The sequence below is a fragment of the Choloepus didactylus genome (genome assembly GCF_015220235.1).
Source record: "Choloepus didactylus isolate mChoDid1 chromosome 24 unlocalized genomic scaffold, mChoDid1.pri SUPER_24_unloc1, whole genome shotgun sequence".
Classification (NCBI taxonomy): domain Eukaryota; kingdom Metazoa; phylum Chordata; class Mammalia; order Pilosa; family Megalonychidae; genus Choloepus; species Choloepus didactylus.
Window position 1 is genome coordinate 698033 of NW_023637604.1, and position 72089 is coordinate 770121.

Below are 72089 nucleotides of genomic sequence, written 5' to 3' on the forward strand. Positions count from 1 at the left end.
CTGTCACAATGTCTTGAAGATGTCTCCCTATATTATCTTCTAGGAGTTTTATGGTACTGTCTTTTATATTGAGGTCTTTGATCCACTTTGAGTTAATTTTTGTGTATGGTATGAGGTAGGGGTCATCTTTCATTCTTTTGGATATGGATATCCAACTCTGCCAGCCCCATTTGTTGAGAAGACTGTTGTGTCCCATTTCAGTGGCTTTAGGGGCCTTATCAAAGATCAGTCAACCATAGATCTGGGGTTCTGTCTCTGAATTCTCAGTTTGATTCCATTTATTGATATATCTATCTTTGTACCAGTACCATGCTGTTTTGTCTGCTGTGGCTTTATAATAAGCTTCAAAGTCAGGGAGTGTAAGTCTTACCACTTCATTGTTCTTTTTTAGAGTGTTTTTAGCAATTCGAGGCATCTTCACTTTCCAAATAAATTTGATAACTAGCTTTTCCAAGTCTGTGAAGTTGGTGGTTGGAATTTTGATAGAGATTGCATTGAATCTGTAGATGAGTTTGGGTAGAATTGCCATCTTAATGACATTTGGCCTTCCTATCCATGAACATGGAATATTTTTCCATCTTTTAAGGTCCCTTTCTGTTCATTTAGTAGAGTTATGTAGTTTTCTTTGTATAGGTCTTTTACATTTTTGGTTAAGTTTATTCCTAGGTACTTGATTTTTTTAGTTGCTATTGAAAATGGTATCTTTTTCTTGAGTCTCTCTTGATTTGTCATTTCCAGTGTATAGAAACATTACTGATGTATGTGCATTCTTCTTGTATCCCGCTACTTTGCTAAATTTGTTTATTAGTTCCAGTTGCAGTAGTGTTGATTTCTCAGGGTTTTTCAGATATATGATCATGTCATTTGCAAATAATGACAGTTTTACTTCTTCCTTTCCAATATGAATGCTATTATATCTTTGTCTTGCCAGATTGCCCTGTCTAGCACTTCTAGCACCATAGTGAATAACAGTGGTGACAGTGGGCATCCTTGTCTCATTCCTGATCTTAGAGGGATTGTTTTCAGTCTCTCACCATTGAGCAGTATTCTGGCTGTGAGTTTTTCATATATGCTCTTTATCATATTGAGGAAGTTTCCTTCAATTCCTACCTTTTGAGTTGTTTTTATCAAAAAGTGATGTTGGATTTTGTCGAATGGTTTTGCAGCATCTTTTGAGATGATCCCTTGATTTGTCTCTTTTGATTTGTTAGTCTGTTGTAATACATTGATTTTCTTATGTTGAACCATCATCCTTGCATGACTGGAACGAACCCCACTTGGTCATGCTGTATGATTTTTTTAATGTGTCTTTGCATTCAATTTGCAAGTATTTTGTTGAGAATCTTTGCATCTATACTCATTGTGGAGATTGGCCTGTACTTTTACTTTTTTGTAAAATCTTTGCCTGCTTTTGGTATTAGATTAATGTTAGCTTCATAAAATGTTAGGTAGTATTCCATTTTCTTCAATGTTTTGAAAGAGTTTAAGTAAGATTGTGTCAGTTCTTTTTGGAAAGTTTGGTATAATTCCCCTATGAAGCCATCTGGATAAGGTGGGGTGAAGATGGCAAAGGGAGATATGCATGTAGTTTGGAAATGCACATTTTAGAAGCTGTTTTAAAAAGCTATTGATTTCTTAATGTGAACTAGAAAGTTAAGCTCAGGAAAATAATTTTGACTGGTGGGTAGAACCAAAAACCAAATAAAGATTCATCCTAGTGGGTCTGGAATAAACATGATTGTAGATGAGAAACACTAGTTTATTGATATAGGAGTTCTTGCACATGGAGAACAGTCAGTAAGAAAAAGATGTCCAAAAGAACATCTTTTGGATCAATGGATGGATCCTAATCCAGAACTTGTCATGGTCCTTTGGAAACCAAGAGGCCAATCCAGAAGAAACCAGACATGGTCCATCAGTCAACCCCATGTTTTTGGGAAAATTGGTGTACTTTTTAATACAGATCCAAGAGAAGAAGAAAACTTTTCCCCTTCCCAAACTCTACTTTCATCATCATCATCATCATTATTATTTTGATAACTATTTCAGAATTTAAGTAAACAGTTGCTGTAACTCAGTAAGAATGGCCCCAGATCCATCCACCAAGTAGTGCTGTCAGTGTTGGTGAGGCCATCCAGTTTCAAGGGGGACATCATTGGAGTCTGCTCTGTAATTATTTCAGAGCTTCAATTTGCCATAACCGGGTCTCCAGTTCCCCACTTGTTTGCATATTTATTAGATCAGAGCATCCACCTATGCAATCTTATCCAATAAAGACCCAAGTTACCATGCTTGCCTCTGTGAAATGTTGAAAATAATCTTGAATTGCATTTGTGTCACTGGTGGCTGTATCAACAAATTCCAGAAGTCCTTTTTTCCGGTTTGCTAATGCTGCCATTATGCAAAATACCAGAAATGGATTGGCTTTTATAATGGGGGTTTATTTGTTTACAAATTTACACTCTGAAGGCCACGAGAATGTCCAGATTAAAGCATCAACACAAGTATACCTTCAGTGAAGGAAGGTCAATGGCATCCGGAAAGCCTCTGTTAGCTAGGAAGGCATATCTCTGGCATCTGCTTACTCCCAGGTTGCATTTCAATGGAGTTCTCCAAAATGTCAGTGTCAGCTTTCAACAGCTGTATTCAAAATGTGTCTCTCAGCTGCAGCTCGTAAATGTCACTCTCATCTGCTCAGCACTGAGTTCTTTCTGTTTGAGCTTTTATAGGGCTCCACTGATTTAATTAGACCCACCCTGAATGTGGAGGTAACACCTCCACAGAAATTATCCAATCAAAGGTCTTACCCACAGTTGATTGAGTCATGTCGCTATGGAAACAATCAATAGGTTCCAACCGAATCAACACTAATATGTCTGCCCCCACAAGATTGCATCAAAGAACATGGTGTTTTGGGGGACACAATACATCCAGACTGGCACATCCTTGTTTGAAGGGCATTTGACAGAGGATCCCTTGGGTTTTTCTGCAGTAGGGGCAGGTGGGCTTGATGAACACAACCACTTTCCCAGGGTGGATTTTGCTATTCACATATTCCTGAGCCATGCTGTCAGGCAGCCATCTTCCTGGGAGGAATCCTCAATTGCAGGTATTGCTCTGGATATAAAACCTTTCAGGTATTTTTTATTGTAGTTACTGTGGTCTTCTACTCCAATATTTCTGTTTGCTTCCTTTTAAAATTTCTCTTATTAACATGAAGTTGTCATGTTGTTCTCTCATTTTCCTGATATCCTTCAGTTATTTCTCTGTGTTTTCTTTCATTTCTTTGAGCATAATGAAGATTGTTTTAAGTCTTTGTCTTACCTATTCAAATTCTTGTCTTTGTTGATGATTTATGTAGTTTTTTATTATCATTTTAGATGGGCCATCATTTCCTGTTTCTTTGTTTGGTTTGTAATCTTTTGTTGTATGTGATACATTTTAATATTTTAATATGTTAACTGGGTATTATTCCCTAAGCTGTCTGTTCCTTAAGTTTGTTTCCAGTTAGTGATAAGACAGAGAGTTCCTTGAGTGCCAAGAGCTAACAAAAACAAAAACAAAACCAATGCAAAAAACACCTTTAATAGTCTTTTCAAATTGGTTTGGTGTTGGCTGGTGTTGTCTTTCAGTTTTGCCCTCTTATCAGGAAGTTCAGATTGAGATGAAACTTCTACATCCTATCTTTCTGAGCATGCATCTTGTCCTGTACTTGTTCTTGTTCATGGCCTTAGGAATTTCCCCATTTACAAGAATTTGAATGCCCCCTCTACTCCCTATGAAATATTTTCCCTCCTTCCCAGGTACTCTATGGTATATCTTAAAGTTGGAAATCCTTTGTCCCAGGTTGCTTTGATTTAATTGTTTCTTACATGGCTTTGCTGTACCCAAACTGCTTCTACCTGCAGTGCAAGTTCTTAAAGGGTGTTTTCATTTCCTAGGCTGATCCATCAAATACCATGAAATGGGAATTTATTTGCTCATAATTTGAGGTTGGGAAAGAGTCCAAATCAAGGCATCATCAAGGGGATGATTTCTTCCTGAAGTGCAGTATTTTGGGGTTGGATGCTGGAAACCCTTGGTCCTTAGTTTGTCACATGGCACGGTACATGCTGGTGCCTGCTGGTCTGTCCCTTCTCTTCCAACTTCTTCCTTCCATGGCTTTCTCCCACACATCTGAATTTGTTACATTTTTAAAAGACCCCATAATTAGGATTAAGACCCAAACTGAGGGGTGCCACACCTTAACTAAAGTAGCCTCATCAAAAGGTGCTACTTATATTGGGTTCACACCTATAGGCATGGATTAAATTTAAGAACATGTTTTTCATGTTCCAACCACTACAGAGGGTGTGCCAGAGACAAGTGTCTTGTTTCAGTCCTTCAGAATACCCTTTAATAGATTGGCACCTACATACATATACTCCATTATGTGCATACGGATTACTCTCACCCTCTGGAACAGGTCCAGAGACCCACAGTGAGACTGCAGGTTGGCTCCAAAGACAGGAGGGGTAGGAGAGGTAATAGCAAGGGTGCCATGAACTTCTCCTTTTTGTTTAAGTTGCATTTTCTTTTTTAAGTGCTGAGATATACTCACATACCAGATAATCATCCAAAGTGTACAATCAATGGTTCATAGTATCATATAGTTGTACATTCATCATCAAAATCAATTTTTGAACATTTACAGTACTCCAAAAAATAAAAATAAATATAAAAATAAAAAAGAACACCCCAAATATCCCATACCCCTTTCACCCCTATTATTTGTTTATTTTCTGTCTTTGTTTTCTTGTCTGTCCGTATAGTGGAGAAAGGGAGTGTGGGCTATACTGTGGATAAAGGGAGTGTGAGTTCACAATTACACAGTCACACCTTAAGAGCCATATAGTTATAAAATCATCTTGAAGAATCAATGCTACTGGATTACAGTTGAACAGTTTCAGGTATTTCCTTTTAGCTAGTCTAACAGACTAATCACTATAAAGGGATGTCTATATAATGCATAAGAAAAAACCTCCAGAATGATCTCTCAAATCATTTGAAATATTCCAGCCACTGAAACTCTATTTTGTTTCATTTCTCTTCTCCTTTTGGTCTGAGAAGGCTACCTCAATCCCCCAGTGCCATGGCCAGGCTCACCCCAAGGAGTCATGTTCCACATGGTGGGGGGCAGTGAGTTTATCTGCAGAGTTGGCTTAGAGAGAGAGGCAACATCTGAGAAACAAAAGAGGTTCTCTGGGAGTGACTCTTAGTAATAATTATAAGTAGGCTGAGTTTCTCCTTTGCAGGAATAAATTTCATAAGGGAAGTCTCCAAGATCAAGGGCTTGGCCTATTAAATGCTTGCGAGAATATCAGGAATTTCCCAGGTTGGGAAGTTTAATATTTCCACATTTTCCCCAGTCCCTCAAGGGGGCTTTGGAAATACATTTTTATTCCCTATCCAGATTACTCTGGGAAATATTGGGGCCTCACACTAACCTGTAAAAATCAACAAGATCTCACTTCCTATTCATGGTTCTACATAAATATGGTGTTTGAATAAACTGACCATACAAGTTAAATTAGATAGTATACTACAGAAGATATAAATTTTACAACAGATACAAATCTCTTCGTTTTGTCTAACATAAAATTTAAAGTTCTAAAATGCTGTCATATCATCCTTTACCCTTTAGTCTGATTTGTCTTAGTCCTAACCAGTTCAGCTTCATTCATACCTCTAATTGAAGTCTGATATTTTTTCAACTTTTTTAAAAACAGTTTCTCTATAGGGTAATACTGACTTTGATAGCTGCAGAACTCTAGTTCTGAATCTCAGGTGTCACAGAGATACCTAATGTTCCAGGGAATGACCAGGTTGTACACAAAGAGCCAAGCATTTCAGAATTTATAAATATCTGTAACAACTCAGGAATACATGTGACTGCTGTAAGAGATTGCAATCCAGGAACCTTTACAATAAGTATTCCCCTGATAACCTATGCTTTCAAATTCAATTCTAGAGTTTGCACATTATATTTATTCCATATTAGTGAGGAGTTATAATATTAGTCTTTCTGTTTCTGGCTTATTTCATTCAACATACTGTCCTCAAGATTCATTCATCTAGTTTGATGCCTCACAACTGCATTCCTTCTTGCTGCCACTCAATATTCCATTTGATACATACACCACAGTTCGCCCTTCCATTCGTCAGTTGATGTACCCTTAGGCTACCTCAATTCTTTGCAAATCATGAATAATGCCACCATAAATACCAGTGTGCAAATGTCCATTCATGTCCCTGTTTTCAGTTCTTCCAATATATACCATATAATGGTGTTGCAGGGTCATATGGCAACCCTATACTTGGTCTCCTGTAGAACCACCACACTGTCCTACAGAGGGGCTGCACCATTCTACTTCCCTACAAACAGTGAATAGGTACTCCCCCTCTCCACGTTTTCTCCAGCACTTGTATCTTTCTGTTTATTTTTTAACAGTTTTATTCATGCACCATACAGTCCATCCTAAGTAAGCAATCAGTGGTTCTTGTTATAATCATATACTTATGGATTCATGACCACAGTCTATATGAGGGCATTTCCATTTCTTCCAAAGAGAAAGAAGAGGAAAGTCAACAAAGAATAAAAAATAAAATAAAATAGAAAGGAGAAACAACCATAATAACACTGAGAATCTCATATCCCTCTCTTATAATTCCCTCTTATTAACATTTAGTTTTTTATATTACCTTTGTTACATTTCATAGAAGTATATTACAATGTTACTCTTAATCCAATTTGCATTGAATGTATTTTTCCATTTGCCATCTCAGTTTTAAAACCGTGCAATGTTGACATTCATTTGTTCTCCTTCATGTGAAAACATTTTTATATTTGTACATTTTATCGCCATAACTGTCCACTCTAGGTTTTGCTAAGATATGCAGTTCCTGTCCTTATCTTCTATCTTTCTTTCTGGTGTCATACACACCCCTGGCCTTCCTCTTTGAACTGTACTCACACTCAGTTTTGTTCAGTGTGCTTACAATATTGTGCTACCATCTAACATTTTGTCTTTTGGATTTTATAAGTCCTATCTTATTTTATTTTTTTAATTTAATTTAATTTTTTTATTGAGATTGTTCACATACCATAGAATTATCCAAACATTCTAAGTGTACAGTCAATTGGCCACGGTACCATCATACAGTTGTGCATCTATCATGGCAATTAATTTTTTTTTCAATTTTTAGAACATTTTCATTACTCCAGAAAAGAAATAAAGACAAAAAAAGGAAACTCAAATCCCACCACCCTCCTTCATTATTGATTCATAGTTTTAGTATAGTACATTTGTTACTGTTGAAAGAATGTTAAAATACTACTAACTGTAGTATATAGTTTGCAATAGGTATATTTTTTACTATATGCCCCTCTATTACAACTTCTAGTTATAGTATCATACATTTGTTCTAGTTCATGAAAGAGATTTCTAATATTTGTACAGTAAATCACGGACATTGTCCACCACAAGATTCACTGTTTTATACATTCCCATCTTTTAACCTCAACCTTTCCTTCTGGTGGCAATAAGTGACTCTGAGCTTACCCTTTCAACCTTCTTCATACATCTTTCAGCACTGTTAGTTATTCTCACAACATGCTACCATCATCCCTGTCCATGTCTAAACATTTAACCACACTCACACACCATTCAGCTACCATTACCTCTGTCCATTTTGAAATGTTTAAGTTCATCCTAGTTGAATATTTTGCTCATATTAAGCAACTACTCCCCATTCTTCAGCCTCATTCTATATCCTGGTAACTTATATTTCATGTCTATGAGTTTATATATTATAATTAGTTCATATCAGTGAGACCCTGAAATATTTGTCCTTATATGTCTGTCTTATTTCACTCAATATAGTGCCCTCAAGGTTTCTTCATGAACCCATTTTTTAAGATGATTTTTTTCACACAACATACATTCTGTCCTAAGTAAACAATCAGTTATTCCCTGTATAGTCATGTATTTATGTAATCACTACCATCGCCTCTATCTATTTAAGGACATCTCCATTTCTTCCACAAAGAAGGAGGAAGAGTCAAAGAAGGTAGAGAGACAGAAGAAAAAGAAAAAGAAAGAAAAAAAACACAAATCATGACATCTAGGAAGCAGCAGAAGAAAGATAGCATTAAACTAAAGTAGAATAAAGAGTCAGAGAACATCATCAATGCCAGGAGTCCCATACCCTTCCCCTATGCCCCACCACCCATATGCATTTAGCGTTGGTATATTGCCTTGTTATATTAAAGGAGGCATAATATAATGTTTCTATAAATTATAGGCTCTAGTTTGCATTGGTTGTATTTTCCCCCCATTCTCACCCTATTTTGAACATTTTACAATGTTGACATTCATTTGTTCTACCTCATGTAAAAACATAATTGTACCTTTTATCACAATTGTTGTGCACCCTAGGTTTCACTGAGTTATACAGTCCCAATCTTTATCTTTCCTCTTTCCTTTTTTAAATTCATTTTTATTGAGATATATTCACATACCATGCAGTCAGAGAAAACAAAGCATACATTCAGTTGTTTACAGTACCATTATGTAGTTGTACATTCATCACCAAAATTAATTTTTGAAATTTTCATTACCACACACACAAAAATAATAAGAATAAAAATTAAAGTGAAAAAGAACAATTAAAGTAAAACAAAACACTGGGTGCCTTTTGTTTTCTTCCCCCATTTTTCTAGTCATCCATCCATAAACTAGACAAAGGGAATTGTGGTTCATATGGCTTTCTCAATCATATTGTCAACCCTCATAGGCTGCATTTTTATACAATTGTCTTCAAGATTCATGGGTTCTGGGTTGTAGTTTGATAGTTTCAGGTATTTACTGCTAGATATTCCAATTCATTAGAACCTAAAAAGGGTTGTCTATATTGTCTATAAGAGTGCCCACAAGTGATCTCTTGGCTCCTTTTGGAATTTCTAACCACCAAAACTTCTTTCATTTACTTTCACATCCCCCTTTTAGTCAAGAAGTTCTCCATCCCACGATGCTGGGTCTAGATTCCTCCCCAGGAGTCATATTCCACGTTGCCAGGGGGATTCACTCCCCTGGGTATCAGATCCCATGCAGGGGGGAAGGCAGTGATTTCACCTGCCAGGTTGGCTTAGCTAGAGAGAAAAGCCATATCTGAACAACAAACAGGCATTTGGGAGGAGCCTCTTAGGCACAGTTATAGGGAGGCCTAGCCTCTCCTTTGCAGCAACAGTCTTCCCAAGGGCAAGTCCTGTGTTAGAGGGCTCAACCCATCAAACCACCAGTCCCCAATGTCTGTGAGCACATCAGCAACCATTGAGGTGGGGCAACCCAATACCCCTGCATTCTCCACCAGCTCCTCAAGGGGGCTCTGCATATTTTTTCATTTTTTTTTTATTAACTCTTTTTAAAAATCAACTATATCAAAAAAAATTTTAAAAACATACAATGAAAAAAACATTTCAAAGAAACGATAACAAAAGAGTAAGAAAAAGACAACTAACCTAAGATAACTACTTTACTTCCAACATGTTCCTACTCTATGCCAAGAAAATAACCTAGTATAGCAAAATTTCTGTGACCTTGCTCCTACCATACTCATCAGAAATTAACAGACCATAGTCATTCCTGGGCATTCCCAGAAAGTTAAATTTACCCATGATTGCTTATTTGTTCTTATTGGGTTATCATTCCCCCTTCCTTAATTGCTCTCTATCGCTAGTTCCCCTACATTCTACATTATAAGTCATTTGTTTTACATTTTTCAATGTTCACATTAGGGATAGCATATAATATTTCTTGTTTTGTACCTGGCTTATTTTGCTCAGCATTATGTCTTCAAGGTTCATCCACGTTGTCATATGTTTCACATCGTTCTTTCTTATAGCCATGTTGTGTTCCATCGTGTGTATGTACATTTTATTTATCACTCATCTGTTGAAGGACATTTGGGTTGTTTCCATCTCTTGGCAATTGTGAATAATGCTGCTATGAACATTGGTGTGCAGATATCTGTCATGTCACTGCTTTCAGATCTTCCAGGTACATATGGAGAAGCGCAATCACTGGATCGAAAGGTAACTCTATATCTAGTTTTCTAAGGAACTGCCAGACTGACTTCCAGAGTGGCTGAACCATTATACAGTCCCACCAGCAATGAATAAGGGTTCCAATTTCTCCATATCCTGTCCAGCATTTGTAGTTTCCTGTTTGTTTAATGGCAGCCATTCTAATTGGTGTGAGATGGTATCTCATTGTGGTCTTAATTTGCATCCCTCTAATAGCTAGTGAAGCTGAAGATTTTTTCATGCATTTCTTGGCCATTTGTGTTTCCTCTTCAGAGAACTGTCTTTTCATCTCTTTAGCCCATTTTATAATTGGGCTGACTGAACTATCATCATTGAGTTGTAGGATTTCTTTATATATGCGAGATATCAGTCTTTTGTCAGATACATGGTTTCCAAATTTTTTTTCCCATTCAGTTGGCTGCCTCTTCACCTTTTTGACAGATTCCTTTGAGGTACAGAAACTTCTAAACTTGAGGAGTTCCCATTTATCTATTTTTTCCTTTGTTGTTTGTTCTTTGGGTGTAAGGTCTAGGAAGTGACCTCCCAATATAAGGTCTTGAATATGACTCCCTACATTATCTTCTTGGAGTTTTGTGGTACTGTCTTTTATATTGAGGTCTTTGTTCCACTCTGAGTTAATTTTTGTGTAGGGTGTGAGGTAGGGTTCCTCTTTGATTCTTTTGGATATGGATATTGAAGTCTCTGAGCCCCATTTTTTGAAAAGACTGTTATGTCCCAGTTCAGTGGCTTTTGGGGCCTTATCAAAGATCAGTCGGCCGTAGATCTGGGGTTCTATCTCCAAATTCTTAATTTGATTCCATTGATCAATATGTCTATCTTTGGTTCCTCTTTCCTTTGGTGTCCCATATGCTCCTAACCTTCTGCTTTCAACCATACTCACAGTCATCTTTGTTCAGCATATTTACATTGCTCTGCTACTATCTCCCAAAATTGTGCTTCAATCCTCTCACTCCTGTCTTTTCCTTTCTGTCTACAGTGATCCCTTTAGTTTTGCCTGTAGAACAGACATCTTGTTCGCAAACTCTGTCATTGTCTGTTTGTCAGAGAATATTTTAAGCTCTCCCTTATATTATAAGGACAGTTTTGGCAGATCTAGGATTATCAGTTGGTGATTTTTCTCTTTCAGTATCTTAACTATATCACACCACTTCCTTCTTACCTCCATGGTTTCTATTGAGAAATCTGCACATAGTCTTATCAAGCTTCCTTTGTGTGTGATGGATTGCTTTTCTCTTGCTGCTTTCAGGATTCTTTCTTCGCCTTTGACATTTGATAATTTGATTATGAAGTGTCTTGGCTAAAGCCTGTTCAGATCTATTCTGTTTGGAGTATGCTGTTCTTCTTGGATCCATAATTTTATGTCTTCCATAAGAGATGGGGAATTTTCATTCATTATTTCCTCTATTATTGCTTCTACCCCTTTTCCCTTCTCCTTCTGGGACACCCATGACAGGTACATTCCTGCATTCTGTGTTGTCATTTAATTCTGGAAGATGTTGCTCATATTTTTCCATTCTTTTCTCTATCTGTTCTTTTGTGTGTAGGCTTTCGGGTGCCTTGTTCTGCAGTCCCTGAGTGTTTTCTTCTGCCTTTTGAGATGTGCTGTTGTATGTCTCCATTGTGTCTTTCATCTCTTGTTTTGTGCCGTTCATTTCCATACATTCTGCCAGTTGTTTTTTTTGAATTTTCCATTTCTACCTTATGTATGCCCAGTGTTTTCATTATACACTTCACATCTTTTGCCATATCTTCCCTAAACTTTTTGAATTGATTTAGTATTGTTTAAATTCCTGTATCTCAGTTTAAGTGTAAGTTTGTTCCTTTGACTGGGCCATAACTTCATTTTTCTTAGTGTAGGTTGTAGTTTTCTGTTGTCTAGGCATCTGATTTCCTTGGTTACCCCAACCAGATTTTCCCAGACCAGAAAAGGCTCAGGTCTTGGAAGGAAGCAATAGTATCCAGTTTCCCTGAGGGTGTCCTAGAAGATTGATACACCCTGTGAGGCCTCAAGTCACTGTGCTTTTCTGCCTAGCAGTTGGTGCCTGTCAGCCTGTAGGTACAGACTAGTGTAAGGAGCTGTAGCCCATGGCTGTTTTTCCCCAGGCTCTGGGGTCTGGTTCTGAATGGGAGGTGGGTAGTAGAGTTGGGCCCCATGTCTTTCCTCTTAGAGAAAATACACCCCCTGGTAAGATGTCATTTTCATTTGAATAGTCTCTCTGTCTCTGCTATCTCCACCCTTGTCTGGGTCAGAGTGCTGGGAACTGAAAATGGCTGAGGATTTCTCTAGTGAGCCAAAAAAGGGACAGAAATCCCCACTTCAGGGCCAGTCTGTAGCCACCCTCAGTTTCACCCATTCGCCAGAGATAGCACCTGGTCCTCTGGGCTCCCCCTCCCTCCCAGAGTGATCCTCTGGCTCTCCAAGGTCAGTCATCACTGAAAGCCTCTGTCTGCCTCATAGTTTTTATTTAACAGTCCATGTTTGTTAATTAAAACTTCAGTTGGAGCTGGGCTGAGCTATATTTGCTTGCTTGGAGAGTGCTGCTTTAACACAGTGAGAATTTGCAGTTTGGGCTGCTGTGGGGGGGGAAGGGAGCTCTCAGCTTGGATCCACAGTTTTTACTTACAGATTTTATGCTGTGATCTCAGACATTCCTCCCAATTCAGGTTGGTGTATGATGAGTGGACAGTCATGTTTTTCCCCCCACAGTTTTTCCAGATTATTTACTAGTTGTTCCTGATTGTTTATTAGTTTTACCAGGGGCCTAACTAGCTTCCACTCCTCTCTATGCCACCATCTTCTTCCAGGCTATCTTATTTTATTTTTAATTTTTCCTCTGTCTCTCTTTTTATGCTTATGATAGCTTTCATTTCTGTAGTGTTCTGTAAACCTCTCTCTCCTGTGTTTTTCTATCTGCCTGTAGTACTACCTTTAGTATTTCTTGTAGAGCAGGAGTCTTGTTCACAAACTCTCTGTGTCTGTCTGAAAATATTTTAAATGCTCCTTCATTCTTGATGGACAGTTTTGCTGAATATAGAATTCTTGGTTGGCATTTTTTCTTTTTCAGTATCTTAAATATATCATACACTGCCTTCTCCCCTCCATGATTTTGGCTTAGAAGTCCTCATGTAGTCATATCGAGTTTGCCTTGAATGTGGTGGATCACTTTTCTCTTGCTGCTTTCAGAATTCTTTCTTTGTCTTTGACATTGTACAATATGATCAGTGAGTATATTGGAGTAGGCCTCTTCAGATGTAATCTGTTTGGGGACACTGTACTTCTTGGATCTGCAATGTTACGTCTTTCATAAGAGATGGGAAATTTTCAGTGATTAGTTCCTCCATTATTCTTTGTGCCCCTTTTTCCTCTCTTCTCCTTTTGGGACACTCATAACACGCATATTCTTGCACTTTATGTAGTCATTCAATTCCCTGAGACCCTGCTTATATTTTTCAATTTGTTTCCCTGTCTGTTTTTGTGTGTGTAGGATTTCAGATGTCCTGTCATTTAGTTCACTAATCCTTCCTTATGCCTCTTCAAGTCTGCTGTTGTTAGTCTCTATTGTGTTTTTCATCTGTTCTCTTGTGCCTTTCATTCCCATTAGTTCTGCCACTTTTTAAATTCAATTTTATTGAGATATATTCACATACCATAGAATCATCCATGGTGTACAATCAGTTGTTCACAGTACCATTAAATAGTTGTATATTCATCACCACAATCAATTTTTGAACATTTTCATTACCACACACAAAAAAGAGTAAGAATAAAAGTTAAAGTAAAAAAAGAACACCCAATACGTCCCATACCCCTCATGCCTCCCTATTATTCATTTACTTTTTGTCCTCGTTATTCTATTCATCTGTCCATGTATAAAGGAAGTGGGAGCCACAAAGTTTTCACTATCATATGGTCATTCAGTGTAAGTTTTATAGTTATATAATCATCTTCAAGAATAAAGGCTACTGTGTTGCAGTCCAACAGTTTCAGGTTCCTTCTGGCTATTCTGATACACTAAAAACTAAAAAGGGATAGGTGTATAATGTGTAAGAATAATCTCCAGAATGACCTCTCATCTCTTACTGAGATCTCTCAGCCACTGAAACTTTATTTTGTTTCATTTCTCTTCCTGCTTATGGTCCAAAAAGGCTTTCTCAATCTCATGATGCCAGAGCCAAGCTCATCCCCGCAAGTCATGTCCCACATTGCCAGGGATATTTACACCCCTGGGAGTCATGTCCCACATAGGGGGGAGGGCAGTGAGTTTACCTGAAGAGTTGAAAGCCCAGGTTCTTAATGACAAATGACAGAAAGCTAATAATTTGGACATTCAAATTGATCCCCAAAGAAATGGAGCTAATTAGACAAAATAGGGATAGAAATAAAATTCTTAATATGCATTCAAAAAGAAGCTGTTTGAATTTGAAAAGGGGAAACTATGGCTGGATTTGCATTTTTTAAACTTTTAAAAATTTTGAGTTTCCCATCAGCTGACAGATATGTAACGTAGCTGTCCATAAAAGCTGATTGCTGAGGTTCTAATAATACAAGTATTATCCTCAGAAATATATTTACAGAGTGTCAGGAATTGGCAAATAGAGCACTCAGAAAACACGCATGACAATGTGAAGGGTCTGAAAAACACATTTGTTTCTAGCAATTTCAGTAATGAGGAACTGTTGAAGGACTCATGATTGTTTTCTTTTCTAGAAAGCAGTAATGATAGTAATAATATGAAACTATGATATAGCACCTCCCTTGATCCATGTGTATATGTATTAACTCTCTTAATATTTATAGTATTGTATGGATGAGAAAAATTTGTTATGCAGCACAGAACACTTAATAAGTTGACCCTCCTTGTACTTTTAGCTTTCACCATGGCCTCATGTGAGACCCAGATGCAGTATGGTTTTTACTTTAACATGTGGTTAAAACTGTTGGAGAAATTGGAACTCTTATTCATTGTTGGTGGAACTGTATAATGGTTCAGCCACTCTGGAAGTCAGTCTGGAAGTTCCTTAGAAAACTAGATATAGAGTTACCCTTCCATCCAGAGATTGCACTTCTTGGTATATACTCGGAAGATCTGAAAGCAATGACATGAACAGATATCTGCTCACCAATGTTCATGGCAGCATTATTCACGATTGCCAAGAGATGGGAACAATCCAAATGTTCTGCCATTTGTTTTTTCAAACCTTTGAGTTTTTCCTTGTTTGCCCATATGTTTTTATAGCCATCATCAGTTTTGCCATGTGTTTCCTCAACTCGCTGATTGGTAAAAACTGGTAGAGCTACCTTCTTCAAAACACTGGAAAACAAAATAAAGGGATTCAGTAACTGGGCAAATGTTTACTCAAGAAAATGCAACTTAGGGGGAGGCAGGGCAAGACAGTGGTGTAGGGAAGTGTGGAATTTAGTTAGTCCTCTGGAGTAGCTAGCAGACAGCCAGGAACAACTAGTATATAGGCTATAACAACTGTTGGGGGACACCTGTAACTGTACACACACTGTACACAAGCCTGGAATGGGTGAAAGGGCTGAGACCACAGCATAGAACTGTAGGTAAAGCCCCCTAAACTGCAGCGCTGGTGCTCCTCCCCCATGGGCATGGCCCATTGAGTTGGAACACTTCCCTACATTAAAAAGAAGTGGTCTCTGCTGGGAGCAAGGGGCAGTAGCTCAACCAGGCCCTAATTTGAGAAATTTCAACTGCTGAATAGAAGCTACAAGCACAGATAAACCCGGAGCAAGCAGGAAAGGAACACTGAGGTCTCTCTCGGCAGAGAGGAGGCAGGCTGATGGAAAATAAAGAGAACAAAGTTCCTGCACTCATGGAGTTTGCACTCTTGAGGGTGATATAGGCAGTGAATAAACAGTTAAAGACTGTGAGGTGGATGAACTAAGATAAGGGGATAAGAAGTAATAGGTGGTGCTATTTCAGATTGAGTGGTGAGGAAAGATACCTCTGATGAGGTGACATTGACCAGAGATTAGAATGAAGCAAGGGAGCAGGGAATGTGAATGTCTGGAGGAAGGGCTTTTAAGGCAGAGAAAAGAGTAAGTGTGAAGTCCCTGAGGTGGGAACGTGTTTAAGGAACAACAAGGAGGCCAGTGTATCTAGAATGTGGATAGTGAGGGAGATAGTGGTAGAAAATAAGGTCAAATATGTGTTCAGAGGCCAAACGTAGGCTTTTTAAGGTTGAAATAGGAACTATGTATGTTATTCTGTTATGGGAAGGTATTGGGAGTTTGAGAGAAGATGAGTGACTTGATCTGATTTATACATAGCAGGCACATTCTGGCTGCTGTGTGGAGAATAAACTTTAAGGGGGCAAAAGAAGAAGCAGGGAGACCAGTTAGGATGTTACTGTAATCCAGGTGAGAGAAGATGGTTGGACTGCAGTGGTAGTAGTGGAGTAAGTGAGGATTAGTCAGATTCTGGATATGTGTGTGTGTGTGTGTGTGTGTGTGTGTGTGTGTGTGATTTTGAAATAATTACAGATTTATTGGAAGTTGCAAGAAATGTACAGGGATGTCCCATGCATCTTTCACCTAGCCTCTTCCAATGTTAACATCTTGCATAACTATAGTACAATATCAAAACCAGGAAATTGACACTGATATTCAGAGTTTTCCAGTCATATAACAACTTGTATGTATGTGTAGCAGTTTTATTACTTGTGTACTTTCATGTAATTACCACCACATCAAGATACTGTCATGACAAGGCTCACACATGCTACCCCTTTATGGCTTCGCCCACCTCCTCTCCCACATCCCTAACCCGGGCTGCCAACCACCAATCTGTTCTCCATCTCTATAATAATGTCATTTCATGAATAATGTGTAATGCCTTTCTTTGACACTATTAATTTTCTTTGCTCTGAAGTCTATGTGATATTAATATAGCTACTGGTGCTTTTTCAAAATTTATGCTTGCATGGTGTATTTTTTTCCATTCATTAATTTCAACCTTTTCAGGTCATTTTGTTAGTTTCTTGTGGATACCATATAGTTGCGTCATGTTTTTTGTAATCCATTCTGACAATCTTTGTCTTTTAATTGGCACATTTAGACCATTTATATATTAAAATAATTATTTATATGTTAGGGTTAAGTCTGCCATTTTATTACTTGTTTTCTATTTGTTCCCTCTGTTTTCCCTTCCTCTTTGAATAATTTTTCAGCCCCATATTCTTTGTCATCTCCTTCTGGGACTCTGATGATACATATTTGAGATATGTTGTTATTCCACAGGTCACTGAGGCTCCATTCTCTATTTTTTCAGTCTCTTTTCTCCTTGTTCAGATTTGGTAAATTCTATTGCTGTGTCTTCAAGTTCACTGATTCTGTTCTCTCTCATCTTCACTCCAGTATTGAGTCCCTCTAGTGAACATTTTAATTTCAGTCATTGTATTTTTCAGTTCTATAAAGCTTTCTTTATATAACTTCTATTTCTTTACTAAGGTTTTCTATTTTTTTTTTTTTTGGCTTTTAAGATAATTTATAATTGCTGAAGCATTTTATGGCAGAGGTTTTAAAAGCCTTGTCAGATAATTCCGATATCTGATCCATCTGGGTATCGGTGTCACTTGATTGTCTTTTGTCATTCAAATTGTGGTTTTCCTGGTTCTTGGTATGAAGAGTAATTTTCAATTGCATACTAGACATTTTGATTACTATTTTAGGAGTCTCTTGCTGCTACTTAAATCTTCTATCTAGTATGCAGTTGCCCTATTTGGCATATAGGTTCTGGCCTAATTTTATGGCCTTTAGGTCCAATGATGGTTTAGTTTTGAGAACCATTGCAATGTTATTCTTTATTTTTAATTAAATTTTATTGAGATATATTCACATACCATGCAGTCATACAAAGCATACAATCAGTTGTTCACAGTACCACCATATAGTTGTGAATCTATCACCAAAATTAACTTTTTAACATTTTCATTACCACACACACAAAAGTAAGAAGAATAAAAGTTAAAGTGAAGAAGAATAATTAAAGTAAAAATGAACAACTGGGTATTTCCCCTTCCCCTGATTTTCTGCTCATCCATCCATACACTGGACAAATGGGAGTGTGGTCCACATGGCTTTCCCAATCACATTGTCACCCCTCATAAGCTATATTTTTATACACTTGTCTTCAAGATTCAAGGGTTCTGGGTTATAGTTTGATAGTTTCAGGTATTTACTACTAGCTATTCCAATTCACCAGAAGCTAAAAAGGGTTATCTATATTGTGCATAAGAGTGCCCAACAGAGTGACCTCTTGGCTCCTTTTGGAATCTCTCAGACACTGAATCTTATTTCACTTCATTTCACATCCCTCTTTTGGTCAAGAAGATGTTCTCCATCCCACAATGCCAGGTCCAGATTCCTCCCTGGGAGTCATATTCCACATTGCCAGGGATATTTACACCCCATTGGTGTCAGATCACATATAGCAGGGAGGGCAGTGATTTCATCTGCCAAGTTGGCTTAGCTATAGAGAGACGGCCACATCTGAGCAACAAAAAGGTATTCAGGAGGAGACACTTAGGCACAATTATAAGCAAGCTTAGCCTCTCCTTTGCAGTAATAGTCTTCCCAAGGGCAAGCCCCATGATGGAGGGATCAGCCCATCAAGCCACCAGTCCCCAATGTCTGTGAGCACATCAGCAACCATCAAGGTGGGGAACCCCGACACACTGCATTCTCCTCTAGCAAAGTTCACATTAGTGGTACCGTATAATATTTCTCTTTCTGTGCCTGGCTTCTTTCACTCAGCATTATGTCTTCAAGGTTCATCCAAGATGTCATATGTTTTACGACATTGTTTCTTCTTATTGCTGTGTAGTATTCCATTGTGTGTATATATGACATTTTATTTATCCACTCATCTGTTGAAGAACATTTGGGTTTCCATCTGTTGGCAATTGTGAATAATGCTGCTATGAACATTGGTGTGCGGATATCTGTTCACATCACTGCTTTCAGGTCTTCTGGGTATATACTGAGAAGTGCAATTGCTGGATTGAAGGGTAACTCTATATCTAGTTTTCTAAGGAGATGCCAGTCTGTCTTCCAGAGTGGCTGAACTGTTATACAATCCCACCAATAGTGAATAAGAGTTCCAATTTCTCCACATCCTCTCCAGCATTTGTAGTTTCCTGTTTGTTTAATGGCAGCCATTCTAATTGGTGTGAGATGTTATCCCACTGTGGTCTTAATTTGCATCTCTCTAATAGCCAGTGAAGCTGAACATTTTTTTCATGTGTTTTTTGGCCATTTGTATTTCTCCTTCATGGAACTGTCTCTTCATATCTTTTGCGCATTTTATAATTGAGCTGTCTGTACTATTGTCATCGAGTTGTAGGATTTCTTTATATATACAAGATATCTGTCTTTTGTCAGATACATGGTTTCCCAAATTTTTTCCCAATTAGTTGGCTGCCTCTTCACCTGTTCAACAAATTCCTTTGAGTTACAGTAACTTCTAGGCTTGAGGAATTCCCATTTATCTATTTTTTCATTTCTTGCTTGTGCTTTGGGTGTAAGGTCTAGGAAGTGACCTCCCAATATAAGGTCTTGAATATGACTCCCTACATTATCTTCTAGGAGTTTTGTGGTACTGTCTTTTATATTGAGGTCTTTGTTCCACTCTGAGTTAATTCTTGTGTAGTGTGAGAGGTAGGGGTCCTCTTTCATTCTTTTGGGTATGGGTATCCAACTCTGCCAGCCTCATTTGTTGAAAAGACTGTTACATCCTGGTTCAGTGGCTTTGGGGTCCTTATCAAACATCAGTCAACCATAGATCTGGAGGTCTATCTCCGAATTCGTAATTCAATTCCATTGATTGATATATCTATCTTTGCGCCAGTACCATGCTGTTTTGAGTACTGTGGCTTTATAATAAGCTTCAAAGTCAGGGAGTATAAGTCCTCCCACTTTGTTTTTCTTTTTTAGAGTGTTTTTAGCAAATCGTGGCATCTTTCCTTTGCAAATAAATTTGATAACTAGCTTTTCCAAGTCTGCCAAATAGGGTGTTGGAATTTTGATAGGGATTGCATTGAATCTGTAAATGAGTTTCGGTAGAATTAACATCTTAATGACATTTAGCCTTCCTGTCCATGAACATGGAATATTTTTTTCCATATTTTAAGGTCCCTTTCTGTTTCTTATAGTAGAGTTATGTAGTTTCCTTTGTATAGGTCTTTTAAATCTTTGGTTAAGTTTATTCCTAGGTACTTGATTTTTTTAGTTGCTATTGAAAATGTTATCTTTTCCTTGAGTGTCTCTTCACTTTGTTCATTTCTAGTGTATAGAAACATTACTGACTTACGTGCATTAATCTTGTATCCCTCTACTTTGCTAAATTTGTTTATTAGCTCTAGTAGCTGCATCATCGATTTCTCAGGGTTTTGTAGATATAAGATCATACCATCTGCAAATAATGACAGTTTTACTTCTTCCTTTCCAATTTGGATGCCTTTTATTTCTTTGTCTTGCTGGATTGCCCTGGCTAGCACTTCTAGCAGAATGTTGAATAACAGTGGTGACAGTGGGCATCCTTGTCTTGTTCCTGATCTTAGAGGGAAGGCTTTCAGTCTCTCACCATTGAGTACTATGCTGGCTGTGGGTTTTTCACATATGCTCTTTATCATATTCAGGAAGTTTCCTTCAATTCCTACCTTTTGAAGTGTTTTTATCAAAAAGTAATGTTGGATTTTGTTGAATGCTTTTTCAGCATCTATTGAGATGATCATTTGATTTTTTTCTTGATTTGTTAATGTGTTGTATTACATTGATTTTCTCATGTTGAGCCATCCTTGCATGCCTGGAATGAACCCCACTTGGTCATGGTGTATGATTTTTTTAATGTGTCTTTGTATTCAATTTGCAAATATTTTGTGGAGAATTTTTGCTTCTATATTCATTAGGAAGAGTGGCCTGAAGTTTTCATTTTTTTGTGGCATCTTTGCCTGGTTTTGGTATTAGATTGAGGTTAGCTTCATAAAATTGTATTAGGTAGTGTTCCAATTTCTTCAATGTTTTGAAAGAGTAAGATTGGTGTCAGTTCTTTTTGGAAAGTTTGGTAGAATTCCCCTGTGAAGCCATCTGGCCCTGGGCATTTATTTGTGGGAAGTTTTTTGATGACTGATTGAATCTCTTTGCTTGTGATTGGTTGGTTGAAGTCTTCTATTTCTTCTCTGGTCAGTCTAGGTTGTTCATATGTTTCCAGGAAATTGTCCATTTCCTCTACATTATCCAGTTTGTTGGCATATGTTTGTTTATAGTATCCTCTTATAATTTTTTAAAATTTCTTTGGGATCCACAGTAATGTCACATTTCCCATTCATAATTTTGTTTATATGGGTCTTCTTTGTTTTTGAATTTGTCAGTCTAGCTAGGAGCTTGTCAATCTTGTTGATGTTTTCAAGGAACCAACTCTTGGTGGTATTTATTCTTGCTACTCTTTTCGTTTTTTTTGTTGTTCTCTATGCCATTTATTTCTGCTTTAGTCCTTGTTATTTCTTTTCTTCTACTTGGTTTAGAATTAGTTTGCTGTTTATTATCTAGCTTCTTCAGTTGCTCCATTTATTCCATGATTTTAGCTCTTTCTTCCTTTTTGATGTATGCTACACTTCCCTGTCAGTACTGCTTTTGCTGGATCCCATAGGTTTTGATATGTTGTGTTCTCATTTTCATTCATTTCTATATATTTAGTAATTTCTCTTGCTATTTCTTCTTTAACCCACTGACTGTTTAGTAGTGTGTTTAACGTCCATGTATTTGTGAATTTTCTAAGACTGTGATAGTTATTGACTTCTAATTGTATTCCATCGTGGTCAGAGAATGCACTTTGAATAATTTCATTTTTTTTAAATTTATTGAGGCTTGTATTATGTCTCAGCATATGGTCTCTTCTGGAGAAAGTTCCATGAGCACTAGAGAGGAATGTGTATCTTGGTGATTTGGGATAATAATGTTCTATATCTGCTGTTAAATCAAATTCATTTATCAGATTGTTTAGGTTTTCAATTTCCTTATTGGTCTTCTGTATGGTTGATCTATCTATAGGACAGAGTGATGTATTGAAGTCTCTCACAATTATTGTGGAAACATCAGTTGCTTCCTTTAGGTTTGCCACTGTTTGTCTCATGTATTTTGGGGCACCTTGATTGGGTACATAAACATTTATGATTGTTTTGTCTTCTTGTTGAATTGCCCCTTTTATTAGTATGTAGGTTCCTTCTTTGTCTCTCATAACATCCTTGCATTTAAAGTCTATTTTATCTGAGATTAATATTGCTACTCCTGCTTTCTTTTGGCTGTAACTTGCATGAAATATTTCTTCCATCATTTCACTTCCAATTTCTTTGTGTCCCTGTGTCTAAGATGAGTCTCTTGTATGCAACATATTGATGGTTCATATTTTTTGATCCATTCTGCCAATGTATATCTTTTAATTGGGGAGTTTAAACCATTTACATTCAATGTCATTAGTGTGAAGGCATTTCTTGAATCAACCATGCTATACTTTGGTTTATGTCTGTCAGATATATTTTTCCCTCTCTCTTACTGTCCTTTAATGAACCAATTTTGTATCTCTTTACTACTGAACCTTTCTCCATCTCTCTCTCTCTCATTTGTTTCTCTGTTGGTAGGGCTCCCTTTAGTATCTGAAATAGGGCAGGTCTTTTATTAGCAAAATCTCTCAGCATTTGTTTGTGAAAAGTTGAAGCTCTCCCTCAAGTTTGAAGGAGAGCTTTGCTGGATAAAGAATTCTTGGTTGGAAATTTTTCTCTCTCAGAATTTTAAATATGTCATGCCACTGCCTTCTTGCCTCCATGGTGGCTACTGACTAGTCACTACTTAGTCTTATGTTGTCTCCTTTTTGTGTGTTGAATTGCTTTTCTCTTGCTGCTTTCAGAATTTGCTCCTTCTCTTCAGTATTTGACAGTCTGATCAGAATGTTTCTGGGAGTGGGTTTATTTGGATTTATTCTATTTGGAGTTTTCTGGGCATTTATGCTTTGTGTGTTTATGTTGTGTAGATGGTTTAGGAAGTTTTCCCCAACAATTTCTTTGAATACTCTTTCTAAACCTTTACCTCTCTCTTCCCCTTCTGGGATACCAATGAGTCTTATATTTGGACATTTTATCTATCATATCCTTGAGGTCCATTTCAATTTTTTCAATTTTTCCCCCATTCTTTCTTTTGTTCTTTTGTTTTCCATTTTGTCATCCTCGGGGTCACTGATTCATTGTTCAGCTTTCTCTAGTCTTGTACTGTGAGTATCCACAATCTTTTTAATTTGGTCAAGAGTTTCTTTTTTTCCCATAAGATCATCTATTCTTTTATTTACTCTTTCAGTTTCTTCTTTATGGTCTTCTAGGGCCTTCTTCATGTCCTTTATATCCTGTGTCATGCTCTTGTTGTTTGTCTTTAGTTCTTTGATTAATTGCTGCAAGTATTGTGTCTCCTCTGATCTTTTGATTTGGGTGTTTGGTTTTGAGTTTTCCATATTGTCTGATTTTTACATATGCTTTAAAATTTTCTGGTTTTGGCCTCTTGGCATTTGCTTAACTTGATAGGGTTCTTTTAGGATATGTAGACTAATTCACAGACTTATCTCTGATTTGTCAGATCTACAGCTTGGTGGCATACACTTTCTCTAGTTAACCAGCAGGTGGCATCCACGAACCACCTATTCCCCTCAATCCAGTTCTGCCCAGCTCTGTGTTTGTGGTGTTTGGGGGTCTGATTCTTGTGGGGTCCAATTGGTGCACCAAGTTTGCATGTGTTGTTGGTGCTGTCTGCACTTACTGTGGGGCATGTGTTTGAGTGGTTAGTGAGGGCAGTTTTATTAATCAGACCTCCCACTTGTTCCTGGAGATTTATGGCTGGTGCAGGAGTCTAAAGCTTCAGTTCGATCTCACCACAGATTGTCTCTGCCTCTGACCCACAAGTCCTTGGTATTGGTGTATGGTCCCTGGGACTTCCGAGTTTGTCCCTCTTCCAAGCTGTGCCTTCCTAGGGCCTCTGCTGAGGGTAGACTGTGCTACCTCACAGTTGAGTGCCATCCCTCAAGGGAAGTGCTGGGCTTCAGGGCTGTGTAGGTGTGTTTCCAGCCTGCTGAAAGGATGGCTGTATTTGGCATGTTAATTTCCTCTTTTCACACAGCTCTGCCTTCCTAGCTCTGGGATAATTAGCTGTCAGTGTGTGAAAGGTATTGTCCACGCCTGATGTTGTGGCATGTGCACGTGTTGCTGGAAACACTTCCTGTCACACTGGTTTTTTGGTGTGGCTCTAGGCTGTGCTTCCAGCACTGGGCAGGAGCATTCCCAGCCTGCCAGGAAGATAGCTCTAAGGAGTGTGGCTTTTTCCCCTTTTGGCTAACCTCTGCCTTCATCCCTCTGAGACAATCAGCAGCAGGTGTGCAAAAGGCTGTCATCCAAGCCAGATATTGAGGTGTACCCAGAGCCTGTTTCTGCCACACTTCACTATGCAGTTCTTGCTGCCATATTCACAGCCACTTCTGGGTTTTTTTAAAAAAGAGCTAGTCTGACTCTAAATGCCAACCCATGGTTTCCCCACACTGCAGTTTGTTTGCTGTGTATTCAGCAGGCTTACTCACTTATTTCAGAACACAGACTTCTGGTTTCACCAAGTGAATGGTCCCTGTGGGTTTAGCAGTCCTTGTCCAGCTGGTGCTTCACTGGAACTAGTGTTCTGGGTCACTTTCTGGCTTTTATCTAGTATTTTTCATGGAGGTATTTTTTTGCCCTGTCTCTCCTAACCACCATCTTTCAGAAGTCCCTGCAGTGCTATTCTGATTGATTTTGTTTTTATGATGCTGCTGCAGTTTCTGCTGTTTCTGTTGTTGTCGCCTTCAGAGGCATAAACCACTTCTTTGGGCAGCCTGGTTTCACTTGGCCACTTTCTGCAGTGGTTGGGTGTATAGAAGTTGCTGGATCTGGATCATCACCACCATTACACTGTGTCCTTGTTGTTCAGCAGTGTTTGGGGCTCCCCACTAGACCTGTGTGGGCTTTCATTAAGTTTTCCATTTTCCAGTTTTCTGCTTTGTTTTTCCTCAAGTCCTGAGGTTCCTTGCCCATCCCTAGACCATGCACCTTCTTTGTTCCAGATTTCAGACTATTTTTTATCATTGTTGAATTATTTCCATGATATTTAGTTGTATTTATAAGGGAAAAATGAGTCTATGCCATCTTTTTCCAGAAATTCTGGATCTGTTTTAAAGATGAAGTTAACAAGATTTGATGATGAATTTCATTTTGGATGTAAGCAGTAGAGAATAAGGGGTATTTACAAGGATTTTGACTGGAGCAACAAGGTGAATAGTGGTACCAGCTACTTAGAAGGGAGACACTGGGGGAAGACCAGGTTTGATGGAGGTTGGGACTGGGAATTGTGAGCTCTGTTACACATATATTAAATTTGAGATATTCAGTGATGTTTATTACACAATTGGTTTTGCAAATTTCAGGGATAGAGATACAAATTTGGGAGTCATCATGTTATAAGCAGTATTTTAAGTCATCAGTCCAAATGAAATCACCTAGGAAATGAATGTAGATAGAGAAGAGAAGAAATCCAAGGACCAGCCATGGCACATTCCAATGTTTAGAGTTAGGGAAGAAAAGAATCTTCCAAAGGAGAGTGAGAAGGATCAGCCAGTAAGGTAAGAGAAAACAAAAGAGTTTATTGTCTTGAAAGCCAAGTGAAGCAAAAGTATTTTAAGAAAGATGGAATGACATATTGTCTCAAATGTTTCTGAGAGGTCATATAAGATGAAGACTGAATGTTAACTATAGGATTTGGAAATGTGGGGAATGAAAGTGACTTTAGTGAAAGAGATTTCAGTGCAGTGATGAAATGAAAAGATTGATCTCAAGCAAGTTTAAGAGAGTGACAGGAAAGGAAGTGGAGAAAGGGAAAATAGGTAATTCTTTGGAGGAGTTTTCTATGAATGTAAGGAAAGAAATGGACAATTTTTTAAAAATGGGAGATAATGGAGTATGTTTGTATTCTGGTGGGAATAGTAGACAAGGGAAAATTCATGATATAGGAGCAAGAAGAATAGGATCCAATGTACAAATGAAGGAGTTGGTCTTGGACACAGGAGTATCCATTGTAACAAGTGAGGAGGCAGAATAGATCAGTACAGATGCAGGGAAGATTGGAAACTTTGTGGCAAAAAGATGAGGTTGTTCTTTTTTGATGGCTTTTGTTTGCTGTGAAATTAGAAGCCGGGTCATCAACTGAGAGAGAGAAGGAAGAAGTGTTGAAGATTTGAGGAGAGAGGAAATGTAAAATTGCAGTTTCAGGAAGTGGGACAGTAAACCAACTAGGAAAATAGAATAGGACCATTGGGCAGCACTGGGGACTTGTGGTTATAAATTTAAAGTGAGACCAATCACCACAGTTTTGTGGGTTTTTGTTTTCATTCATTAAATCTTGAAATAGTTACAGATTTAGGGAAAAGTTAGACATATAGTACAAATAACTTTTTAAAACTACCAGTTGAGAGCAAGTTGCAGACCTAACGCCCCATCATACCTGAATACTTTAATGTGTATTTCCTGCAACAAGGATATTCTACTACATGAACACCCAGCTTCCAACAAAATCGGAAAATAAACTGAGAAATAAACTACAATCGAATCCTTAGATCACATTCACGTTCCACCAATTGTTAAAATAGTATTCTTTATAGAAAAAAGATCCAGTTCAGGATCATGTGTTGCATTTAGTTGTAATGTCTCTTTAGTCCCCTTCAGTCTGTAACAGATATTTACTCTTTCTTTGAATTTTATGACCTTGACATAAAGTGGTGAAGATTACACACACCATTATTTATATCTATATTTACATCTATGTTTATCTGTAAATATTTTAAAAACCTGAATTCTAAAACCCATGTAATACCATGAGTTCATTCTAGTTTTTTCTCTTTATTTGTAACAATGAGAAATGTGGTTTCCATTATCCTTAATATCCTTATTTGATCATTTCCCTTGTTATGGAAACAGTCTCTCATTTCTGCTACCATTGCCTTCCCCATGGGAATGATTGCCTCACTTTGCTCAGGTTCTGACTCTTCATTCTGGGCCACTACCCCCCATCACATAGATGTCTTCCTCACTCTGCTTCCACTTCCCATGGTACACTGCCCCTCCAAAGCAATGCTGTCTTCACCAAGCTTGGGTTCTTAAACCTGATGCTGAGTTGTCCCTTGGGATGGACACCCATCTCACCAGGCTTAGGCTCTAACATCCCATAACAGAGGAACCATCACCATGGATGCCTCCCTGATCATGCTTGAACTCTGATGTCCTGGCCTCCCCTACAATATGGAACCTCTCCCAAACATTCTCTGGCTTTTAGTATCTTCTGTGTGTCTAGTGGATACCTTGCTTATTACATTTGAGCTCTGATACCCAACAATGGGTGCCTTCCTCCCCCAAGCAGGGATGTCCTCCTTGCCCTGTCAGGACCCTGACACCCCACACCAGCTTACTATAGCTAACTCCTTCCTCCAATATAGACAGTTTGCTTTTGCTGTATCCCATATAATAGCTATAGACTGAATTATTTGAGAAGAGGGAAGGGGCAATTGAATAATTAAATTTAACCAGGATTGGGGGTTTTCCAAGGAAATGTGACAGAGGGAGAGAATGGCAAGCATGTAGAGGGTATTTACTAAGGATGATTACAGTGATGGACTGCAGAAATTAGCTGGATAAAGACGTAAGTAATAGAGGACATGCTAGAATGATAATGTATCAGTGCAATCAAATAATTTTAGGAATGGTGACATTCTAAAGAGTCAGTAAAGAAAGGGGTGATGGTCAGAGAGTAGTAGGCTTGATAATGAGATTTTGGAGGTGGTATCATAACAGATTAAGGTCAAGGATCTCACCATGTGACTGAGTAGATGAGGTAACATGGAGGAAAAGATCACTGTAAGTGAAGAAGTCAATAAAAAAACTGAGAGTGCAATATGTTGAAAGTAGAAGGATGGGAAAAATATACCATGATAATAGTAATAAGAGAAATGGAATAACCTAGTATAGACAATATAGAATTTAAGTAAAAAAAAAACTGTTACAAGGGACAAAGAAGGACACTATACATGAATGAAGGGTCATTCCACCAAGAAGAAATAGCAATCTTAAACATTTATGCACCAAATCATAGAGTCCCAAAATACATGAGGCAAATATTGGCAAAACTGAAGGGAGAAATAGGCACTTCTACAATAATAGTTGCAGACTTCAATACACCATTTTCATCAGTGGATAGAACATCCAGACAGAATATCAATAAGGAAACAGATAACTTGAATAATATAATAAATGAGCTAGACCTAACACACATATACAGAGCATTGCATCCAAAAGCAGCAGGATGCAGATTCTTCTCAAGTGCACATGGATCATTCTTCAGGATAAATCATGTTAGGTAACAAAATAAGTCTCGGGAAATATAAAAATATAGAAATCATACAAAGCATCTCCTCTGACCACAATGGAATTAGGCTAGAAATCGATAAGAGATGGAGAACTGGAAAAGCCACAAATTTATGGAGGTTGGAGGTTAAACAACATATTCTAAACAATCAATGGATTGAAGAAGAAATCACAAGTGAAATCAAGAAATGTCTTGAGAAAATGAAAATGAGAACATAACATATCAGAACTTATGGGACACAGCAAAGACAGAGTTCACAGGGAAATTTATAGCCCTAAATGCTTACACTATAAAAGAAGAAAGAGCTCAAATGAGAGACCTAACCACAAATCTGAAGGAACTAGAAAAAGAACAGCAAATTAAACCTAAAAGGAGTAGGGGGAGGAAATAAAGATTAGAGCAAAAATAAATGGTATAGAAAATAAAAAAACAATAGAATTACAAAACCAAAATTTGGGTGTTTGAAAGGATCAGTAAAATAAATAAACCTTTAAATAGACTGACAAAGAAAAAGAGAGGATGCAAATAATTAAAATCAGAAATAAATGGGGGGACTTTACTATCAATCCCAAGTAAATAAAAAGGATCATAACAGGATGCTATGAACAACTGTATACCAACAAATTAGACAAACTAGATGAAATGGACAAGTTTCTAGAAAAACAAAGCAATCTACGATGGCTCTAGAAGAAATAGAAGATCTCATCTCAGCAGAACAGTTACAAGTAAAGAGATTGAGTTAGTCATCAAAAACCTCCAAATAAAGAAAAGCCTAGGAACAGAAGTCTTCACAGGTGAATTTTACCCAACATTCCAAGAAGAATTAATACCAATCCTGATCAAACTCTTCCAAAAAATGAAGAGGAGGGAACACTGCCTAACTCATTCTCTGAGGCCAACATCACCCTCATGCTAAAGGCAGATAAAGATACCACAAGAAAAAATTACAGACCAATTTTCTTATGAATGTAGATGCAAAAATCCTTAACAAAGTACTATCAAACTGAATGCAACAGCACATTAAAGGAATTATATGCGATGATCAAGTGGGATTTATCCCAGGTTTTCAAGGGTGTTCGTCATAAGAAAATCAATAAATGTAATAAACCACATTAACAGAATGAAGTGAAAAGAACACATTATCATCTCAATTGGCACAGAAAAGACTTTGACAAATACCAGCACCCCTTCTGGATATAAACACTCAGAAAACTAGGACTAGAAGGAAACTTTCCCAGCATGATAAAGGGCATATATTAGAAATCCACCACTTGCATCATACTCAATGTTGAAGACTGACAAAAGTCAGAAAAAAACAAAACAAAGATGCCGCTGTGACCACCATTATTTAACATTGATTAGAAATTGTTTTGAAATTCACAAAATGCAATGGGAATGATGAACTCTTTTGAAAAAGTTAAAAAATCACTTTTGTAAATATAATAAGGGATGAGCTTTGCTTCATTGTAATTTATGTAAAAATATTGGTGGGGGGCTTTAGTTAACAATTTTTAAATTTTAATGTATTCCCATTGAGCCTATAGATGGATTTTCTTAAAGTAGCAAAAACTCCAAATTCACCATTTAGAGTGATACTTTAAGAAAGGCATGTCTACAAAGCATAAGTGTTTTATTTTTTATAATTTTTGAACAAAAGTCTATCATTTCATGTGAATCTTCTTAAAAAAGGACGAAGAAAATTAAACGCCACCATAACAAAAATCTGAAAGTGCAGAAAAGTGTTGTTTATGTCAGTGAATATATAGCAGTAGAAAACTTCAGACATTTTGGGAAACAACAGATAACTTTGGTAAGTACCACTCTTAACTCAAAGTTTCTATACTGTGAATTGCAACCCATTGGTGGAGAAATGAAATAAATTTCCTGAGCTATGATCAGAAATTTTTAAAAAATAAAATAGAAGAAAAAAGAAAATAAGCTGTGATCATAAATTTAAAAAAAAAATAAAATAGAAGAAAAAAGAAAAGAGAGTGCTTTAGACATAGTGTTCTGATTTGTTAATGCTGCCGTTATGCAAAATACCAGAAATGGATTGGCTTTTATAAAGGGGGTTTAGTTAGTTACACAGTTACTGTCTTAAGGCCATAAAGTGTCCAAAGTAAGATATCAGCAATCGGATATCTTCACTGGAGAATGGCCAATGGCGTCCGGAAAACCTGTGTTAGTTGGGAAGGCATGTGGCTGGCATCTGCTTGCTCCCAGATTGTGTTTGAAAGTGGCATTCTCCAAAATATCAGCTTTCTATGGAAGTCTTCAAAATGTCTCTCAGCCTCAGCAGTGAGCTCCTTCTTTCTGAGCTTTTATAGGACTCCAGTGAACTAATCATGGCCCATGCTGAACAGGTGGGGCCACACCTCCTTGGAAATTATCTAATCAGTCTTATCACCTACAGTTGGGTGTCTACATGGAAACAACCTAATCCAAAGTTTCCAACCTAATTAACACTAATAAGTCTGCTCCATGAGATTGATCAAAAATAGTGGCATTTTGGGGCCTATGATATGTCAAAACCAGCACACATAGTAAGCTTAAATATTTTTTATGAAACTCCTTTGCACTTAATTATGATATAAAATGTATGTTATTGTGGATCATGGTAAAAATGCCTAGAGACTATTACCTGTGTCTTCCAATGACAGATTTATCATGGGAGTAGTAATGGCAACAAGGTTTAGACTGGCTGTGGAAGGTTCCCAGACTGTGGGATAAAATTAATGTTTGTAAAGTCTTTCAACTTATTGCTGAATCTTATAATTTTACAAAACTGAACTTCTCTTTCAAAATCATCCATGAATGTGATTCTCAAGGGAGAGGTAGGAAGAGTGTCCTTTGGGATGGTTATGGAAGAATTCTCCTGGGGAGCTTTTGCAAACTCCATAGTCCCCCCTTTGCAGTATCTCTGCATTAGTGAGCGTTTCCTTAGTACTGTCAGTGAGCTGTAGGCCTCAACACTCCAACCGAATTTTAGAACAACTTCAGCAGGTGCTTGTTTAGCTTAATCATTTCCATTAATGGGACATTCACAATCTCATAAAGCAGATTCATAATTATTCTATTGAACACCATCAAATGGTGTAATTTTCAGCCCTTGGTTTTCATCTTGCTTTATATAATGACACAGATTAAACCTGATCCCTCTTCTATCTGATAACCCTTCCATTATTTAAAGACTTTTTTTTCTCCTTCTGGAATGACTCTTCCATTCCCCAGTGCCTTAGAAAAGCAGTATAATGTAGTGGCTAAATTGTGGACTCCAGAACCAGATTACCTGGACTTGAATCTGGCCTGCCAGTTTACTAGCATATGTGATTCTGAGCAAGTTATTTAATTTATGGCTTAGTTCTCCTCCTGGAAAATGGGGTCAGTTAACAAATTTTATGTACCTCATAGAGCTGTTGAAAGGATTAAATGAGTTAATGCAATTAATGTATTTATAACAGTGCCTGATATATAGTAAGTGCAGTATTAGCTATTTATTATTATAAAATATTAGCTATTTATTATGGAATAAACTTTTTGGTTCTTTGATCATCCCAGTTATTTTTCTCTAGCTATGCATCAATTTTTCATTGTTTCTTTTTAAACTATGGATTTTTCAATATCTCTCTCATTCTGAACCCTCTATTTCTTTTTTTTTTTTAACAGTTTTATTCACATACTGTACAATCAATGGCTCTTGGTACAATCACATAGTGCATTCACTACTACAATCAATATGAGAGCATTCTCATTTCTTCCAATGAAAAATATCCCAAGCCTCTTATAACCCCCTATTGATGACGTTTAGTTTTGGTATAGTGCCTTTGTTACAATTAATTAAAGACTGTTACAATAGACCTTAGTTTACATTAATTGTATTTTTTCCCATATATAATTCTATTATTAACACCTTGTAATACTGATGTACATTTATTCTGGTTCATGTGAGAACTTTATACAATTATACAATTTATACAATTAACCACCATCGTTGTCCACTCTAGGTTTCACTAAGTTATACTTAGTTTTTAACTTCTAACTTAGTTAGTTTTTAACTTCTAACTTTCCTTCTGGTAACATTCATATCTCTAGCTTTCCTCTTTCAGCCATACTCACATTCAGTTTTATTAATTACACCTACAGTATTGTGCTACTATCACACAGTATTGTACTATCCATTTCTTTTGATGCAACACAAGATTGAAATAAAATATGGGGTATTTTTTAATCCAAGACACACTGATGATCACATTGACTGTATCAACTAATTTGTCTTCAAATGAACTGCTGTTGATACAGGTCTTTTCCCTACCCTGATCTTGAAATAGTTGATTTTTTTCAACCTAGATGCAAAGTTTACATTTATACCTGTGGTAGACTGATTAGTGCCCCCCTCCCCAAGATATCCAGGTCCTAATCCCTGGAATTTGTGAATGTTACCTTATATGATAAAAGGTACTTTGCAGATATGATTAAGTTAAGGATCTTGAGATGGGGAGATTATACTGGATTATCTGGGTCAGCTTTAAATGGCATCACAAGCATCCTTAAGAGAGGGATGCAGAGGGAGACTTGAACAAAAAAAGAAGGTAATGTGATGAAGTAAAATGCTATGCTATTGAAGGTAGAGGAAAGGGCCATGAGCCAATGAATGCAGCTTGAGAAGCTGGAAAATACAAGAATGTGGATTGCCCCTAGAGTCTCTGAAGCGAGTTCTGCCCTCTTGACATTCTGATTTCAGCCCAGATGAACTGATTTTGGATTTCTGACTTCTAAAACTGTAAGAGAATAAATGTGTTTTGTTCTAAACTACCACATTTGTTGTAAACTGGTACAGCAGCCATAGGAAATTAATGCATAACTTATTATGTTTCCTATTGTTAATTTTAGCCCATTATTCTAGCCTGTTAAAAATCTTTTTGCCTTTAGATAAAACTTTTGTTTTATCTATATTCCTGGTACAATGCAAGGTATTTAGAGTATCTCTAATCTGCTTGATGATTCTTTATACAAACATTTTAACCCTATTTTATAGATGAGAAAACTGAGGTTCAGAATGGTAGACTTGTTCAAGATCACACAATAAACATCTGAGTAGTCTTGAAATCCTAGTTTGTCCAACTGCAAAGCCTGTGGGGGAAGTAGAATTTGAATGCAAATCTGTATAGCTCCAAAGCCCATTACTCTTTCCACTATTCTAGTGGTTCTAAAAATGTGGTCTGAGGAACGCCTGGGGTTCCTGAGACCCTCCCAAGGCAGTCAGTGAGGTCAAAACTATTTTCAAAATAGAGTTAAGATAAAAATACTAAGATGTTACTTGCTTTTAAAAAAATTGTGTTGAAAGGATTATTATGACTACTGAATCATTATATAGATTTTTTTAGTCTCTAGTATATTAGAGCAGCTAGAAGAAACTATCTGAAATTGAAGAACTGTAACCCATACCATACTTTGAAATTTGCTTTATACTACTTGTTAAACCATACTTTGAAAGTTTTCACTTTTCTGTATATATGTTATATTTCACAATAAAAAATGTTTAAATACAAAAATTTTGTTGACATTTGTGCTAATGGTGCAAATGCAGCTGTTGCATCTTAGCACAAATCCAGACAGTGGTACTAAACTGTACTAGTAGTTATTGTATGCTTCACCACTACACACAGTTTTAAAAAAATTCATTTTCATTTAAGAATGTCCTCACAAAACAATAAATTTATTATAATTTTATTAAATTTTGACCCTAATACATGCCATTTAACATTCTTTGTGACAAAATGGGAAGTACAAACAAACACTTCTGCTGCATTGTTGCATAGAGGATTATGATGGCTTTCTTGAGGAAAAAGCACTTGTATGATTGAGTTGCCAGCCAAACTAGCCACTTTTTTCATGGAACAACATTTTTACCTGAAATAATGACAGAAAAACTATGGTTATTCAGACTTAGATATTTTGCCAGCATTTTCTTGAAAATGAATGAAGTGATCTTACCACTGTAAGACAAACAACTGACAAAATTTGTTAGCAATGATAAATTTGAGCTTTCAAGTGAAAATTAGAATTTTAGAAAACTTGTATCTTCTACCATGGGCTTGACAGCCTTCCAGTACTTAAAGACTTTCCTAATGTGGTGATTTGGAATTGTATGTCCCCTGGAAAATCATGTTCTTAAAGCTAGTCCATTCCTGTGGGTGCAAACCTACTGTAAGTAGGACATTTAGATGAGGTTACTTCAGTTAAGGCATGGCCCAGGATGGGTCTTAATCATTCTCTTACAGGAGTCCTTTATAAATGGGAAGGAGAGAGGAGAGGGAGGGGGAAGGGGAGGGGGAGGGAGAGGGAAGAAGCTGAAATCAGCAAAACCTGGAAGAAATGGGAGAGACCAGCAGATGCTGCTGTGTGCCATGCCCTGTGGCAGAAGAGCCAAGGGTCACCAGCAGCTGGTCTTTGGGAAGAAAGTATCACCTTCTTGATGCCTCGATTTGGACATTTTCCCAGACTCCAACCATAAGGTAATAAATTCCCATTGTTTAAAGCCAACCCATTTCATGATATCTGCTTTGAGCAGCCTAGGAAACTAAAACACATAATGAGATCATTGGTATTAATGGAAGTGATTTTTATATTGTACAATTAAACAGGTCAACATTTGGAAGGTGTGCATAATAGGGAGTCAGTACAAATGACCAATACACGATGTTACAAAATCATGCATGGGTGAAAAAGATGCAAAATGCAAAAAATAACAACAAATTTTAATGTAACAGAGTAAAAAAATGATCATTGATATGGTTTCAGATTCCACATTTCAACTAACCTTTAAGAAACTATCATTTGTTGTAGAGTAGCAAATAATACCCACAATGATCTGAAAAAGATATTAAAATACTACTTCTTTTTCCCAGTACATATCAGTGGAAAGCTGGATTTTCTTCATAAACTTCAACCAAAGCAACATATCATAATGAGTTTGAATTCAGAAGCAGATAGGAGAATTCAGACCTGCCTTCTACTAAGCCAGGTATCAAAAAGATTTAACATTGTAAAACAATGTTGCTTTTTTCACTGATAGCTTTTTTAAAAAATATGAATATTTTTAATAAATTATATTACTTTTATGACAATATGTAATAGGTTTATTATTGTTATTTTAAAATAAATTAATAGTTTTAAATTTTCCCAGTTTTACTATGGTAAATATTTATGGATAGAATCCACATAAACAAAGTTCTTTATGGTCCTCTAAACTGTTTAAGACTGTAAAGAGGCCCTGAGACCCAAAAGATTAAGAACCCCTGTACTGTACCATGTTGCCTTAAATATACTACTTGCCATCCAACTCAGATTTGATATAAATGCTTTTTTTTCCCATAAACTATTGTTAAAATTATTGAGGAGAATCGACCAAGAATGGAGCACTTAGTGGTGTATTCCTAGACTCTTTTCTCCAGGTAGACATCAACTTATTAATTATATATCTTTCTTTGGAGTCTGCCAGTTACAAATCCGTCTAGCTGCTCTAACTTTGGGGTATCACAAGAAATTTGTCACATACTTAACTGAACAAGATACACTATATCTCTGGTATGCCTTTACTCTTTCAGTCTAATCAAACAAAAGAGGTTAATTTTGGCATAACTAGTTTCATTGGATCCATGCTGGCTACTATTAAATACCAGTTTCCTTTCCATGTTATTTATGAAGCATCTATGTAGTAATTTATTCTAGAATTGTGCTGGGCCTTCATATAACTCTCACCAGTTATACTTTATATAGTTTTGTTTTTCATCTTTTCTCTCTTATAGAAAACCAGAGCAACAGTTTCCTTATATCCAGTGTTCAGACAACTCTCTTATTTTCAAGCTTGTAGCAGTTTCTTTCATTGTCCCAGTTTATTATGTATCTGGTCCTGGAAATATTTTAGAAAAGCTATATGTTCTCTTACTTTTTCCTTACTGATCATAATGCACTTCAATTCTCTTATAAACATGTTTGTTCTGTCATTTCTAATTTGATAATCATTCTTCATAGAGAAAATGATAGAAGAAATAGGAGTTGAGTAGTTGTGCTTTCTCATCTGATTATATGATACCATACACCCAAAGAGTGAGCCTGTTATGTGTTTTTTTCTGTTCTGAACCTACCTTTAATAAGCCATTTGTATTGTTATTAGCATTTTTTGTAAAGCTTACTTCATCCTGCACTGTAGCCTTCCTAATACTATTCTTAGAGTTATTGTGCTTTGACTTGTATTCTCAACTGTTGTCCTATCCCCTCCTTCAATCTTTTTTTTAATTAAATTCAGTTTTATTGAAATACATTCACACACCATACAATCATCCATGATATACAATCCACTGTCCACAGTATGATAACATAGTTATGCGTTCATCACCACAATCTATCTCTGAACATTTTCCTTACATCAGAAAGAACCAGAACAAGAATAAAAAATAAAAGTGAAAAAAGAACACCCAAATCATCCCCCCATCCCACGCCATTTGTCCTTTAGTTTTTATTCCCATTCCTCCACTCATCCATACACTAGATAAAGGGGGTGTGATCCACAAGGTCTTCACAATCACACTGTCATCCCCTTGTAATCTACATTATCCCCCCTTCAATCTTTTATACATTGTCTTTTAAAATGTGACTTCGTTAAAGACCTATTGATGGCCATATTAGCTTGTTTAAACATTTCCACTTTTCTTATTAGGATCCTTTTAAATTATTTTGTCAAAATTTTGCTTTTGATAATTTCTGTCTTAAAATAACTTTTATAGGCTATTTACACTTCATTTATGGTCAACTACACATGAGGTAGAACTTTCAAACTTTCCAACTATGACCCATAATAATAAATGCATTTTATTATCAAGACTGAGTATACACACACACACATACACACACATCTGAAGAGTTTCACAAAACAAAACTTACTGTGTCAAATTCCAATCAAGAGACAGAAACCACACAGTAACTTGAAAAAGGAAAGTTAATAAAAAGATTTATTAACTGTAACAAGTGTTTTAGTTTCCTAGGCTGCTTAAAGCAAAATGCCATGAAATGGTTCAACTTGAACAATGGGAAATTATTAACTTACAGTTTTGAGGCTGAGAAAATGTCCAAATCTAGGCAGCATCGAGGTGATACTTTCTTCCTGAAGACTGGACTGCCAGCAATCCTTGGCTTCTCTGCCACATGGCAAGGCACATGGTGGAGTCTGCTGGTCTTTCCCTTCTCTTCTGGGTTTTATTGATTTCAGCTTTTTGCTTCCATGGCTTTCCTTGTCTCTGTCGGTATTCATTCTGTTTACAGAGGACTACAGTAATAGGATTAAGACCCATCCTAAATGAGGTGGGTCATACCTTAACTGAAGTAGCCTCATCAGAAGGTTCTAATTACCATGGATTTATACCCACAGGGTTGGATTAACTTTAAGAACATGTTTTTCTGGGGTACATGCAGCTTGAAGCCATGACAAGTGATTAAAGTAGTGGATGATTGGCTAGTAATGGGTAAAGGAATAAGAGAATGCTAAAGAAAATAGGAATAGCAGATATATGGAGCAGCTATTACCTTTAGGCTTGAGATAGTGCATCCAAAGAAGGAAAAAATTTAGAAGACCCTCCTCCCTCCTACTCCAGGGCTGAGATCCCTTATTGGAAGGAGCATGGCCATGAGTCAAAGCTCATGAGATGGTGAAGTTAGCTGAGGTGGCACACAGAAGTGACTCTCAGGGAATCTGGGGAAACTGCTCTCTGGGATGCTATAAGTCATCCATTAGGAGATTATTCCTTGTATCTCACTGCAAAGCCTCCCGAGAGCATGCTAGGGGAAGCCTTTTATGGGGTGGCGCTTCACAACTGTGTGGTGCCAGGAGGAAGCTGCCCATGGGATGCCGTGTACTGCTGGCCACCATGCCCTGTAGGTGCTTGCTGAGAAGAACACCTGGAACTGACAGGCAGTAAATTGATAACTTTTACCCTTACTATTAAAAAGTGCTGGTTGTGGCCCATTAAATTTATTCCATTGATTGTGACCCATAGTTTAGAAAGGAATGAGATGAAGAACATAAAGATATACAAGTTACGGTCCTTGACTCCGAGGAACATAAAATTGGTGTATTTATATTGTTTACATTAAGTGAACTTTTGACATGTTAGGTCTTAAGCTTCACATTTATTTTTTTGTTTTATGTGTATCCTATGTTTCTAGGTTCTCTTTCTTTTTCCTGGCTTCCTGTGGGTTACTTAAACATTTTTTAGAATCTCATTTTTATTTTAGTTTAGGGTTTTTTAGCATATCTCTTTGTGTAGCATTTTTAGTGGTGGTGGTTGTTTTTGTGTGTGTGTATAAATGAATCTAATCGTGTTGTTATTTTATCATTTGTAGTGAAGTGTAGAAACCTTAGTTTCATGTTCGTTTATCTTCCTACATTTATAACATAATTTTCATAAACAATTTCTCCACATACATTTACAAGTACATCAGTGTTGTAATTTTTCTTTTTTGTGCTTAAACTGTCAAACATAAGTTAGGATAACTCCAGAGAAGGGAAGGCTATTAAATTTACCCATATTTTTGCTTACTGTGTTCTTTCTTTCATCCCAAAGTTCCAATATTCCTTCTTTTATCATTTCCTTTCTGTTTAGAAAGCATCCTTTAGTCGTACTTTTAGGGTAAGTTTGCCTGCAACAAATTCTCTTTATTTTTCTTCATTTAAGTATGTTTTGTTTTCCCCTTCATTCCTGAAGGGTAGTTTGCTAGATAGAGAATTCTGGGTTGACAATTCCATTTTTTTTCCAGCACTTGAAAAATAGTGTGCCACTTCCTCCTGATTTCCATGACTTTTAATGAGAAGTCCTCTGTCATTTGATTTTTTTCTCCCCATGGGTAGGGTGTCCTTTTTTTCCTGGTTGTTTTCAAGATTTTTTTTGAAAAAATTTTCACAAGTTTAATTATGATGCATTTATTTGAGTTTACCCTGTTTGGTGTTCATTTAGCTTCTTAAATGTGTAAGTTTATGTCTGTGGCCAAATTTGGGAAGTTTATAGTCATTATTTCTTTGAGTTTCCAGCCCTACTGTCTTTATTCCCTTCTTTCAGAACTACAATGGCCTGAGTGGTAAATCTTTCATTATAGTCCCACATGTCTCTGAGGTTCTGTTCCTTGTTTTTCTCAGCCTATTTTATCTCTTTTTTGTCAGATTGGGTAATTTCTATTGTTCTGTCTTCCAGTTCACTGATTTTTTTCCTCTGTCCCCTTCATTTTGCTATTGAGTCCATCCAGTGATCTTTTTATTTCAGTTATTTTATTTTTAAGTTCTAAAATTTCCATTTGATTCTTTTATATATCTTCTATTTCTTTGCTGGGGCTTTCTGTTTTCATTTATTTCAAGTGTGTTCGTAATTGTTCATTGGTGAATTTTTATCATGTCTGCTTTAAAACCTTTGTCAGATACCTCTAATCTCTTTTCTCCTTAGTGTTAAAATCTATTGATTGTATTTTTCATTCCATTTGAGACCTGCCCAGCCTTGGTATGATGACTGATTTTCAATGGATAACCCAATACTTTTGTATTATGTCATGAGACTCTGGATCTTATTTAAACCTTCCATTTTAACTGACTTTCTCTGACCTTGCCCCAGTGGCAAAGAGACACTGCCTTATTACATCCAGGTGGAGGTAGAAGTCTAGGTTCCTCACTCAGTCTTTATTGACACCTGATAGTGAGGGCCCTGTATTAAGGCTGGGCAGGGTGGGAATTTAGGTCCTCACATGTTTTCTTCTGAAACTGTGGGGAGTAGAGAGGCTTGTTACTGGCTGATGGGAATGAAAGTTCTGGCTACCTACTTAGTCTTATCTGTCACCACCTTGGAGGGGGTGTTTGGCTCCTTGTTACAGCTTTGCAAGTGTGGAAGTCTAGACTTCCCACATATGGGTGGGGGTGGGACTACAGTTTTTCTTGGTGTTTGGGTAGAGTAAAGCTGTTAATTGTTTAAAAGTTTTTTTTGTTGTTTTCGTTTTTTTGCCTTACTAGGCTTCCCCTTCCTGGTCCTTTGTCAGAAGGGAGCAGGCTTTTGTTGGGGCTTCTTGTGTTTGTGCCCATTGACTTTTCTGTATTGGTGGCTTCTTCAACTCCAAGTCTGGGATATATGAGACAAAATGAAAACCCAGGAAACTCACTACCTTGTTGTTCCTCATTATTAGAAAATAATGAGTCAGAGCCGTATTTATCCTTCTATTTATAAATATAATAATTTGTTTACTCTAGAATCCTGTCAATTATTCGATGTTTTATTTATTTTTAAATTAAAAAGGACTCTCATATTGAAATACTTGGGGGTTAATTTGTAATTTAAGAGCATTGGAGGTTGAATTTTGTCCCCCCAAACGATATGTTTAAGTCCTAAGTCCCATTATCTATGAATGTGCCCTTATTTGGAAATAGAATCTTTGAAGTTTTAAATGCAAGTGAGTTAAATGAGGTCTTGCTGGAGTAGGGTGGGCCCTAATCCAATGACTGGTGTCCTTGTAAGAAGAGAAAAATTTGGACATAGACAAAAAGGGAGAATGCCATGTGACAATGGAGGCAGAGAGTAGAGTGATGCATATACAAACTTAGGAACGATAAGGATTGCCAGCTGCCACCAGAAGCTAGGAAGAGGTAAGGAAGTATCCTGTTGACACCTTGATTTCAGAATTCTAGCCTTCAGAACTATGAGAGAATAAATTTCTGTTGTTTTAAGCCACCAAGTTTGTGGTACGTTGCCTTGGTAGACCCAGGAAACTAATACAAACAAATATAAAAATAATTTCAAGTATCTGAAATGTCAGAACAATATCAAATTATGATTTATAATTTCTGCTTAATATTTATTGACCATAGTCATGTAACTCTTAGATGAGTTTTATAAATGTTGTGGCAGACTTCGGAATATCTCCAGATCATTGTTTTAGGAAAATGCTAAGTATTGTGTACTTGAATAAAACATGCTGAAGAAGGATTGTGAAAAGTAATATAGTTTACCACAAAAGTGACTTAGAGCTTTGTGGGCCACTAGGCTGACCACTTGGAACAATGTTAAATAGTTTGTCTTTGGCATCCTTTCTCCTCTCCTATCAACACTCTTTCCTCTCAATGTTTCCCTCTCCCTTTTCTCTATTTTCTGTTCTGTTCCCACCAGTCCATGATAAAGTATTAACTGGCTAACAAAAGTTTTAGTTGTTTTGAGTGTAAAGTGTGTTCCTGCCTCTGTATATTTGGTTAGAGCTTGTGGGGGAGGGAATACCCAGCCCCAATTCCCTTCCATTTTCCACTATCTATTTCTGTCTCAGGGCCCTCTGGTTTCTAACTCTCAGGAACGTAAAGCTTTGGGGTTCTCCCTGTAAGACATCTGCCTGGGTTTCACCAGTTGTGTGAGAAAGCAACTGCTGTCCTGTGTACCAGCTGGGCTATATCCTAGACTGACCTCTGCCCCCAAAGAATTTAACTTGAGTTTCTTGAGTTTTCTGTACCTGAGGTTGTTGGAAAGAACAACAAGGATTGCCAGCTGCCACCAGAAGCTAGGAAGAGGTAAGGAAGTATCCTGTTGACATAGTTGTTGAAATAGTGGATAGTTATTTAATATTCCTTCAAGATAAAAGCTCTTTAAAAAATATAAGGTATTATGGCATGGGCATGTCTATAATACTACTTGCAATAAATTTCAGATCTTAAGAATAAAACCACCAATGAAATATACAGAACTTATTCCAAGTAGGAGTTAAGCACCTGAAATTGTTAAAAACTATGAATATTAACAACTTATATATCTGTAAATATATGCTTTCTTCATCTGCAATCCCCATGTCATGTTTTACTTTTCTTTCTCTCCACTGCATCTAATTAGCTGAGAAGTCCTTTTGTTCCCTCAGTATAAGTGCCATTATCTGTTTTTCCTTTTTCTTTCCTATTGCTACAGTTCTAATGAAGTTCTTCATTCCTTTCTTCCTGGACTATGGCTACTGGGTACAAAGGTGACAGGAATTGTCAAGATTTCATGATGAGGCAGGATGGAAATCACATATTCAGAGCTGTAAATGAAAAATTTTTAGCACCTAAATCAAATGAACCCACTCCTTCTGGACATCCACATTTTCTGAGACAAAGATGCTAAAATGTGTTTAGTAATTATAAAACCACACAGGCCTTTCTATTTTTAAGAACCAAGGCCATTCGTCTCACCTCCTCTGTTTCCCCTTTCTTATTTGCAGGTGAGTCTCAGCTTGCTTTCCTCTTCTATTGAAACCTGTCACTACTTATTCTGTTGTTTGCAGTTCTAGTCCTCATAAATATAGCAGTAGAGTGGCCAAGCAACTCCCCTGAATCCCCTTCCTAGCTGCTTCCAAAGATAAGCACCCAATCCCTTTTTGTGATGAGTTTTTATTCTAATCACTCTGAAGAACCAAGAATTGAAAAAACAACACAGAGATAATTTAGATCATTTCTGCAAGCATTTGTTATTGAAATGTTTATAATGTACCAGATACTGTGCTAGCTCTTGGGACATAAAAATGGAAAAGCTCTTGAATTGATCACAACCTGGTGGGGGACATTACTGCTCTTGAGTGGATCACAATCTAGTGAATAATGTTATAAAGATTACAGAATCTAGTAAAATTCTAATAACCATAATTCCATCTTCAATTCGTGCTTCACTTTAAAGATAGTAGCTACAAGTCCAGCCTGATTTTGCTTTCTGCTTTAATTTCTGACCATGAAGCTTACTACATCTCCCCTCTGCTTTTCTTATACCTACCTAGAGGCCAAGGGCACACTGGCTCCTTCTTCCACATAGCTTCCCAGCTTGGGAACCTGAAGAGTAGATGGAGAAGAATAAAATCCTAATATCAATTGGGTATTTCCCCTCACTCTAAGGTCCTCTGGATAGGCTGATAACCATCTCTTGAGGCAACTGTTCTTCCCAGGATTGCTACCTTCTGGATGTTTCCTCACATTAATTTATTTTCTCAATCATCAAACATAATCAAGAAATAAACTATGATTGGTGTTGCAGGTTTAATTATGTACCCCAACAAACACATATTCTGTGTCCGTGTGGGTATAAACCCGTTATAAATAGGATGTTTTGAAGTTATTATTTTTAGTTAAGGTATGACCAACTGAGTCAGGGTGGGTCTTAATACTTATTACTGTAGGCCTTATAAAAAGATCCTGGGAGTCACAGAAGCCAGAAAGGAGATGATATTGCTATGTGATAGGCAGAGGTACAAATCAGGGAATCCCAAGAATTGCTGGCAGCCAGCACCAGAATGCTACAGACACTGGGAGAAATCAGGCCTTGCTGACAACTTGATTTTGGATTTCTCCTACCCTCAAAATCTGAGCCAATAAATTCCTGTTATTTAAGCCAACCTATTGTGTTATATTTGTCAGAGCAGTCTGGCAAGATAAGACAACTGATTATACAGCAAATTTATTCCTTTTGCCATTTTGAGAATTATTCCCTCCCAGAGAAACCCTCATATTCTACCCTTATAATTTAAATAATTGCATCTTATCAGTACTGCATTTGAAGCCATTATTATTAAGTGAATCATAAAAATTTTTATGTAATTGGCACATTGATTTCTAAGAAATTTATGGTATGATAGGTTATGAGAAAGTATTTTCCTTTACCTTTGACATTTTGCAAGCAATTAACCTGCATCTTAATAATCTGAGAAGCAGAGAGGATTCATGGGAAACTTCTGTTAAAGGCTATTACTAAAAGTGGAAAATTTTTATTCTAACAATGAATATAATCGATATCAAATAAGCTAATTTTTAAAGACATAGTATGAAAAGAGAGATAATGTTTATATAACCATCATATGAAATCATCTTTATGCTTATGATTGAGCAACATATAAATGTATTATTGTATAACCATGTTTTTATTGTTAAAAAAAATGTCCTAGGAGGTATTCTCCCTGTAGTACCTCTGCATTACTATTAGACAGTTATTTACACCTTATTTACTGTGTATTTGATGTTTAATTTCTAAAAAACAAATCTATTAGTTACAAATTGATAAGTAGTATGTTTAAATATATATTCATGAAGATATAAAATATCTAAAACTACTTTAATTTCATAGCATAATGCCCATGTTTCTCATAAATACAGACAGAAAACTATTACATACAACAAATGCTGTATCTTGACTATGTTCCCATTGTTGTGGTCTTTATTTCTTGTTTTTTCTTTAATTTTAGAAAAGGGTAAATTTGTCTCATCTGCCTCCCCAATTAACAAAGAAAGGAGTAACAGGAGAGGGGAGGAAAATTCACACTGAGCTCCTAGCACCATCACATTTAGTTCGCCTCAGACCTAGGAGAAGTTGGGGAAAAAGGCTCAGTGGAGTTTACCATTTAATTAGAAGTATCAGAGACTAATAAATACTAAACTCCCTTTTCCCTTTCCTTTTCCTTTCCAGGCTTTTCACCACACACATAGATTATGCAATGGGGTTCTCTTAACAGATTCAGAGTAAGTGGGAAGTGTTATGCTGATTTAAGAAAAGCGAATGAAGAAACTAAGATGCCTTTTACTATGTAGGGAAATTTAAAATGCATATAGATATTCTATTACTTCATTTGAATATTAAATTTCATCTTGCTTTGTTAAAAATTAGCTATTAACATCTATCCTAAATGAAGTTCCAGATTGTTCTTCTGGCTTATATAACTCTGAGAAAGAGGTACTGACATCTTTCCCCCTCAAAAATAACCCTGCTTGGATACTTGTGTGCTTGCAGTATGTTTAAGGACCATCACTACACAGATTAGGAAGCTTTCTTGAAAATCTGAATAAGAGTCCCATAAAAAGGTTGCCAGATATACTCCCCAAATCAGTCATGCTATTTGTACTCAGATTTTTTACAATTTATTTGGAGAAAGATGAGGAAAAACTTATAAGAGAAAACTAAAGAACTTAGCAACACCTTAATAGGAATGAATTTTTTTAAACAAAATTTTACTCTGATTATAAAGGTACCGCGTATTTTTTGTAGAAAGCTTAGAAAAACATGAAGAGACAATAGATCATCAGTAACCACTCACAAGATAACTACTGTTATCATTTTAGAGTATTTCTTTTCTATCTTCCATATTGCTCTAAATTAATGGAGATCGTACTGATACACAATTTTATATTCTGAATTTTCATTTAACATTCATTTTACTTAAGTGTTTTCCCCACTTCACTAAAATTATTTGTAAATGTTTTTTTATGACTGCATAATAACCAGTTTTATGGCTGTACAGTTATTTACTTAACCACTTCCTTATTGTTAGATGTTTAGGCCAGTAATTTTTTATTTTGCTATTATAAGTAAAGTTGTAATAAATACTTTTTAGACCAAAGTTTTGTATATTGTATGTTTCTTTAGAATAGATACCAAGGAGTAGATTTAAGTTTGTGATATCTCTCACTGAAATGCTTTCCAAATATATTGAGTTTACATTCCCACCAACATTGTACGTAATTATTAGAGATTGATTTTCAAGTGCTTATTAGCCATTTATATTTCACCTTTCGTGACTTGTTTTTGTTTTTGTCCGTTTTTTTGTGAATACCTCTTAACATGTTTATTCTGGTCACCACAGAACCACAGAGAATTCCCAGTCAAAGCACCACAAGAGCAATTCATTAGTGAGGTCGTGAGAAAGCCACTTTGGAAACACATCCTTATGTCCTTAATAGTACTTCTAACTCTGTTAACAAAAATCACAATGATAAAATATGTTATTGAAAATCACTGTTTTCTTTAATAAAGATATAAATAAGTTATGGATGAATGAGCAAAAAACAAGGAAATGATTAAGGTCAGGTTAGAATATAATTTTTTGTGGATGTGAGTCCTTAAAGCATGTATTGTATGAAGTCATGGTTATTATTTCATTATTTCAGTCAACAAAAATTTATTGGGTAGTTACTATATGTCAGACACAGTTCTAAGAACTGGAGATACAGCAGTGAGCAAAATGGACAAAATTCCTTGCCTTCATAGAACTTCAACACTCTAGACCCTCGCCACTCAAAATGTAAACCACAGACCAGCAGCATTGGCATCACTTGGGGACTTGTTAGAAATGCATATTCTCAGGCCAGACTCCATTTTAACAGTATTCTCAGATGATTATCATGCACGTTAGAGTTTGACATGCACTGGTCTAGTAGATTTGATAGACAGTAGGATAGTAGTCTGGTAAGAAATAGCATGAGCAAAGATATGACTGTGAGACTAAAAAAAAATATGTTGAGGTTGGTAAGGTGACCAATTTGGTAGAGAGAACATATGGAGTTTACTAAGAGATAAGATTCTCTGGGGCTTGATGGTTAAAAGCTTAGATTTCGTCCTCCATTCCTCAGGTAGTTTTTCCAGAGTACAATTGAATATATGCATTTAGGACTCAGAAAAGAAGATAAGGCAGGAGATATATATTCAAGAATTGTCAGAGTACAGATGGGAGTGGAAGCTATTGGTGTTGATGAGATCTCCTAGGAAGAGGTTTTAGAGAGTGTAACAAGAAGGGAATTAAGAATAGAACTCCATGAAATACCGGCATTAAAGATGTGAGAGGAAGAAGAGGAATCCATAATGTAGACTTGAAAGGAATCAGCCAGAGGTGGAATGGAAATTAGAAGAGCTAGTCACAAAGCTAAGGGTATAAATAGTTTCAAGGAGTTAGGAAGAATCAACACTGTTAACATAAAGAAATAAGATAAGGTCTGAAAAGCAATTATTAGATTTGAAAATTAAGAAATCATTGGTGGCCTTAGCAATATCAGTTTAATTTGAGTGATGGGAAAGAAAGTTAGACTGCATTCATTTGAAATGTGAATGGGAGGTGAGGAAGTAGACTGTGAAAGTAGACTCTTTCAAGAAGTCTGGCTATGAATGAAGAAGGACAGTTGTAGGATAGAAGTATATTTGGGGGTTCTCTCTCTCAACTTGTTTTAAGATAGGAGACAATTATTCATGTTTACCTATGGAGAAGAAGAATCCAGTAACAAAAGGATCTATAGTAATGCTAATATTTATTGCATACTTACTCTGTGCCAAGAACTCTGCTAAATATTCAGCAGCTGTTATCTCATTTAATCATTGCAACAATGCTATGAGAGTGATAGAGGTAAAGTACCTTTCTGGGATTGCAAAAGTAGTAAGTAGTACAACTAAGATTTGAACAGGTCTAATTATTTAGCCTATAACTCACAATTATAAAGCTATACTTGCTTTCCAAATAGAGAAAATCTGGGGATAAAATAAATAGTAGACATGGTCCTTAAAGGATATGAGAAGGTACAGATTCGGAAGTATTCAGCAGTAGAAGGATGGACCTTATACAGTTTAAGGGATATCTCTTTCTCTGAGGTAGGAAGGAAGGTGATAAAGATGGACACACATATTGGTACATTTGGAGATAAAAGTTGGGGGAATTTCTGACCAAGTGCTTAATTAAAAATTGCAAAGCCACCCTAGAGCATTCCATATTCCCTTAATCCCTGTTTCCATATGACATACTATATATTTAGTTATTTATCTTGTTTATTATTTGTATTCCACCACAAATGACAATCTGGTAATCTTGGTGAAAACAGTGTCAGTGGAAAAATGGTAATGGAATCCATATTTAGTAGGTTGGGACAAAACTGATAATTAAAGAAATTCAGACAGTGGATGTAGACCACTATTTCACAAAGTTTTGTGGTGAATCATAGAAGGGAGGTAGAACAGTAGCATGAGGAGAAGGTAGTATCGATGGAAACTTTTTCTTTTAGGGTGGAAAAGGAGCTAGTTGAGAGAGAAAAATGAAAGATAACAGGGAGAACTGTCTTATGAGTGTGGAATCAAGATCAAATTTGGAGAGGATAGCCTTGGTGAGGAGATGATACTTATACCTTCCTGATGGAAATGAAGGTAGTAAAGATAGATATATCATTATAGTTACAGATATGGTTGCTTATTCTCTGACTTCATTAATATAAGGAGCTTGTCTATATTGTTTACTGCTGAAACCTCAGTGCCTGGGTTATTACCCAGCACATAGTAAATACATCAATTTTGGGGGAGCAGAATGAACAAACATTTATAGATAAGTTGGAAGTTAGAAAGGAAAGAAGTTGTGGAGGTTTGTACCTGATTCCCTCTATTATTATATTTGTAAAGTAAGACAAGAGGCAATCTAGAGGTAAACGTGATTGATAGGTGGGGGATTTTTATTAGAGGCTGGAGGAAAAATGAAATTCAAATCCACCTCTGTGAAGAATTCAAATTGGAAGTAAAAAGACTGCCCTGCATTTTTTGTAGCCCAGGTGAGGTTGAGCTTTCCCTGTTTTGAACTCCTATTGATATAACATATGTAAAGCACTTAACACATTACCTAACATATAGTAGGTGTTAAATAAATGTTTGTTTTCTTTCCTCCTCCTTCCCCTGTTAGCATCAAACATCTTAGCATTTACTTGTTTAAGGCATGTTATTTCAGTCTTTCTAGATTGTATACTTCTTGACTGCAGAGACCATGTCATATTTCTTTTGTATGCCTTCCCTCTTTGACTAACACATTGCTGGGTAATAATTTTAACAATGTAACAATAATTATAACAATAATGATGACAATGGCAACTCGTACAGTGTTTTGTAATTTTTCGTAGATTATCACATTTAATCTTTTAAACAACAACATAATTACTATTATGAGGTTCTGATAGTTAAAGAGTATCCAAGAGGCGATGAGTTATAGGACAATGACTCCTTCCTCCTTTGCCCCATTCTAATCCATTCTTTATACAGCATTCACCTTTTAAAATACACCTCTGTTACTCCCCTGATTGAAACCCTTCAATAGCTTTCCATTGCACTTAAGATAAAGTTCAAACTCTTAGCATATTCCACAAGACCATCTGTGATTTGCTCCCTGCCAACCTCTACAGTTTTATCTCTTGTCCCATTCCCCTTCCCATTCCCACTATGATTCCACCAATCTAGCTTTCTTTCAATCCCTCAAATCCAGCTCTTTGCCTAACTCCTAAGCATACTTCTTTGCTTAAATGTCACTTCCTTCTAATTTAATCAGGTTCCCCTGTTATAATCTCTTACTATAATTCTCCCTCAAAGCACTTACCACAATTTATAATTTTATGTTTATTTGTACAATTAATTAAGGTCTGTCTTCCCCACGAAACTGTAAGATTTAAAATTTAAAGACTGTATATTTTGTTTTGCTCTCCATCTTTGGCACTTAGAGCTGTGCTTGATACATAGATACTTTCAGATATGTGTTGCTTTAATGAATGAACCCATACTTCTTCACTGTAACCCAAAACTCTGAGAGCCTAGATTGCCTTTGATAAATGGACTTTTTAAAGTAAAGGGTTGTATTAGTTAGGGTTCTCTAGGGAAACAGAATCAATGAGAGGTATCTGTGACTATAAAATTTATAAAAGTGACTCACACAACTGTGGGTATGCACGAGTCCAAATTCTGTAGGGCAGTCAGCAAACTGTCAACTCCAAGGAATATGTCCAGTGAACTCCTCAGGAAATGAATTGGCAACTTGGACTAACTCCTCAGGAAATGCTTCGCTGGGTAGCTGAAGAAGAAGTGAAGATCCTCTATCTGTCTCGCTTATAAGTCTTCAACTGATTAATTGGATTAAATCCAGCCAATTGCATTCTCTTGTGGAAGACACGCCCTTCAGTGAGTCATCAGTCACAGCTGCAGTCAATTGACTGATAATTTAATAAACCAGCCTGATGGTTTATTAACCAGACACAAACAGCCTCGCAGCAATTGTTAGGCCAGTGCTCGCTTGACCAGACAGGTGGGTATTATCACCTGGCTAAGTTGACACATGAGCCTAACCATCATAGTCCACCCCTTCTCAACTTGGCAGTTATCACCTAAAACCATACTTTATCTCTAAGTAGTTAACAATAACAGCCATATATTTTGCCTAACAATACTCCGCTGTGCAACGTATAACTGGAAATGCACTAAATCTCTCCAGAATAGGGTGCAAGTCCTTGGGTGATGTTAGCTCTTAAAAATAATTTCCTTTAGCTTAAATACAGCAAAATGAACAGTACAGGTTATGCCATATGATAAGGGGATAAGACAGAGAAGAAAGCAAATATATTTGCTTGTCTTATAAGACAAGGAGGAAATATTCATGCCCTCATAGTCCTCTTTTCTGTAACTGGTCATGTGGCTATAGTTCATATTTATCACTACCTTCTTCCACTACCCATTCCATGTTACCTTTACTCTCAGCAAGCAATTCAGCTGTCTGTGGTTCTTTGCCTGGTGGGGTGAACTAAACCTTTATTCCTGAAGTTTCTTGGCCATTGGTAGACCTGCCTGGATTGGGTTGTTGCAGTTTTCCATTGGCTTTAATCACAGGGCATGGTAGTACTAAGAGATACCCTAGGGGATCTCCTGTATTTAAGGAAAACTCTTCTTTGCTTCCACTGTGTAGTTGCAGTGCTATTTCCCCTTGACAGTCAGGATCAATCACCCCAGCCAGTAGAGTAATCCCCTTCCTTGTCTGTTGATTCAGAGGCATAAGAAGCCCAGAGTGGCCAGGTGGCAGTCTTAACTTCCAGTTCAATGGGATTATTGTTGTGTTTCCTGGTGGAAGCACTCCTCCTTTTGGAGCAAAGACTTGTAGACCAGCAGAGCTTAAGCTTGCAGGGACAGGAAGGAAAAATTTACCTACTGGATCACTAGGAGTGATAGTGAGTGGTGCCTCTCCTGTTTCCACCCCTTGATTCCTGGACCCATGAATCCTGGCTATGGGAGAAACAGCACCATAGAGTGGACGCTGATTCAGAGCATATACAGCCTCCTGGAGAACACTGCCCCAACCCTGCAAGGTATTGCCACCTAGTTGGCACCGTAATTGAGTCTTCAACAGGCCATTCCACCGTTCTATCAACCCAGCTGCCTCTGAATGATGGGGAACATGGTAAGACCACAGAATTCCATGAGCATGTGCCCATTCCCTCACTTCGTTTGCAGTGAAGTGGGTTCCTTGATCCGAAGGAATGCTGTGTGGAATACTATGACTGTGGATAAGGCATTCTGTAAGCCCACAGATGGTAGTTTTGGCAGAAGCATGTTGTGCAGGGAAGGGAAACCCATATCTGGAGTATTTGTCTATTCCAGTAAGAAAAACTCACTGCCCCCTCCATGATGGAAGTGGTCCAATGTAATCAATCTGCCACCAGGTAGCAGGCTGATCACTTCAGGGAATGGTGCCATGTTGAGGATTGAGTGTGGGTCTCTGCTGCTGACAAATAGGACACTCAGCAGTGGCTGTGGCCAGGTCAGCCTTGGTGAGTGGTGGAAGTCCATGTTGCTGATCCCATGCTTAACTTCCATCCCTACCACCATTACCACTATGTTCATGAGCCCATTGGGCAATGACAGGAGTTGTTGGGGAGAGAGGCTGATTGGTATCCACCAAATAGGTCATTGTATCCACTTGGTTATTAAAATCTTCTGCTGAAGTCACCCTCTGGTGAGCATTCACTTTGGACACAAATATCTTCATGTTGTTTGCCCACTCAGAAAGGTCTATCCACATACCCCTTCCCCAGACTTCTTTGTCACCAGTCTTCCAATCATGTTCCTTCCAAGTCCCTGACCATCCAGCCAAACCATTAGCAATAGCCCAGGAATCAGTAAACAGACGCACCTCTGGCCAGTTCTCCTTCCAAGCAAATTGAACCAGGTGCACTGCTCAAAGTTCTGCCCACTGGGAGGATTTCCCCTCACCACTGTCCTGCAGGAACATCCCAGAAAGGGCTGCAGTGCTGCAGCTGTCCACTTTCAGGTGGTGCCTACATATCATGGAGAACCATCTGTAAACCAGGCCCGAGTTTTCTCTTCCTGAGTCAATTGACTGTAAGGAACTCCCCAAGATGCCATAGCTGTGGGCTGGGAAAGAGAAGGTAAGGTGGAAGGAGTGGGGTCCATGGGCATTTGGGCCACTTCCTCATGTAACTTACTTGTACCTTCAGGACCTACTCGAGCTCTATCTTGTATATACCATTTCCATTTTATGATGGAGTGCTGCTGTGCACGCCCAACTTTATGGCTTGGTCAGTCAGACAACACCCAGCTCATGATAGATAACTCAGGTCTCATGTTAACTTGGTGGCCCATGTTTAAGCATTCTGTCCCTATTAAGGCCCAGTAGCAGGCCAACAGCTGTTTTTCAAATGGAGAGTAGTTATCTGCAGAGGATGGTAAAGCTTTACTCCAAAATCCTAAGGGCCTGCACTGTGATTCTCCTATAGGAGCCTGACAAAGGCTCCAAACAGCATCTCTATTTGCCACTGACACTTCCAGCACCATTGGGTCAGCTGGATCATATGGTCCAAGTGGCAGAGCAGCTCGCACAGCAGCCTGGACCTGTCGCAGAGCCTCACCTTGTTCCAGTCCCCACTCAAAACTAGAAGCTTTTCTGGTCACTCAGTAAGAGGGCCAGAGTAGCACACCTAAATGAGGAATATGTTGTCTCCAAAATACAAAGAGGCCAACTAAGCATTGTGCTTCTTTTTTGGTCATAGGAGGGGCCAGATGCAACAGCTTATCCTTTACCTTAGAAGAAATATCTCGATAGGCCCCACAACACTGAATATCTAGATATTTTACTGAGGTGGAAGGCCCCTGTATTTTTGTTGGATTTATTTCCCATCCTCTGCCAGGCAAATACCGTGCCAACAAAGCTAAAGTAGTTGCTACTTCTTGCTCACTAGGTCCAATCAACATGATATCATCAATATAATGGACCAGTGTGATGTCTTGTGGGAGGGAGAAATGATCAAGATCCGTGTGGACAATATTATGACATAGGGCTGGAGAGTTGATATAACCCTGAGGTAACACAGTGAATGTAAACTGCCAGCCATGCCAGCTGAATGCAAACTGTTTCTGGTGGTGCTTACTGACAGCAATTGAGAAAAAAGCATTTGCCAGATCAATAGCTGCATACCAGGTACCAGGGGATGTGTTGATTTGCTCAAGCAATGATACCACATCTAGAACAGCAGTTGAAATTGGAGTCAACGCCTAGTTAAGCTTACAATAATCCACTGTCATCCTCCAAGACCCATCTGTTTTCTGCACAGGCCAAATAGGAGAGTTGAAAGGGTATGTGGTGGGAATCACCACCCCTGCATCCTTCAAGTCCTTAAGAGTGGCATTAATCTTTGCAGTCCCTCCAGGAATCTGGTATTGCTTCTTGTTCACTATTTTTCTAGGCAGGGGCAGTTCTAGTGGCTTCCACTTTGCCTTTCCCACCATAATAGCCCTCACTCCATGAGTCAGGGAACCAATGTGAGGATTCTGCCAGTTGCTGAGTATGTCTATTCCAATTATGCATTCTAGAACTGGGGAAATAACCACAGAATGGTTCTGGGGACCCGCTGGACCCACTGTGAGATGGACTTGAGCTGAAACTCCATCAATCACCTGACCTCCATAAGCCCCAGCTCTGACTGGTGGACCAGAGTGATGTTTTGGGTCTCTGGAAATTAATGTCACTTCTGTACCAGTGTCTAATAATCCATGAAATATCTGTTCATTTCCTTTCCCCAATGCACAGTTACCTTGGTAAAAGGCCCTAGGTCCCCCTGGGGAAGGCTGGGAGGAAGACTAACAGTATATATTTTTGGCAGTGTAACAGGGTCCTTCCCTAAGGGTACCTGGCCTTCCCTTCATTCAAGGGGCTCAGGATCTGTAAACTCTCTCAAGTCTGGGAATTGATTAAGGGGCTGTGACTTCCTGTTTTTGTAATTCAGGGGAGACTTTTGTTCACATGACCTAGAATTCTTCTGCCTATATAGTTCAAACAAGAATTTAGTCAATTGCCCATCTATTTTACTACTTGGTACTCCATGATCCATTATCTAATGCCATAAGTCTCTGTGAGTCATATTAATTTGATTGCTGCTTTGAGCCTGTTTTCCATTATGGTAGCCTTGCCCACCTTGTCTGTGGCAATTAACTGCAGCCACTTGGCTTCTGCTGACTCAGGCCCCTATTATCCCCATTGTGTTTAAGGATTCCAGCTCAGTGACAGCAGTTCCTATAGTAATATCTGACCTACAGAGAAGGGTGACTACAGAGCTCTTCAGGGATGATGGAGATATTCTCACAAATTTATTCCTCACAGTCCTTGTAAAAGGTGTGTCCTCTGGACATTCCAGGGGTGTGTGAGCAGGTCTTCCATGATAAATCCACTCTAACATTCCAATCTCTCTAAGCCTTTGAATCCCCTCCTCCACATTGTACCAGGGCAGTTCTGGCATTTCAACCTCTGGTAATGCAGGCCACCTTTTGATCCATGTTTCAGCCAACCACCCAAACAGACTGTTAACGCCCTTTCTAACCCCTCGAGCTACAACATTGAATGCAGAATCTGTGCTTAGTGGTCCTGTATCACTAAATTCAGCCTGATCCAACCTTATATTCCTTCCACCATTTTCCCACACCATTAATATCCATTCTCATATATATTCCCCTGGTTTCTGTCTATGTAAGTTGGAAAACTCATACAGTTCCTTTGGAGTATAGCGTACTTCTTCATGGGTCACACTTTGTACCTCTCCCTTCAGGGCCTGTTGGGACTTTAGTTATAGGTCTTGAAGGTGGTGGTGGGAGTGGGTCATGAAAAAGAGTTTAGAATTATCCCTCAAGCCATTTACCTCAGGACATTCTGTTGCATTTTCATCTCTTAAAACAGGATTAATCTCTCCAGAGGAGTGAGGGCTGCTTCCTCAGGGGAGGTGATTACAGGATTAGCAAGTACTGAAGGGTTAATCTCTTTAGGTGGGTGTTGGATGGCAGGCTCCTTAGAGCAAACTGGAGGTGGGGAAGCTGTTTCCTCAGGACAGCTCTCTACAGGTAAAGCTAATAATGACTCAGCAGAATCCAGGGTTCCAATGTCCTCATTGCCATTATTATCAATCCATATGTCACCATCCCAAGTTTCAGGATCCCATTGTTTTCCAATCAATGTCTTTACTTTAACAGCAGACACCCTGAGAGGTTGAGAGTTTAGTTTACATTGTAAATCTGCTAGCTGCACAATGAGAGTCTACGTCTGGTTTTCAGAATACTCAAGTCTGCGGGCACAGGAAATATGATATTCTTTCAGGGCACACACAGAAACCTTTACATCTGTCATACACCATTTAAGTTTTGAATTTGAAGCCTTTAGCTCATCTCTTTCTCTTACAACTTTATCCAATGTATCTAAGAGCAGCCAGCCAACATCATTATACCTCTTAACTCTGCAAAACTCTGTGAAGGTGTCAAAAACACTGTCACCCAGAGCCTTGCTTCATACAAGAGTATGATTAGAAGAATCAAATGGTGCTGTTTTGTGTATCTCCTTTACCAACTCATGCCATGGACTGTCAGTTCCCTCTTGATTATTGGAAATAGAGTCATTAGTGCCTTTGAGTCTAATCAGAGTAGCAAATAAATTGTACAATCCCATTTTAAGATTCTGTTTCTCAAGAACCACCCCTCTCTCAGTACCAAGTTGTATTGGTTAGGGTTCTCTAGGGAAACAGAATCAATGAGAGGTATCTATGACTATAAAATGTATAAAAGTGACTCATGCAACTGTGGGTATGCATGAGTCCAAATTCTGTAGGGCAGTCAGCAAACTGTCAACTCCAAGCATGATGTCCAATGGACTCCTCAGGAAATGAACTGACAACTTTGACGAACTCCTCAGGAAATGAACTGGGGTCTTTGACGAACATGTTCAATGAACTCCTCGGGAAACGAACCAGCAACTTTGACAAACTCCTCAGGAAATGCTTCGCTGGACAGCTGAAGAAGTGACGGTTCTCTGTCTCACTTATAAGTCTTCTACTGATTAATTGGATTAAATCCAGCCAATTGCATTCTCTCATTGCAGAAGACACACCCTTCAGTGTGTCATCAGTCACAGCTGCAGCCAATTGACTGATAATTTAATAAACCAGCCTGTTGATTAATTAACCAGGCACAAACATCCTCACAGCAATTGTTAGGCCAGTGCTTGCTTGACCAGACAGCTGGATCCTATCATCTGGCCAAGTTGACACATGAGATGAGGCTAACCATCATTTTTTTTCTATTTGGAGGACACTGCAAATTCCAGGTAGTTCAAATTCCACATAGAAATAAGAAACCCATCAGGGAGAGAGGTTCCAAACAGTATGTTTGTAACTGATCAAGTTTGGAACTGATCTAGTATACTTGAGTTGTAAAAAGTGCTATATTACAAATCACATTTAAAAAGAGACCTTAGGAGGTTGCAGTGACAGTACCATTATAGTGACCCCCCCTTTCTCACTCATCCCCTGACAGGAAAGGTTTAAGGGGGATGGAGCCCTGGGAGGTTGGGCCATAGATATGCACCCTCTGAATGTGAACAAACTTTATGAGGAGCTGTAGCTCCATGGCTGGGACACTTGCAGCCTCAAGGTCCAGCTAGCTGAGCAACTGCAGGCAATGTTGGAGGCTGAGTTGCCTGACGACACTGGGAGTTAGAGGCTGACAATGAACTGGGATGACCTGGGCACAATAACAAGGAGGTCGAGACCAAGGGGTACTCTAAGCTGGAGTGGACAGCACGGCCACTGCTGTCTGGGCTGCAGCCACACCCGGAGCCTGGCAACTGCCTGGGGCAGAAAGGACATTATGTCATGGACAGTATTAGGTAGAATCCATTCTATACAACCCAGTTCATCAAGCAAGAGAAGAAGTAGGCTGTGAGTGGAGAACACTGTAAATGGAGCAGCAGCAGCAGGCCTATCACCCAGAAGTGAAGATAAAGATGAAACAACAAGCACCCACCAGCTTCCTTCTTCCGGATGCATCTTAATCCAAGCCAGACAGAAATTCCAGAGTTTCAAGAGGCTGTATGAAGAAATCCAGGATGGGGGTACTTCGAGCGCCAAGAGGGCAGAAGGGGCTGCTCTCAGCCTGCCACTGAAGAGGATGGAGATGACTTTGATGAGGCCCCTGTTGCCATTGACACATATAACTGCAATCTCCAGTTCAAGGTTGCCAGAAACTGGAGTCGTGGCTACCCACTCATAAATGAGGACTTTGGATATCTGTGGTCAGGAGGCCATGCCAGCCATGGGGTCAGAAGGGGCTGTGTGTGTTTCCAGATGAAGATCAGTGAGGAAATGTCCATAAAACACCTTCCATGTACTGAGCCTGACCCCCGCATAGCCTGCATCAACTGGTCTCTGCAGCACTTGGCTAGGGGAAGAGCCTTTCTCTTATGGCTATGGAGACACTGGGAAGAAATTGACCAATAGCCAGTTTGAAAACTAAGAGACAAGTTTGCAGAGAATGATGTGATTGGCTGCTTTATGACCCTTAAATATGAGAATGATGTGGTACTTTTCCTTTACCAAGAACAGGAGGTGGATGGGCATGGCCTTCCAAATCCAGAAGGAAACCTTATGGGGTCAGGCCCTTTACTCTTATGTCCTGGTGAAGAATTTTGCCATGGATTTCAACTTCTGGCAGAGGGCAGAGCCCTACTATTCTGTCTTACCAGGCTTCACCTTCATCCAGCACCTTCCCCTTAGTGAACAGATCTGGGGTACCATCAGACCAAAGAGCAAGGCAGAGTGTGAGATTCTGATGAAGGTAGACTGCCTGTTGTTGGCAAGACCATGTGGGCCATTAAACATGCAGCCTTCTACCCAGCCAAGGAGTCATCATGAGTACTAATGCCATAATGGATAAGATGCAGGTGAGGGGCCTATACTGGCTGCTGGGATGTCCTATTCTGGTAGGCCACACAGTACCTCAAACACCTCATCCAGATCGCTGCCCACAAGAAACGCAATATGCTACATCAGACAAATGTTTATGGTCAGCCCAGAGACAAAAAATGAGACCATTTGAAGGCTTCCAGCAAAAAACCTATTGTAGTTTGTCCCACTGAGGAGGACCTAAAAGACTGAACAATAAAGCCGAACCGATGAGGAAGGGAAGGATGTCCCAGATCATCCAGTATTAGAAATGAAAGCCAGATGTTGGGGGACTTTCTGGACAAGGTTCTGTTCATTGATTTGCAGTGGGAGAAATCAGACAAGCTGGTAAGGCAATATAAGGAAGGCTGCAAGGCTGGGCCACCCCATGAAAAGTGCTTTAACAACCCAGGCAGTGGTGGCTCTCAGTGCTGTGGAGGCAGTGGTTTCCAGCACTGTGACAACCAAGGCTCCCCCATTAGGTTTTCAGAACAGAGGGGGAGGCAGTGGTGGAGAAGGCAACTACAGAGGAGGTTTCAACCACAATGGAGGTGGTGGCTACAGCCAGAACAGCCAGGATAACAACTCCCACAACTGATGCAGCTACAACTGGATCCCGCAGCAGCAGCCACCACCACCACAAGCTCAACCACAACCACAGCAGCTGCAACCACCACCCAGCTACAGCGCTGCTCAGAATCCCCCAGGAGCCAGCAGCTACAGTGAGAGCAGCAGCATATCTGGCTCCAGCGCAAATATCAGCACTCCCACCATCAGCAGCCCTCCACAGCCCAGTTACAACCAGGGGAACTTACAGCCAGGGCTACACTTCCCCATCACTTCCACCAATGCCACCACCTGCCTACAACTATGAGAGCTAGGTTGGCTACAGACTCTCTATACTCCTCCACCATCCCCCACCACACAGACCTACCCTCAGCCCAGCATCTGCAGCAATGGAACTAGTACTATCAGAACCAGGGCCAGTGGCCACCATACTATGGGAACTATGACTAAGGGAGCTACTCCAGGAGCACACAGGGTCACAGGATCACACATTAGCCAAGGTGCCCCAGAGGCCTCTGGGAGCCTCCACTGGATCCTCCACCAGTGCCCACCTCTTCTCCCTCCTCTATGCCCACCAGGTCCATGGTGCTGGCGGACAGGGTCATCCCATGGCTGTCTCCCTGCCCAGCCTTCCTCCAGCCTTCTGCCTCCCCTTCAAAGGGCTTCCCCCAACAGAGGGCCAGGCAATTCTCGCTGGATTCAAACAGGCAACAATGACCTTTTATTTTCTGTTTGTCCCCTCCACCTCCCACTCCCTCCTCCCCTTCTTCTTCCTTTTTGACTAAAGAATCCCTCCTCCCTTGGTGATATGGTGAGGCTACAGTGACTGAGGAGAGGACCCCTTCCACATCCATTTATCCCAACCCTGCTCCAACCCCTCAGCTTCCCAGCTCCTCATGCAGTTTGTTGTAAATTCTTCCAGAGCTGTTTTACTGCCTACTTTCCAGGATTTAAAAAAAAAATTAAAAAAGAGACCTTAGTAGAAGAACAGTAAAATAAACTTATTCCTACTATGGTATGCTTCAGCTGTAAAAGCTAAAATTTACTTAAACCCATGGATGACTGAGAAATTATATTTTTAAGTTGTAAACTATAAAGGCTTTCGGAGAGCATCTTTTACTTTTCTAATGATATGTGAAAAAATGGTACATGACTCCCTACCCTTATATTATGGGAAAAAATGAATGCATTTCTTAATAAAGGGAGATCATGGAAGGGATAGTAATATCCACCAAAGAGGAGAAAAAGTAATTTGGACAGTATTCTGTATTCAAGTCCATGGTAGAATGAGTATAGAATATTTTTTTAAATGGATAAATTATTCCAACACCTCAGTATCATATATATATATATATATATATATGATATATGTATATGATATATGCATATATATATCATATATATACACACACCTAAATGCATAAATAAATAAATACATACATAAATGTATAAATATATATACACATATATTTAAAGTTTTAGTAGTCATAGACCTCTGTCAAATCCTATCTTGCCTGTTGGAATAGCTGGAAGGAGGTAGGTGACATGATGGAGCTGTAACCTATAGCATGTTTTGAAATTTGCTCTATAGCTACTCATTGAATTGTGCTTCGAGGGTCTTCATCTTTCTGTGTATACCTTATATTGCATAATAAGGAAAGAACTGAAACTGGAAATGTAACCCATAACAATGTTTGAAATTATCTATATAACTGCTTGTTGAGCTATATATTGAAAGTTGACACCTTTCTGTATATATGTTATATTTTACAATAATGGAAATAGCTGAAGTTGTGGAACTATGACCCATGACATTCTTTGAAGTTTGCTGTCTAACTGCTTCTTGAATTGTACTTCTTGAATTGTACTTCTTGAGTTGTACTTTGAAAGTTATCACTGTTACGTATATATGTTAAAGTTCACGATAAAAAATGTATTAAAATTAAAAACAATAAATGGGATGTCATGAAGACTTATGTAGGAGATTAGATGAGGTAATTGTAATCCTCTTTGTGGAAAGACTAGGGGGCAACTTCAATAATAAGTATTATTATATAATATATTACATAATAATATACCTATATAGAGAGAGAGCCATCAAAAGAATATTTTTATTGCCAATTTCTTCTCAGCAAAAAAAAAAAAAAAGGTAAATCAGAGGTTTGGGGAGAATGGATTTAGAGTGAGGTAGAATTATATGTTTTATTTTCTGTTCTTTCTACCATACATGTCCTTTTTCAAAATCTTAGTAATGATGATTATAATTTATCACTGTTCTTGACAAGGAAAATTTCATTTCCATTCTTCCTTGAACTTTAGCTTTAAAATGCATGCAAAGACAGCATAAACTCGCATAAACAAGCTGCAAATGCTTTTTTCTCTGACTTGTAAGCAAAGTGAAACTTAAAATGGGTGGGCAACATGTAATTAAGATTTAAGCTACGAAATGGAAGCCTTAAATTTGAGAGATGTTTTCCTGGATATAAAAAAGACCTCAGGGGGGAGGCGGGGCAAGATGGCAGACTGGTGAGCTGTAAGTTTTAGTTACTCCTCCAGGAAAGTAGGTAGAAAGCCAGGAACTGCGTGGACTGGATACCACAGAGCAATCTGTCTTTGGGCATACTTCATACAACACTCATGAAAATGTCGAACTGCTGAGATCAGCGAAATCTGTAAGTTTTTGCAGCCAGGGGACCCGCGCCCCTCCCTGCCAGGCTCAGTCCCATGGGAGGAGGGGCTGCCAGCTCTGGGAAGGAGAAGGGAGAACTGCAGTGGCAGCCCTTGTCGGAAACTCATTCTACTGATCCATACTCCAACCATAGATAGACTGAGACCAGGTACCAGAGAATCTGAGAGCTGCCAGCCCAGCAGAGAGGAGACAGGCATAGAAAAAAAAAAAAAACAACACGAAAAACTCCAAAATAAAAGCAGAGGATTTTTGGAGTTCTGGTGAACACAGAAAGGGGAAGGACGGAGCTCAGGTCTTCAGGCGCATATGCAAATCCTGAAGAAAAGCTGATCTCTCTGCCCTGTGGACCTTTCCTTAATGGCCCTGGTTGTTTTGTCTATTACCATTTCAATAACCCATTAGATCTCTGAGGAGGGCCCTTTTTTTTTTTTTTTAATCCTTTTTTCTTTTTCTAAAACAATTACTCTAAGAAGCCCAATACACAAAGCTTCAAAGAATTGCAATTTGGGCATGTCAAGTCAAGAGCAGAACTAAGAGAGCTCAGAGACAAAAGGCAATAATCCAGTGGCTGAGGAAATTCACTAAACACCACAACTTCCCAAGAAAAGGGGGGTGTCCGCTCACAGCCACCATCCTGGTGGACAGGAAACAGTCCTGCCCATCCCCAGCCCCATAGCCCAGAGCTGCCCCAGACAACCCAGTGTGACGGAAGTGCTTCAAATAACAGGCACACTCCACAAAACTGGGCGTGGACATTAGCCTTCCCTGCAACCTCAGCTGATTGTCCCAGAGTTGGGAAGGTGGAGCAGTGTGAATTAACAAAGCCCCACTCAGCCATCATTTGAGCAGACTGGGAGCCTCCCTACACAGCCCAGCAGCCCAGAACTGCCCTGGGGGGACGGCACTCACCTGTGACATAGCACAGTCATCCCTCAACAGAGGACCCGGGGTGCACAGCCTGGAAGAGGGACCCACTTGCAAGTCTCAGGAGCCATACGCCAATACCAAGGACTTGTGGGTCAGTGGCAGAGACAAACTATGGCAAGACTGAACTGAAGGATTAGACTATTGCAGCAGCTTTAAAACTCTAGGATCATCAGGGAGATTTGATTCTTAGGGCCACTCCCCCTCCTCGACTGCCCAGAAACACGCCCCACATACAGGGCAGGCAACACCAACTACACACGCAAGCTTGGTACACCAATTGGGCCCCACAAGACTCACTCCCCCACTGAACAAAAAGGCTAAGCAGGGGAGAACTGGCTTGCAGAGAACAGGTGGCTCGTGGATGCCACCTGCTGGTTAGTTAGAGAAAGTGTACTCCACGAAGCTGTAGATATGATAAATTAGAGATAAGGACTTCAATAGTTCTACAAACCCTAAAAGAACCCTATCAAGTTCAGCAAATACCACGAGGCCAAAAACAACAGAAAATTATAAAGCATATGAAAAAACCAGACGATATGGATAACCCAAGCCCAAGCACCCAAATCAAAAGACCAGAAGAGACACAGCATCTAGAGCAGCTACTCAAAGAACTAAAGATGAACAATGAGACCATAGTACGGGAGATAAAGGAAATCAAGAAGACCCTAGAAGAGCATAAAGAAGACATTGCAAGACTAAATAAAAAAATGGATGACCTTATGGAAATTAAAGAAACTGTTGACCAAATTAAAAAGATTCTGGACACTCATAGTACAAGACTAGAGGAAGTTGAACAACGAATCAGTGACCTGGAAGATGACAGAATGGAAAATGAAAGCATAAAAGAAAGAATGGGGAAAAAAAATTGAAAAAATCGAAATGGACCTCAGGGATATGATAGATAATATGAAACGTCCAAATATAAGACTCATTGGTGTCCCAGAAGGGGAAGAAAAGGGTAAAGGTCTAGGAAGAGTATTCAAAGAAATTGTTGGAGAAAACTTCCCAAATCTTCTAAACAACATAAATACACAAATCATAAATGCTCAGCAAACTCCAAATAGAATAAATCCAAATAAACCCACTCCGAGACATATACTGATCACACTGTCAAACACAGAAGAGAAGGAGCAAGTTCTGAAAGCAGCAAGAGAAAAGCAATTCACCACATACAAAGGAAACAGCATAAGACTAAGTAGTGACTACTCAGCAGCCACCATGGAGGCGAGAAGGCAGTGGCACTATATATTTAAAATTCTGAGTGAGAAAAATTTCCAACCAAGATTATTTTATCCAGGAAAGCTCTCCTTCAAATTTGAGGGAGAGCTTAAATTTTTCACAGACAAACAAATGCTGAGAGAATTTGCTAACAAGAGACCTGCCCTACTGGAGATACTAATGGGAGCCCTACAGACAGAGAAACAAAGACAGGACAGAGAGACTTGGAGAAAGGTTCAGTACTAAAGAGATTTGGTATGGGTACAATAAGGGATATTAATAGAGAGAGGGAAAAATATGGCAACATAAACTAAAGGATAAGACGGCCAATTCAAGAAATGCCTTCACGGTCATAACGTTGAATGTAAATGGATTAAACTCCCCAATTAAAAGATATAGATTCTCAGAATAGATCAAAAAAAAATGAACCATCAATATGTTGCATACAAGAGACTCATCTTAGACACAGGGACACAAAGAAACTGAAAGTGAAAGGATGGAAAAAAATATTTCATGCAAGCTACAGCCAAAAGAAAGCAGGTGTAGCAATATTAATCTCAGATAAAATAGACTTCAAATGCAGGGATGTTTTGAGAGACAAAGAAGGCCACTACGTACTAATAAAAGGGGGAATTCAGCAAGAAGAAATAACAATCGTAAATGTCTATGCACCCAATCAAGGTGCCACAAAATACATGAGAGAAACACTGGCAAATTAAAGGAAGCAATTGATGTTTCCACAATAATTGTGGGAGACTTCAACACATCACTCTCTCCTATACATAGATCAACCAGACAGAAGACCAATAAGGAAATTGAAAACCTAAACAATCTGATAAATGAATTAGATTTAACAGACATATACAGGACATTACATCCCAAATCACCAGGATACGCATACTTTTCTAGTGCTCACGGAACTTTCTCCAGAGTAGATCATATGCTGGGACATAAAACAAGCCTCAATAAATTTAAAAAGATTTAAATTATTCAAAGCACATTCTCTGACCACAATGGAATACAATTAGAAGTCAATAACCATCAGAGACTTAGAAAATTCACAAATACCTGGAGGTTAAACAACACACTCCTAAACAATCAGTGGGTTAAAGACGAAATAGCAAGAGAAATTGCTAAATATATAGAGATGAATGAAAATGAGAACACAACATACCAAAACCTATGGGATGCAGCAAAAGCAGTGCTAAGGGGGAAATTTATAGCACTAAATACATATATTAAAAAGGAAGAAAGAGCCAAAATCAAAGAACTAATGGATCAACTGAAGAAGCTAGAAAATGAACAGCAAACCAATCCTAAACCAAGTAGAAGAAAAGAAATAACAAGGAGTAAAGCAGAAATAAATGACATAGAGAACAAAAAAACAATAGAGAGGATAAATATCACCAAAAGTTGGTTCTTTGAGAAGATCAACAAGATTGACAAGCCCCTAGCTAGACTGACAAAATCAAAAAGAGAGAAGACCCATATAAACAAAATAATGAATGAAAAAGGTAACATAACTGCAGATCCTGAAGAAATTAAAAAAATTATAAGAGGATATTATGAACAACTGTATGGCAACAAACTGGATAATGTAGAAGAAATGGACAATTTCCTGGAAACATATGAACAACCCAGACTGACCAGAGAAGAAATAGAAGACCTCAACCAACCCATCGCAAGCAAAGAGATCCAATCAGTCATCAAAAATCTTCCCACAAATAAATGCCCAGGGCCAGATGGCTTCACAGGGGAATTCTACCAAACTTTCCAGAAAGAACTGACACCAATCTTACTCAAACTCTTTCAAAACATTGAATAAAATGGATCACTATCTAACTCATTTTATGAAGCTAACATCAATCTAATACCAAAACCAGGCAAAGATGCTACAAAAAAGGAAAACTACCGACCAATCTCCCTAATGAATATAGATGCAAAAATCCTCAACAAAATACTTGCAAATCGAATCCAAAGACACATTAAAAAAATCATACACCATGACCAAGTGGGGTTCATTCCAGGCATGCAAGGATGGTTCAACATAAGAAAAACAATCAATGTATTACAACACATTAAAAACTCGAAAGGGAAAAATCAATTGATCATCTCAATAGATGCTGAAAAAGCATTTGACAAAATCCAACATCCCTTTTTGATAAAAACACTTCAAAAGGTAGGAATTGAAGGAAACTTCCTCAACATGATAAAGAGCATATATGAAAAACCCACAGCCAGCATAGTACTCAATGGTGAGAGACTGAAAGCCTTCCCTCTAAGATCAGGAACAAGACAAGGATGCCCGCTGTCACCACTGTTATTCAACATTGTGCTGGAAGTGCTAGCCAGGGCAATCCGGCAAGACAAAGGAATAAAAGGCATCCAAATTGGAAAAGAAGAAGTAAAACTGTCATTGTTTGCAGATGATATGATCTTATATCTAGAAAACCCTGAGAAATCGACGATACAGCTACTAGAGCTAATAAACAAATTTAGCAAAGTAGCGGAATACAAGATTAATGCACATAAGTCAGTAATGTTTCTATATGCTAGAAATGAACAATCTGAAGAGACACTCAAGAAAAAGATACCATTTTCAATAGCAACTAAAAAAATCAAGTACCTAGGAATAAACTTAACCAAAGATGTAAAAGACCTATACAAAGAAAACTACATAACTCTACTAAAAGAAATAGAAGTGGACCTTAAAAGATGGAAAAATATTCCATGTTCATGGATAGGAAGGCTAAATGTCATTAAGATGTCAATTCTACCCAAACTCATCTACAGATTCAATGCAATCCCAATCAAAATTCCAATAACCTACTTTGCAGACTAGGAAAAGCTAGTTATCAAATTTATTTGGAAAGGGAAGATGCCTCGAATTGCCAAAGACACTCTAAAAAAGAAAAACGAAGTGGGAGGACTTACACTCCCTGACTTTGAAGCTTATTATAAAGCCACAGTTGCCAAAACAGCATGGTACTGGCACAAAGATAGACATATAGATCAATGGAATCGAATTGAGAATTCAGAGATAGACCCTCAGATTTATGGCCGACTGATCTTTGATAAGTCCCCCAAAATCACTGAACTGAGTCATAATGGTCTTTTCAACAAATGGGGCTGGGAGAGTTGGATATCCATATCCAAAAGAATGAAAGAGGACCCCTACCTCACCCCCCTACACAAAAATTAACTCAAAATGGACCAAAGATCTCAATATAAAAGAAAGTACCATAAAACTCCTAGAAGATAATGTAGGAAAACATCTTCAAGACCTTGTATTAGGCGGCCACTTCCTAGACTTTACACCCAAAGCACAAGCAACAAAAGAGAAAATAGATAAATGGGAACTCCTCAAGCTTAGAAGTTTCTGCACCTCAAAGGAATTTCTCAAAAAGGTAAAGAGGCAGCCAACTCAATGGGAAAAAATTTTTGGAAACCATGTATCTGACAAAAGACTGATATCTTGCATATATAAAGAAATCCTACAACTCAATGACAATAGTACAGACAGCCCAATTATAAAATGGGCAAAAGATATGAAAAGACAGTTCTCTGAAGACGAAATACAAATGGCCAAGAAACACATGAAAAAATGTTCAGCTTCACTAGCTATTAGAGAGATGCAAATTAAGACCACAATGAGATACCATCTAACACCGGTTAGAATGGCTGCCATTAAACAAAGAGGAAACTACAAATGCTGGAGGGGATGTGTAGAAATTGGAACTCTTATTCATTGTTGGTGGGACTGTATAATGGTTCAGCCACTCTGGAAGTCAGTCTGGCAGTTCCTTAGAAAACTAGATATAGAGCTACCATTCGATCCAGCGATTGCACTTCTCGGTATATACCCGGAAGATCGGAAAGCAGTGACACGAACAGATATCTGCACGCCAATGTTCATAGCAGCATTATTCACAATTGCCAAGAGATGGAAACAACCCAAATGTCCTTCAACAGATGACTGGATAAATAAAATGTGGTATATACACACTATGGAATACTACGCGGCAGTAAGAAGGAACAATCTCGTGAAACATATGACAACATGGATGAAACTTGAAGACATAATGCTGAGCGAAATAAGCCAGGCACAAAAAGAGAAATATTACATGCTACCACTAATGTGAACTTTGAAAAATGTAGAACAAATGGTTTATAATGTAGAATGTAGGGGAACTAGCAATAGAGAGCAATTAAGGAAGGGGGAACAATAATCCAAGAAGAACAGATAAGCTATTTAACGTTCTGGGGATGCCCAGGAATGACTATGGTCTGTTAATTTCTGATGTATATAGTAGGAGCAAGTTCACAGAAATGTTGCTATATTAGGTAACTTTCTTGGGGTAAAGTAGGAAAATGCTGGAAGTTAAGCAGTTATCTTAGGTTAGTTGTTTTTTTCTTAGTCCCTTGTTATGGTCTCTTTGAAATGTTCTTTTATTGTATGTTTGTTCTCTTTTTAACTTTTTTTTCATACAGTTGATTTAAAAAAGAAGGGAAAGTTAAAAAAAAAACAAAGAAAAGGAAAAAAAAAGATGTAGTGCCCCCTTGAGGAGCCTCTGGAGAATGCAGGGATATTCGCCTACCCCACCTCCATGGTTGCTAACATGACCACAGACATAGGGGACTGGTGGTTTGATGGGTTGAGCCCTCTACCATAAGTTTTACCCTTGGGAAGATGGTTGCTGCAAAGGAGAGGCTAGGCCTCCCTATATTTGTGCCTAAGAGTCTCCTCCTGAATGCCTCTTTGTTGCTCAGATGTGGCCCTCTCTCTCTGGCTAAGCCAACTTTAAAGGTGAAATCACTGCCGTCCCCCCTGCGTGGGATCAGACACCCAGGGGAGTGAATCTCCCTGGCAACGTGGAATATGACTCCCGGGGAGGAATGTAGACCCGGCATTGTGGGACGGAGAACATCTTCTTGACCAAAAGGGGGATGTGAAAGGAAATGAAATAAGCTTCAGTGGCAGAGAGATTCCAAAACGAGCCGAGAGGTCACTCTGGTGGGCACTCTTACACACACTTTAGACAACCCTTTTTAGGTTCTAAGGAATTGGGGTAGCTGGTGGTGGATACCTGAAACTATTAAACTACAACCCAGAACCCATGAATCTCGAAGACAGTTGTATAAAAATGTAGCTTATGAGGGGTGACAATGGGATTGGGAAAACCGTAAGGACCACACTCCACTTTGTCTAGTTTATGGATGGATGTGTAGAAAAATAGGGGAAGGAAACAAACAGACAAAGGTACCCAGTTTTCTTTTTTACTTCAATTGCTCTTTTTCACTCTAAAGATTATTCTTGTTATATTTGTGTGTGTGCTAATGAAGTTGTCTGGGATTGATTTAGGTGATGAATGTACAACTATGTAATGGTACTGTAAACAATCGAAAGTACGATTTGTTTTGTATGACTGCGTGGTATGTGAATATATCTCAATAAAATGATGATTAAAAAAATTTCAATAGTTAAGAAATTAAAAATTAAAAGAAGAAAAAAAAAGAGCTCAGTTTCTAAAATGATATGCATAATCAATGTTAAAGTTAGTTTCAAAATCATTTATTTTGGAAATAACCATTTCACTTTGCTATATCCATGTTGTGTCTCACTGCTTGTACTTATTTTTGAATTTGAAGACCTGTCAGCAAGCAATTATCTGCTACTTGTTCTTTGCTCCATTGGTCTGCAGCTTCTGTATACAAGCTCTAGGGAAAGTGCAAGATCTGCTTTCTTTAAAAGCAGTTTAATTAAGATATATTCACACATCATACAATCCATCCAAAGTTTACAGTCAATGACTCTCAGTATAATAGCAGAGTTTTATATTCATTACAACAAATCAATTTTAGAACATTTTTCATTACTCTAAAAAGAAAAGCCCTGTACCCCTTATACCCCCTCTATCGTTGGCACTTAACATTGTTGTGGTGTCTTTGTTACAGTTCATGAAAGAATATTGCAGTATTACTGTTAACTATAGTCCATAGTTTGCACTAGGTTTATTTTTCCTATTGTTAACATTTTATAATAGTGATGTACATTTGTTATAGTTCATGCAAGAATGTTCTTATATTCGTAATACTAACCACAGTCATCATCCAGGACAGGGTTCACTGTGTTATACAGTCCCACGTTTTATCTTCTAGCTTTCCTTCTAGTAACATACACAGTCCCAACTTTCTTTTTCAAATACATTCACATGCATAATTCAGTACTGTTAACTATACTCACAATCATGGTACCATCACCTCTATCCATTTCCAAACATTTACAATCAACCTAATTAGAAATTCTGCACTAATTAGGCATTATTTCCCCATTCTCTACCCTCATACAATCTCCTGGTAACCTATATTCTAGACTCTAACTAGGGATTTTGTTTATTATAACTAGTTCATATTAGTGAACTCATACAATATTTGTCCCTTTGTGTCTGGCTTATTTCACTCAATATAAGGTCTTCAGGTTTCACCCATGTTGTTGCATGCTTCAGAATTTCATTCCTTCTTACTGAATAATATTCCATCATATGCATGTACCATATTTTGTTTATCCATTCATCTGTTGATGGACACTTGGGTTGTTCCATGTTTTGAAAATTATGAATAATGCCTCTATGAACATTGGTGTGCAAAAGTCTGTGCACATCCCTGCTCTTGGTTATTCTGGGTATATATCTAATAGTGAGATTGACAGATCACGTGGCAATTCTATACTTAGCCTCCTGAGGAGCTGCCAGACCGTCTTCCAGAGGGGCTGCACCATTTTACAGTCCAACAGCAGTAAATGAGTGTCTTCTTTCTCCAATCCTTTCCAACACTTGTACTTTTCTGTTTTTTAATAGTGACCATTCAAGTAAGTGTGAAATGATATCTGATTGTGGTTATCATTTGCATTTCCCTAATAACTAGCAATATTGAGCATCTTTTAAGATGCTTTTACCCATTTGTATTTCCTCTTTGGAAAAATGTATATTCAAGTCTTTTGCCCATTTTTAAATTGTGTTCTTTGTCTTTTTATTGTTGAGTTATAGGATTTCTTTATATGTTCTGGATATTAAAAACTTATTGGGCAGCCTAGAGGCAGGGGTGCCACACAGAAGCACCAGGAACCCACCCCCAATCCCAGGGTCCCATAGATGCCCCACAGAGAGGGACTGCAGGACATTTGAACTGGAGGGGGAGACACGTAGGTCTGCAGCCCCAGAGTATGCCACCTACAGCCCCAAGAAAGTCTGGGACCATGGTATCCTGGAATAGTCTCTCTGCCAAACTGCATAGGGCTTGATACCCACACATTGGGCAGGTGATCCCCACTACACATGGAAAATTGGTGCACTGATTGGACTTCCACATGGTTTGGACCCCCACTTGGTGCATAGATGAAGTTGGGGAGAACTGGCTTGAGGGTAAGAGGTGGCTTAGTGGACCATCTGCTGAAAGATCAGGGAAGATGCACTCCACCCAGCTGTAGCTCTGTCAAATTACAGGTAAGTGTTGAAATAAGTCTGCATATCCTAAAAGAACCCTATCAAGAAAAGCAAATGTCAAGACACCCAAAACAACAGAAAATTATAAAGCATGTGAAGAAACCAGAAGATATGGATAATCCAAATGCCCAAATTAAAAAGCCAGAGGAGACACAGAATTTGAAGCAATTAATCAAGAAGTACTCATAAGCATCAATTTCATGGCTCAGGATATAAAGGACACAAAGAAGAACCTAGAAGAGCATAAAGAACAGTTTGCAAGAGCTTAAAAAAAAATAGATGACCTTGTGGAAGTAAAAGAAACTGTTGATCAAATTAAAAAGATTCTGGATACTCACAGTACTAGATTGGAGGAAGCTGTGCAGTGAATCAGTGAGCTCAAAGAGGAGAGAACAGGGAGTGAAAGAACAAGAACGGATGCTGGATTTTGTCCATGCCTTTTCTATATCAATTGAGACAATCATGAGTTTTTCGCCTTCAATATGTTAATATGGTATATTACGTTAATTTTCCTGTGTTGAACCACCCTTGCCATACCTGGAATAAAACCCACTTGGTCATGGTGTATAATTCTTATGCTTTGGATTTGATTTGCAAGTGTTTTATTGAGGATTTTTGTATATATATTCACTGAATAAATTGGTCTGTAATTTTCTTTTCCTATAGTGTCTTTATCAGGTTTTGGTATTAGGGTGATATAAGCTTCATAAAAT

The 72089-nt window shown here is 38.2% G+C and overlaps 2 pseudogenes; one reads left to right on the forward strand and one right to left on the reverse strand.

Moving 5' to 3' along the window:
* Positions 1–2173: 2173 nt before the first annotated feature.
* On the reverse strand, positions 2174–3066 carry LOC119525153 (annotated as a pseudogene).
* Positions 3067–29311: 26245 nt separating this feature from the next.
* On the forward strand, positions 29312–59535 carry LOC119525138 (annotated as a pseudogene).
* Positions 59536–72089: the final 12554 nt, after the last annotated feature.